The 72,089-nt window shown below is 32.3% G+C and overlaps 1 protein-coding gene across 1 annotated transcript; it reads left to right on the top strand.

Annotated features, from left to right (window-relative positions):
* Positions 1 to 18,344: 18,344 nt before the first annotated feature.
* On the top strand, positions 18,345 to 62,016 carry LOC142332117 (beta-1,3-glucan-binding protein 1-like). The gene is made up of 8 exons (XM_075378354.1): positions 18,345 to 18,503; positions 38,762 to 38,907; positions 43,040 to 43,164; positions 50,052 to 50,215; positions 53,898 to 54,143; positions 58,121 to 58,263; positions 61,002 to 61,109; positions 61,840 to 62,016. The coding sequence occupies exons 1-8, from the start codon at positions 18,455 to 18,457 to the stop codon at positions 61,939 to 61,941; spliced, it is 1,083 nt and encodes a 360-aa protein (XP_075234469.1). The 5' UTR covers positions 18,345 to 18,454; the 3' UTR covers positions 61,942 to 62,016.
* Positions 62,017 to 72,089: the final 10,073 nt, after the last annotated feature.

The raw sequence follows: 72,089 nt of genomic DNA, 5'->3' as shown, positions 1-72,089 counted from the left end.
ATAATTGGTCGTCATAGTATAAAGTTAGACATGTCTGTTATGTAAGAAGGTCGCAGTTGTTATGAATATTAGTGGTTGGATGGAGACAGTTTAGGTATCTTCATAATTATTAATTATTTGTTTGAATAAAATATCGCCCTCGAATCTGCTCTGTTCATTGATTAATCTATTGTTATAATAGTATATATTAAATTTTTCGAGGATACTGGTTTTATAAAAGTCGTTCGAAATATCTAAAATTTTAATAAAATTATCGGGATTGTAGTTGTGTTTATTTTGTAATATGTGTCTAGCGTAATTTGATTTATCCAAGTAGCCTACCTTTATATTGTTAATATGCTGTTTGGCTCTAATAGAAAAAGAACGGTTGGTCATCCTATATATTCTAAATAGCAGTAATTTACGTTTCAGATTATAGATTCCTTGTTTGTCTAACATATTTATATTTTTGGAGTTTGCTATTTTGGTATGATCGTTATTGTTTATAAAATTGATTTATAAACAATTAAATAAAAGTTGGTGATGTATTTTATCTAAATATTTATAAAATGGGTTAAATTCTATATTTATATAAGATTTTTCTAAGTCATTATGTGATAATTTTATGTTGTCTCATACATATTTTATTTTTAATTTTAAAGTATAATTTATTGATCAGTTGTTTATTGTAACCATTTAATACTACTATATTCTCTATAATCTTTATTTCGGAATTTAGTTTTAAATTATTATGTGTGAGGTATTTAGTAGCTCTATTGATTAAAGAATTAAAAGCTGCCATTTTTTGACTCCATGGATGAGATGAATTAGCTTGTATTATAGTGTTACGTTGTGTTGGTTTTCAGTATTTGATTTCTAAAGTATTATTATTAAATTTTTTTCAATGATCATATCTAAATAATTAATACTATTATTGTTAATTTCATGATTTATTGTGAGATTGATATTGTGATTTATTGCGTTAATTTTACAAAAAAATTTATTTATCTCATTTTCTGTATTTTGATTAAAAATAATTAAAATTTAATCAACGTACCTTTTATAAAAAAATATTTGGTGATTTTTAAAAATGTATTTTCAAACTCATCCATGTAAATGTCTGCCATGATGGCTGAGAGGGGTGATTCCATAATTGAAGAATAACTTTTCCTAAGAATGTATAACCGAAAGTGCTAGAAAAGAGAACGGCAACGAATTGTTGGTAAGATTGAATTTTATTTATTTATATATAAACAATATTATATACCAACTATGACATGCTTAAGAAAGTTCTTAAATAATAAGCGACAACAATAAAACAATTAATGAAAAATAGTAAATAAGTAAATATTAATCATAGTAACCACAATCACAATAATAATCAGAACAATAGACAATAATAATAATAGTAAATGACGATAATATTACATCTTAACAAACAAATAATCATAAATGTCAATCAAAATAATAAACAGATTACGTACAAAACAGAATTTAAAAAAATCGTCAGGATTTACTTACCGGTAGATAAATAGAATGGAAAAGCAGAATTCAGTCCCATAGCATGACCGCTTCTCTTAACACTTAACTACTAGTCTTGTAATAATAGCAATAATACAATAGATAAGACAAGTATAAAGTTCTTTTACTGCAAATACTTTTGCTGTTCACAAATAAACCTACCCTAACAATTTATGAATGGAACTTAGTACATTTTCTCTTGCACATTTAGTCTACGTCTTGTTTACGTGTACTTGAAATTACTCGTGGCGTCACCTCAGTTGTATCGAACTTAATTCACACCGCAAATTCGCTTCTTCACTGTCCTCCTGGCAGAATGCTCTCGCAGACTCTTTTCGCAGAACTGACGTCGTAACGTTTCGCTGGACTGGTTCGCAGAACTGACCTTTAACTGGTCTTCCGCGGAGTATTTATACTCCTATCTTCTTCACCTGCCGGACCGGACCCAACTCGAAGCGTGAGAACGATCGACCGAGCCTTTTTGTTCTCATGCACTCCTTAACCTGGCCCGGTAACTCTTCTCACGGAAGAACATCTTTTTATTGTGTGTCAACAGCCAGCATTAAAATAGACTTATTGTATTGGTAAACGGACCTGTACAAAAAGGTTTCTTATAGCCCCTTTCTGGATTCCTCCCATTATTATATTTTCTACTATTTTCTTTTTAATTGGCAGGAATCCGTTACTCAGATCCGTTATATCGGTCTTGTTACAATATATATACCGGTTGATATTTACGTATGGAAACAGCTTTATATTGCATAACTGAAGGTATTTGGAGGAAGAAAGTAACCGGGTTTTACATAGTTATAAAAATCAGCATTATTGTAACTTTTTAATTTTTTCCGCTATCTTGAATCCGCCATGTTGAATCAAACTTAATTTTTTGAAATAGGAACGTGGCATATGACATGATTTCGATTTAAAATTTTACAAGACAAACAGTGGTGAAAGCCGTTTTCTGTTCAGGCCTTCGTTAGAGAGTTATAAGCATTCAAAGTTGTAATGACGGAAAGATCGTGTTAGCAATAAAACGAGATAAACGCGCTTCATAGACAATTTTATTGCATTATGAATGTAAAATGCAATAAAATTTTTCATGAAGTGCGTTATATCTCGTTTTATTGTTAACACGATCTTTCAATCATTGCAACTTTGAATGCTTTTAACTCGATAACGAAGGTATTAACAGAAAACGGCTTTCCCCATTGTTTTTCTTGTAAACGTTTTCTTGAAGTATTTATCTTGGACCGTAACGGTCCAATATTTACCGATAAAATTTCGGTGGGAATTTGACAGGTGAACAGTACTTGCAGTTCCTGGATGAAATAATTCACCCACTAATAGTCCATACCTTAGAAAATCAGTTAGATGACAAAGGAAACATGTTACTTAACGAAGACATGCTTCACTTTCTGGAAGATGGAACACCTGTTCATTCCAAGTTTCACTGTTCTGCAGTTTGACAATGGTTGAACCGAATGTTTTCTGGGCATTGGATAGGTAGAAGAGGAACAGTTGAGCAGCTGGACGTTTTTTTATGGAGTCATTTAAAATCAATAATTTATAAAGAAATTCGTGGTAACATACAAGAGTTGGAAAATAAAAATCTAAGAGCATGTAGGATATAACTAAAGAAACTTTAATAAAAGTAAAATGTGACTTTCAACAAAGCATTTATTATTGTTTACAGGAAAATGGGAATCATTATGATCAAATGATTTAAAAATTGATACTTCTATTTTACTGGGATAAAAAAACTGTTTCATTTATTATTTCTTAACGACTGTTGTTATTAAAAAAAACCTTCATAAAACATTAACTATGAATGATTTAAGCTTTATTTTTTCATTTATGAATTAATTAAAATTAATTCATAATTTATGAATTAGTTTTTATTTAATTATTAAATCATTAAGTTTATGTGCTAATAAATCTTTTAACAAGTTACCAGCAAAGACTTCTTTGCTGGTAAGGTACTTATAGCTGGTAAGGTATACTTATTGCTGGTAAGGTAAGTAATAAGGTACTTACCTTATTACTGGTTTTTCATATATTTAACTGATGTTATAATGCTGTATTTAGTGGTTCGTTTTTTCAATGCTGGAGAAACGTAAAACCTTTTTTTTTTTAAAAGAATGGACGATTTGTAGCTTGTGACACTTCATTAGAAGGCCTTTTGAATGAGAAGTAATGTGGTACAAATAAAATAGAAATTGGTTCACCGGTATTGAAGTTATGGTTAAAAATGTGTTTTTTAGGTTACAGTGTTACTGACCCAAAACATTAGGTCTGAAATCGTCCAGACCTAAAAAAATACATTTTTAACCATAACTTCAATACCGGTGAACCAATTTCTATTTTATTTGTACCACATTACTTCTCATTCAAAGGGCCTTCTAATGAAGTGTCACTAGCTACATCTTCTTGTTTAAGAAAATTAAGTTTACAACCCTTGAAAATTTATAAAACATCTAAGGGTGAAATTTTTTGTTGGTAAGTTAAAAATAATTTTCACAGTTTTAATCCACAGATTATGATTATTTAAAATGGTTTAAGAGTAAAGACACGTAATTTTACAATCATTTTTGTTGGACTGAAATTTAAAAAAGTACTACCCAAATGGTTTTTCGCACATACCGAGCAAAGGGGTGGACGAATTTTAACTTTCTTTTCACCAAAATTCATTTTTTTTTTCAGGTTTCAATTAATGTAATTAAATGTTACCATTGGCATTTAAGATTTTTGAGTTGCGGTAGCTGTAGCGGAGAGGGTGGGTTCCACCCCTTTAAAATAATTTTAAAACGTTTCCCCCGAGAATGGTATACATGTCTGCAAACAGAAACACGACGGGACTGATAGCTGTTGAATACGAAATGTGGTAACTTTTCAAATGATCACCCGGTATACGTACACAATTGAAATTTAGCATTTTTTCACGCTAAGGTGTTATGATGGCGGGTACGGGAAAAACGTTCGGTAACTTATTCTCCTAATTGATTTCATGAAAAATTTTAGGGTTAAAAATGTTAAAAGACAAACAATTTGAATCAACCTACGAAGGGAATGTTTTATTGGGACAAAATATCCTTTTTAAGTATTATAAAAATTTTGTTTTTTACCTCCATTTAATAATTTGTTTGTTACATAATATTGCTCGTAAGTAGGTGGTGGTATTACGTGACCACTATCTGATTGAAATGGGCAGCATTAACAACTGTTTATTTTCTAATGAACAATAAACTACTAAAAATGTTTATTTATGAAGTCCAACTCCATCTAGTTATGACAATTACTCGTATATTTTTTAAAACAGTAGAAATCTTCCATAAGCTGCCAAAAAAAAACTTTATGTTAGCAAGTTAAAAATGTTTCAACCATATAAAGCCAAATATATTCCAATAAATACACAGACCTGCGCTTAAGCTTATATCCGTGAATACAGGGTTCTAATCATGATTTTAGTCTCAGTCGAGAACAAAACACCGGAGACGTCGCTTATTGACTGTAAGACATACTTTCTCTTCAGATTTATAATGAATGCAGGGGTAAGTAAAAATTTATTAACCTCAAAAGTATAAACTAAAAGTTACTTCAGTTTAAAAGAATAAACTTTTAAAATTTATACAAAAAAGTAAGTATAAGTTTACGCTTACTTGCTTTAAAAATAAGTTTAAATTTATTTAAACCTTACAATCCTTTTGTGATACAACGTACCATGACAATTTTTACTTTTGATTTACAAATTTTTCATCATGAAACAATTTTCCGAGTTTTAATTATCATAAAAATAAAGAGTAATTTTGTTAATAAATTAAAGAATTACACTTTTTCAGAAATAAAAATTTCTGCCATTTGATTTTTTTATATATAAGAATCTTTTATACTCATCCTAATAAGAATAAAAAAGATATTATCTGTTTTATGTATCAGAAACAAATTGAAAGTTTTATATTCCTCCTTCTGGCAAGGTATAAAACAGGAGATTAAAAACGTATTTTAGCTTTGACAATCAAAAAATTGTCAAAAATGCATAATATTTGGTATATACCTAATTAGGTATATAGAAAAAGATCTTTGATATCTTTCAATAATTAATACTTTTAAATGCTACGACTAATCTGTTCTCATGGACATTCTTCACTTTCTCACCTTCTTTAAAACTTTCTCTAAACATTAATCATAAGATCATTGATAAAACATAAAAAGTTTATCTTTTTTTTTAATTGTTGAATTTCGAATTTTTTTTACATGAAACAGATATCACCAAACAATTAAAAAATGTTTCATAAGGATGTCATACGGGCTGGGGAAAAGGAATGAAAGAGGGAACAGACTTATAGAGTTTTGCACGAAGTGTAATTTAGTAATTGCCAACACCCAATTTAAAAATCATAATAGAAGAATATACACTTGGAAAAAGCCAGGCGATACTGCAAGGTATCAGATAGATTATATCATGGTTAAGCAAAGATTTAGAAATCAACTCGTTGACTGCAAAACATACCCCGGAGCAGACATTGATAGCGACCATAATTTGGTGATAATGAAATGTAGATTGGGGGTTCAAAAATCTTAAGAAAAGGTGTCAGATGAATCGGTGGAATTTAGAGAAGCTTAAGGAAGAGGAGGTGAAGAAGATTTTTGAGGAGGACATCGCAAGAGGTCTGAATAAAAAAGATAAGGTAGAAGAAGAATGGGGAATGTTAAAAAGGAAATTCTTAAATCAGCAGAAGCAAACTTAGGTGGAACAAAGAGAACTGGTAGAAAAGCTTGGGTTTCGGATGTTATATTGCAGCTGATGGATGAACGTAGAAAATATAAGAATGCTAGTGATGAAGAAAGTAAAAGGAACTATCGACACAATTAAGAAATACTATAAACAGGAAGTGCAAACTAGCGAAAGAAGAGTGGATTAAAGAAAAGTGTTCAGAAGTGGAAAGAGAAATGAACATTGGTAAAATAGACGGAGCATACAGGAAAGTTAAGGAAAATTTTGGGGTACATAAATTAAAATCTAATAATGTGTTAAACTAAGATGGTACACCGATTTATAATACGAAAGGTAAAGTCGATAGGTGGGTGGAATATATTGAATATTGAGGAAAGGTGAGGAAATGAATTAGAAAATGGTGTTATAGAGGAAGAAGAGGAAGTTGAAGAGGTTGAAATGGGAGAAACAATACTGAGATCTGAATTTAAGAGAGCTTTAAAAGATTTAAATGGGAGAAAGGCTCCTGTTGTAGATGGAATACCTGTAGAATTACTGTGCAGTGCAGGTGAGGAAACGATTGATAGATTATACAAATTGGTGTGTAATATTTATGAAAAAGGGGAAGTTCCGTCAGACTTCAAAAAAAGTATTATAGTAATGATACCAAAGAAAGCAGGGGCAGATAAATGTGAAGAATACAGAACAATTAGTTTAACTAGTCATCCATCAAAAATCTTAACTAGAATTCTATACAGAAGAATTGAGAGGAGAAGACCAATTTGGTTTCAGGAAAAGTATAAGGACAAGAGAAGCAATTTTAGGCCTCAGATTAATAGTAGAAGGAAGATTAAAGAAAAACAAACCAACATACTTGGCGTTTATAGACCTAGAAAAGACATTCGATAACGTAGACTGGAATAAAATGTTCAGCATTTTTAAAAAATTAGGGTTCAAATACAGAGGTAGAAGAAAAATTGCTAACATTTACAGGAACCAAAGAGCAACAGTAATAATTGAAGAACATAAGAAAGAAGCCGTAATAAGAAAGGGAGTCCGACAAGTATGTTTCCTATCCCCGTTACTTTTTAATATTTACATAGAACTAGCAGTTAAAGATGTTAAAGAACAATGTAGATTCGGAGTAACAGTACAAGGTGAAAAGATAAAGGTGCTACGATTTGCTGATGATATAGTAATTATAGCCGAAAGTAAAAAAGATTTAGCAGGAACAATGAACGGCATGGATGAAATCTTACACAAGAACTACCGCATGAAAATAAACAAGAACAAAACAAAAGTAATGAAATGTATTAGAAATAACAAAGATGGACCACTGAATGTGAAAATAGGAGGAGAAAAGTTTATGGAAGTAGAAGAATTTTGTTATTTGGGAAGTAGAATTATTAAAGATAGACGAAGCAGGAGCGACATAAAATGCACAAGCGAAATGAGCCTTCAGTCAGAAATATAATTTGTTTACATCAAAAATTAATTTAAATGTCAGATTTTTGAAAGTATATGTTTGGAGTGTCGCTTTATATGAAAGTGAAACTTGGACAATCGGAGTATCTGAGAAGAAAAGATTAGAAGCTTTTGAAATGTGGTACTATAGGAGAATGTTAAAAATCAGATGGGTGGATAAAGAGACAAATGAAGAAGTATTGCAGCAAATAGGTGAAGAAAGAAGCATTTGGAAAAATATAGTTAAAAGAAGAGACAGACTTATAGGCCACTTACTAAGACATCTTGGAATGGTTGCTTTAATATTGGAAGGACAGGTAGAAGGAAAAAATTGTGTAGGCAGGCCACGTTTGGAATATGTAAAACAAATTGTTAGGGATGTAAAATGTAGGGGTATACTGAAATGAAACGACTAGCACTAGGTAGGGAATCTTGGACAGCTTCATCAAACTAGTCAAATGACTGAAGACCAAAAAAAAAAGAATGTCATTTTACCAAACAGAAGATTGAGGAATGTCACTGCAATGGTTTTAGTGAAGCCATACATTAAATAGTGCAACGATAACATAGGTGTGACATTACACTGATAAACATAATTTTTGTTCCCTGATATGCAATACATGATTGTAATCCGATGTTTGATACTAAAAACGAATATGAATTCAGAATTCTTTCTATCACCTACCTTTTTTGAAAAATTTTTGAATTTTAATTTAATTTTAATTAAAGGTTTTTTTCATTTCTAAACGTATAGTTAGCATTTTAAGCTCCTATATTTTATTTTATTTTATTAGCACATTTTTTATTGTTTAACTATGTTAACATAATTTGTAAGCTACAAATATACAATACTAGACAAAGAATTAAATTATGTCATAGTCACATATTATGACATTATATCTAATACTGAAGAGTGAACCTTCATGGACAAGATTAATCATGTCTGTGCAGATCAAATGTAACTAAAAATACAGCTGTGTTGTTTATGATGAGCGCTGGATTTAGGAATGAATTAATTTTGTTCAGTCTTATTGCTGTCTTAAGTTTGTTAGCAGTACAGTGTCATATTGCCTCAAAATTGTGTAAATGATGTGGATGCCCCTTTTGTTATGTATGTGGTGAGTTTACTATAAAATCAAATAGAAAAAACATTACATCTTTAATTAAAAAAGCATATCATTTTTACTTTCAGTATAAAATTTGTGATCACGGTAAGTGCTCATATAGTATGAGTCCTCATATATTATTGGTCCTCATATAGTATGCAGTAATTGTTCTGTATATTTAAGAGGTTGGCTGAAAGGTACATGACAAACTTTGCCATGGTTTGGCGTGAACCCATTATTACTTTTGTTTAACGTGTGTCTGGAATTTCTAAAAAATCTAAACATACTGTAAAATAATCCTTCATTGCAATCTGTACCTCACAGTGAAATTGTTCCAGTTCCTGAGGCACCTGGGAATGTATGTTTCGAAAGCAGCGATGAAGCATCAGTAGTGCTGAAGAAGACAATGATTTTGATTTTGAATTATCTTCCAGTAACCCACATCTTATACCAGAAGGTGAATTAAATGACTTGGTTAGGGATTTAAATTTATCAAAAAATTAAGCTGAACTGCTAGGATCAAGACTTCTAGGTTCGAGTTTACTTAAAAAAACAAAAAAATTTCAGGCTTTCGAAGCCGACAAAAAGAATTTCCTCAGTACTTTATTGATAAGAATAATTTTGTTTATTGCACAAATATTGTTGAGTTTATGTTGCACTTAAGACAAGTTCATAAACCTGAGGACTGGTGCTTTTTCATTGATTCGTCCAACTATAGTTTAAAAGTGTTTTACTACACAACAGTAACAAATATTCTTGGATACCAATCGCTTATGGTATTAATTTCAAAGAGACATACGACTTGATGAAAGACGTTCTTGAAAAAGTAAATTATAAAATACATACCTGAAACATATGTGGTGATTTGAAAGTTATAGCTATTTTTTTAGGCATGCAATTAGGCAATACTAAGTAAGTACAGGTGTTCTCTTTGTGAATGGGACAGCCGAACTAGGGATAAACATTATGTTACCAAAGAGTGGAAGAAACGAGACAACCTAACTCAAAATAGGAAAAAGTTAGTTAACATGAGACCTTAGTTAAACCCAAAAAAAATATCTTTACCACCTCTCCATATCAAGCTAGACTAATGAAAATTTTTTTAAAAGCAGTGAAGAAGGATAGTCCCGGATTTTTGTACATCAGGCAGAAATTTCCGAATGTAAGTGAAGGAAAATTAAAAATAGAATATTTGTTAGTATTTGAGTTATTCCTCAAATAACAGAGTTGGTCGAAGATGATGTATTTAACTCAATGTTAAACAACGTAGAAGGTGCATCTTGGGCTTCATAAGACGCTTGAAAAACCTTTCTCGACAAAAATCCGACAATTACCACGATATTGTTAATCAACCTCTTACTTCATACAGAGCTATGGGATGTAATATGACTTCGAAAATACATTTCCTCCACTCACATCTGGAGTTTTTCCCGGACAAACTCGAAGATGTAAGTGACGAACACGCTGAACGTTTCCACCAACACATTTCGGTGATGGAAAGCCGCTATAAAGGGAAATGCAATACTAACATGATAGCCGATTACTGTTGGTCATTAATTCGGGATGTGCCTAAGGCTATTTATAAAAGAAAAGCATTAGCTAAATCACTCTAACACAGGAAAAGCCATGCAAAATTACAATTTTTACAGAATTTAACTATATTTTCTCTTAACTTTTTTTGAAGCGTAATTTATTTAAAACTAAGGGTGATAGAAAAATCGTAATTACAGATCTGTAATATACGCAAAAAAGCAATTCAAGAAATGGTATCACATTTAGAGAAACATTAAGCATATTTTGTTTGTCTATCAATGTTATTAAAAGCATTTATCTATAACGTAGCATTTATCTAGAATGTTACATGCCAGTGTGTTTAGCCAGTGGATTACAAAAATTTAAGATTTAGATTTTATGACAGTTATATTAAATAGTTCAACTACTATTTTCGTAATATTTTATAATTCCGCAATGAACTCACAACAAATGTAAATTAAATTGTAGAAAAATGAACAAGTGCATCGGTTCGAAGTCAAACACTTTAATGTTTATAACAAATATTTCGTTTAAATTTTTATCGTATTGAAGGATAATTTTTTTTAATTGATGTCAAGTACAACTATTACAGTGATTAAGAAAAATATACATTTAAAATTTGTATTCGTTCAGATTATCCTTCATCTTCCGATACATTTTCATATTCAACTATCGGTATACTGGTCGACTAGTAATTCAGGTTAACCTATTTACACCAGTATACACCAAAACGTCGTACGTAGATTTATAACTTGGTTATAACCGAACTGATTATCCACTTGACCTTTTCTGAGACAGTATCATTAGATGAACCCGAACGGCTAAAGTACACATGTGACGATAACATTCAAACCCTATTAGAATGCTATTATACCCCTTAACTGTGTTATAACTTATTACAGCAGTACTGTTTGTTAATTTACTTTTAGTGAATTTATACATGTTTTTTTTTTTTTACAAATAATTTTGTTTTACCTTTTAGAGCATAATTTTTTATCTCTTAAGATTTGATTCAGTCTCTGCTTTAATATTATTTTGACTTAGATAAAAGATTGGGGTTCGAAATTTCATCATTTTCCTATTTAATTGCCAACAGCCTCTTATAAATAATACTAAGTTGCAATGGTCGTAGCATGCCAAATAATATAACATAAAGAAATGGTGATACAGTCATACTTTCATTATTCATTTTATCTTTAATAAAGTGTGCAATATTTTTATGATAATCGAAACAATTATTGTATTAAACATACTCTAATAATACTAAATGCACACGTATACAAGTATAATAAATATATCAAATTAAATTATAAAATTTTATTTTCTAAAAATTAAACATTGTCTACATTCAGAACTAATTAATAGAAAAAAAATTACCTAATTGCACGGATACGCAAGCGTGATGTGCGTGTGTGTTTGTGTTTTTCTCCATGTTTATAAAATTGCACTTTGTTCGTTTCTCATAGAATATTTTTTGCAATTTTTTATTTAATACTACTTTTCATGTTAAGGCTGAAAATTTGAATTTTTTAAATTTACATTTGTTACCTTAACATCATCTTTTCATCGTTTTGAAGAGAAGTTACTTTTAGCTCTGTTTCTGATTATCATAAAAAGTATTGCAAATTAACAACCTACGATGGAATTACTATCGACTAAGAAACCGATATGCACGAAAGAAAACCTTTTAATACGTACGGAACAATTATTTGACCTCTAAACTATGAAAATCTGCCTTTCTTTTCACCAAATTAAATAAAAGACACCTCTGTAATGCTATATAAATAATTAGCCTAAATACGCACTACTTAATAGTATTTTTTTCTTTCGAACAGATATGCATTATTTTTACGATATCCATCATAATCTACTTCAACTGGATGCGATATTTACTATTTACATTCTTATTGAACAAATCTTGAAACAATTTTCTACTTCTCTGTACAACCGTCTCTTCAACACAATTTTGGTCACGATATATCGACTTAAGCAGTTAATTTAATCAATCACACATCCTTAGATAATCCATTATATAAATAGAATTTCTCTATTGTTTTTTTAAAGTAATCATAACAACTATGTGATTTTTTCAAAAACTAGAAGAGTAAATCCTAGAAAGCATTAAGGCTGTGAAAAACAACTTAAAGGTCGAATAACTTAAACATTATTTCTCGATTATTTGACACCTGCACGGCATCGCCATTTATTTCATCGTATATAAATTACTTTGCATTTTGCACTTTTAAATGCAAAAAATTTTTACGATTTCAAAATCAATTAATAATTTTATGACTATTTAATTGTTGTGACAATAAAGATTACCAGACAGAGCACAAGTAACTGTTATAAAATATTTGATTATACAACGCAATATCGTTAACTAATTGTGTTTGCTTTTTCCTTATAGTAACGACAAAAAACCTTGAAAAGTAGATGATCATCACTGGTAATAACTATGTGATTATACTGCATACTAACCGTATCAAACACAAACTTTGTTTTTCAACCTAATTTTTTTATAAATACTATACCTTTTAATAATGATAACTATTGAAAAGATGTTTGTTCACTTTTTGCAAACGATCAAAAGACTGATAACAGAACATATTGTGAAAAAGTATTGTGTAATATTATTAAGTCTTTTGTAAAATATCGATAAAGGAATTGGTGCGTTCCATTAGAATTAAAGTAGGTACAAATAACATTTTTTAACAATTTAAAACTATATAGTTCCTGATTTTATGGAAATTTTTCAGAAGAAACTCTTGTAATATCTTTTTTGATCTAAGGTCATAACTTCTTGACCTACCGGGTTGGTCTAGTGGTGAACGCGTCTTCACAAATCAGCTGATTTCGAAGTCGAGAGTTCCAACGTTAAAATCCTAGTAAAGGCAGTTAGTTACTTTTAGGCGGATTTGAATACTAGATCGTGGAAAGCGGTGATCTTTGGTGGTTGGGCTTCAATTAACCACATACCTCAGAAATGGTCGACCTGAGACTGTACAAAACTATACTTCACATACACTCATACATATCATCCTCATTCATCCTCTGAAGTAATACCTAACGGTGACTCCCGGAGGCTGAACAAGAAAAAAGTTCTTAACTTCTTAAATATTTAATCGTACTAATGTAATAATTTATATATTTTCTCTGTGTAATAATCTGATTGTAAATAACATCAGATTGGCATCTGGATACAGTATGGCTGCTTAAAACATAAAGCCTTTTTTTGAACTCTAAACAATTTCCTAACCAGATGTTCCGTGAGATGCACAAAACATATGGGTTAGACATACCTATCATCAATTATGAAACGATTTCCAAAAGTTCAATTATATTACCTTATTCTCTTCTTCAAACCTATCTCTGTAGTGGAAAGAAACGTCACACTAGATGAAATAGCTGAATCCGACTTGAAAGGAGATGGAAATACAAATTTTGTTCAGTTTCAATTTTTCTTCGTTGATTTTGAGTGTGCGGTCGCGTTTTATTTTGTACGAAACGGTTAGACAACACAATAATGTCGGTTGATATTCGAAGTATAATTAATTATATATACAAAAATGAAAAAAAGGAATACATAAGTAAAACTCCATTGTCTTATAATCTCAAAAATATATTTCTGCTTTTGATTTCTACGAAAGGTTTTACAGAAAATAAAGCTGTATGAAAAAATTAAAGTCGTTTATATAAAATGAAATAGAAATTGAGAGAGAGAAAGAGATTAAGGGAAATATTTTTTTTTTTTAATTTTGCTAAAGAAGTCCCTAATGCGGACTTATTTACGTCCGCATTAGGTGTAGAATTCTCTGTACCTTATGCTGAAAATACGTCTACACCTTATGGAGACTTGTTTATATCCACGAAAGGTATATAATTATCCATACCTTACACAGAAAATAGCTTATATCTTATTCTGAAAAATTAAGTTACTGATAGAGAATGAGTGATGATAGAAGCTTTAACCACAAACAACTGTTTTTATCCTTGTAACTCTTGATACTCATAAGTAAGTATCAAGAGTCAACTTCCGTATATGTTTATAACCTTAGAAATTAATAAGTTATTACTACATTCTAAGCAATTTTATATTTATAACATGCTTATTTTCTCATATATTATACTAACTAATGCGTATATACTTATAATGCACATTAAGTACGCATAATGTACTTAAGAATACAGATGTTTTCTTTAACCGTAAGCAGACGCGCAATAACAGTTATATTACTTTATCTTTATGAAGAAATGGGATTGATGATGAAAAATCAAACTTGAAATAAAGCGCAAGAAACTCGTTCACATTTTCTACAACATATATATTTATTAATTAAAGGTACCTTTTTATCATAGACAAAATTTACGAATTGGTATTAAATTGATAATCTACATTTTTAATTGAAGAATATTAATTAAATTATTTGTTTATAGTGGTAGTGACGATATTATTTTAAATTTTTTCAGTTTGCATGATAAAGTTGTATGATATAATAAATATTTTGCAAGAAATTATTGTTGTAAATGTAGCGAAAAAAGAATACACTGAACGAACTTAAACTTGACTAATTTTTATACTTCAATTTTTGAAAGTTTCAGTAACATTCTTATTGTAAAGTAATTTTAATTTGAATTTTGATCGATAGAGACGCTAATGAGACAAATCCGTCGCTGGTTACACTTTGAAGTATATATTTCATTATTTGAAAATGAGGCATAATAATATAAAATATTTTTATAAAATTAGTAATACTCATAAATGTGAGATTTAAGAGTTGCTTGTCAAGGTTACGCTGATAGCCAAGGTTACATGAGATTTGAACAAAAATACAGAAATTCCTGAAATACAACATACTGTGTAGGTAAATATTCCTCGCCAATGGTATACGAAGAGATGACGCCGTAAATATTTTGAAAGCTTACACTCGATAGAAAAATCAAAACCATTTTTTTTTTTACAATTTCATTTTAAAAAAAATTACAATTCTTCTAAATTAATCACACTCTACGCGTAACTTACACCATTTATAACTTACACACATATAATTCATCGGCCACAATTCAGAAATTTGGTTTCACTTAACAATTTCTTCCTATTACTTCTAAATTAATTTATTATTTCATTATTAATTAATTAATTTGGAAGAAATTTAATGAATTATTTTCTTAACTATATTACGACATAAAACTCGTAAAACCAAAATATTTACACTTTTTTTGTTGAATTAGTGTAAGTATTGATATCATTTTGAAGTAATTTAATTTTTCATTCTCTAGTAACTATGAAGTTTTGAAAATTTTGTTTATTTAAATATTTTAAAACAAATGAATCAGTAAAACTGGAACAGGAACACATACTTTGATTGACTGACATCTTAAAAATAAGTAGACTGTTCTTTTTGAAAAATAGAATTTAACTAGTTTTACTTGGCAGTTTCCTTTGATCAAAATTTGGCTGTATCCTGCGTTATTTTAAACCAACTCGTGTATGAAGTGAATGAAGTATTCATACAAATGACGATTATTATCTTTTTGTGTCTCTAGCTGCGCTGCTCTAAAAAAGATTTAGTCAAAATCTTTCTCATCAAATCCTTATCAGATCAACTAGGAGGCTTCTACAATTGACTTAAATTGACGTCCTTTTTCATTATCTAAAAGTGATTGAAAAAGTTTCGTTACATTCATTTGGAAAAAATTAATCACCTAATAATAATCAATTACTACATTAGTTCGATCAAACTTCAAGCATACTCATAGAGGATTCATATTAGCCATGTTCAGATCAACTCATGGACCGAGTCTGAAAGTGTTACGTTTTGAAAACAATTCATCGAATCTATAATAGTGTCAACACACTATACCGCTTAGCGTCAGTCAGAAGCTACATAAATTCTTTTATAGTTGGTATAATTGTACCAATAAATTGCTGTGCACAGTTTTGCATTAAGTATTTTTGAATTTGGTTAACCGCCGTGAAAAATTCTATTCTTCTTTGGCACTATGCCACAATTTTTTTATGAATAAAATAATACATCAAACAGCTCCTAAAAAGAATTTTGTGAGAAATATGTTTCAGTTTTAACCAGGCAGTTGTGCATTGCTAGTAAACAGCTACTAATAACCTGGAAATATTGATAATAAATCTGGTATTCTAATAAAAGAAAGACTTCAAACACAGAGTTATGAATACGAACAGTGAAGAAGATAACAACGGTTCAAATACGTCATATATCCATCCACTAGTACAAACATCAATTCCAAAATAGAAATGCTATATTAAAAAGAAAGATAAAAATAACTTATTCAAACTTATTACACCTAAATAGTGATTTTTTCGATTCACAAAATCTTCTGTATGGGCAAATCATTATGTATTTCGCATGATTGTTTACGAAGAAATACATTATTGTTTTATTAAAAACATTTTTTATTGTGATGCATTTTTAAACTTTAGGCAAAACACCAAAACATTATATATTTAAAATGGACCTTTTTTCAAACGAACGAATAAACTGATAATAAAACAATTTTATTCTAAAGATGTTTAAAAAAAAAAATCAAAGTATATGTCCCTTTTATTAGATTTTATTTTATGAACATAATTTCTGTATTACCCATATTACTGTTAGTATGAATCAATCTTTACCCTATCTGTATCAAATAGTTAATATCAAGCCTTCCTTTATAAATTTATTCGTTCCTTTGTTTACGTTGGATATTGGATTGACATAAGTTTTAATCCTCTCATTGCGTATATCGAATTTATTTTAATCGGTCAATGGTGAAAAAACCAGTATGTTGTATATAATTTTATCATACTTATTTTGTGTTGTATGTTTGTGGTTGATTTAATGTTACCATTCATTTGAATTTGGATTTATCGTCATCATTAATAACGTATCACGACTATATTGCGACTAAAAAAAATAACATACTGTTTATTTTTCTTTCATTCCAATTCCCCATTCCCCGCTCACTGAGTATGCCTACGTTATAAAACTAGATTTTTTTTTTTAATTTTAATCAAATTATATTTTAAACGAAAAAATGGATTAAGAATGTTTGTTGTGATGTTGATTTCATGTGCGGCACTACAATAACACATTGCAGCGTTGTAATGCAGCACACTATTCTTGAGGTGTTGTTTATACATCCCTTTTAATTATATAAAATACAAAATTAATTCTAATATTAATTACTTGAATTTATAAATTAATCTTTAGGTTACTAATCTTTTCTACAGTATCAAAGGTTATGAAGAAGTAGCAACACAAATAAAATAGCATTGCCATTTATTGAACAGCACTGAAATAAATGATGCAGTTTTGTTGAAAATGGAACACGGCTATTAACAACTTATTTTAAATCGTTATAAAAACATTGAAAGAAAATGGGCAAATTTCACTAGAATTAGTAAGACTTAAGAAAATTATATTAAGTAAACTGTAGTTGACTACCAAATGTTGTGCTGCACTTGAATAATAAATGTTAAGAGAAAATGAAAAATTAACTTCGCAGCTTTGAGTCTAAGAAGTAGAATTTTTTTATCTTTTGTAGAGCATATCTAGTCGTTGAAATGATGCGTTTAAGAAATCTAACTCTGATTAATGAACTCACATATTTCTTTCGTATTTTTTGTTTTTTCGAATAAAATAATTAAATCTTTGTGTTGTATTGCTGAAACACAATAATTTGAGTATCATTAAAGCACTCGGATTTTTTTATTTTTACTTTTTCTCAATAAATTTAATGAGGTAACCGTATCTGGAACAGTTGGTTAGTTACATCTGTCATTAGAGGGACGAGTTTAAAATAAAAGAATGAATATTTTTTTATAATAATTTACTTACTGATGAATAAATAACATAATTGTTTTTGTTTTTTTTTACGCAGTGAATAAAAACAATTCCATCACGGTACACATCAACTTCCATGATTATGTAATTAGATATAAATATATGTATAATTTATCCGCATTAAGCGCAATGTTCTCCCTCTTTATCTTCGACTACAACGATCTAAGGTCAAGTGACGTCATGTTAGTCTATCCTCTTTCGGTCGTCAACTTGTGACCGCCAGTTTTTATCCTACTTTACACCGTTCAGTTATTCCGAGTTGTTTTGTGTTAAAGCTGGATATTATGTTGCTGAGTCTTGGTTTATTTTTTCAAATATTATTATTACTTTCAAGTAAGCAATTTATAAAATAAATTTACGTTACTTTATTATTATGATAATTTAACAAAACTATTAAACCAACTACTAAAACGTGTTTGAAAGAAAAATTAATTTAAAGTGTTTAGATCAGATTAATATTATTCAAATCTAATCCAGTCGGCTACTCTAGTCCGATATTATCTTGAAAGTTCTGTAATTTGGGTTGTAATTTTTTATGTAGGGATTTTGAATATGTATTATCTAACGACAAAATTCTTCATGAGAAAATATGAAATCAAACTGGTTGATTTTAATTTTTATATTTTATAATTATTAAGTGGATTATTTAAGTGAATTTATATTTTTATGCACTACATAACTTCTAAGTAGGCATTTATAATATATAACCTACCAATTATCATATATTATATAACAGTGGTTAGTTTTCTAATGAAGTAGAAAATACGTACATTTTAACTCGATTTAATTTTTATATAATTTAAGGAAAGTGAATTGTTTTTACCTTCGATTATTGTAAAAATTGTTACACTTAAATTATCTAAATTGTTACCGACTATTCCAGGACGTAGATATGTGGTAGTTAGATCTTGTATCTCTCATGAAAAAGGCTTCTAATGAAATTTGTTATAAGTGATGTGAGTGACTGTGTGTATGACGATTGAAAGGAAACAAACTGAAAAACAGTAGCATTATATAAAATAGATTTTATTTAAATCACTATATACTTTATATTTTCAAACAATAACTAGAAATTAATTGGTACTGAAGAAATATGAAAAGGAAGTAAGGTGTAATATAAATTAAAGTATGAAATTAATTAAACATAAATTCACTGAATTCATTAGTATAGGAAGTGGGTGCATTGGGCTTTCTCAAAATATAGGCTGATATGAACCGAGCCTAAAACAAACGACACGGAAAATTATATGGTTGCGTTTAATTAGTTAAAACGTCTCGCTGCAGTTTAACAGTAGTCTCTGATACAGAGTAACCCACAATAATGTAACACTTCTTTGAAATATTGATTCTACTGATTTCTTAGTAAAATTACGAAATTTTTATTATTAGTCTGTTTTCCTGAACATATTTTTCAGTTGGGGATTTCCTTAATTTAGGGGAAGTACTTTACTAATCAACTAAAAGCAAAAATCGTTATTTGATTGCTTTGCATTTTAATTCGACTAGTTGCAGAGACGTTTTCTGAATTTTGCTTGTTTATTAACTTACAAATTCCTTAAATTTGTTGTTCTTAAAAACAATTCAATGACGGATCCTACAAAATATTTCACTTAAATAAAGCCAATTTTTTATTAATGTTTTATCCAGAAAAATAAAAAGATAATTCTGGAATTTTTTAAACAATATTCCATAATTCTGTACTATCTATCTACTTTACGTTGAGGCCTGAAGTAAACAAAACAGATGTCGATCGAGGCTGTATGAAGATATTGAAATTATAGTTTAGCTAGACAAAATATTATTTACGCTATTAGAATTATTATTCTATGAATCACCTTATCAGTGCTAGAGGACGAGAAAGTTGGTATCATTAACCGTCTATTTCAGTTTCTTATAGCCGTTGTCCAAAGTCAGATATTACCGTTTCTGTGGTTTATCTACCGTATAAGAAAAATATTCGTTGACTAATTTGCCTTACTTTTATAAGAAAGTTGATACTTTTATAAGAAATTTGAGAAAATTTCTGTCAAATATAACAAACAATTTTATAATTTTGTTTTTCTAGTACTGCTAAATAAATTTTCAAGTACTGCTACTATATAAATATAGATCAACAAATTACTTAGATATTAGTACCTAATAATAAGTTGTATGCCTGATAAAACTGGTTATTAAGTAATAACATAGACGAAAGCCGAGTTATTACATATATTTTATCAAGTTATATTGGTTGTTATGACACTGGTTATCAGCTGGTAACCGATCTCAGACCGACTAAAATTAATTTTATTCAAGTGGAGATGAACTTAGAGGTATAAAGTTTCACAGTAGTCAGAAATGTCTCTATGACTCCTTACTAGTTTTGTTATTTTTTCATTCTCTATCGTTTTCAGTTACTGTAATTGTGTTCTGTTAGTGTTTTGTTAGTTCGTTGTGTTTTGTTTAATTTTCGAGTTCTTTAGTTTTTGTTTTTTTTTTTTTTTACTGATTTAATTAAACATTAATTTCATAGTCTTTGTGGCTAAATTGTTTGCTATAGCAACCGAGGTTTTTTTTTAACCTGTACCGTTAGGTATTGCTGCAGAGGATGAGATGAATGATTTGTAAAATACCATGCCAGACCGAAATAGCAATCGAGGTTACAGTGCATTTTTTTACTACTTATATATACTTACACTTTTTTCTACTTATGTATGTATATTCTGCTGTGTGGTGGGTTAATTGGCTACATTATTTTGTGTTATTTTTTACATATTCTGGCGGTTTATTACTATTACATTTAATAAAATATATTTTGAATCAGTCTGTCTAAAACAGCTGATTTTTTTGTTTACATTAAGGACTTAAGAAAAAGTTTCTTGTTTGCAGTAGGAGTTCAAAAATTTTAATAACTCTGATATCCCATAAGGAGGATCCAAAAAGTAGTGTGGACTGCAGTCCTGCCCCTACAAAAGCAGAGGGGTACTTGCGGAGGGTTGGAGCCCCCTCATCTTCCGGTGATTCGAGGTCTGGGTATTTGCTGCGAGGCACTGGTCTACCTTTAAAGCAAGGTCGTTCTTCAAGCTCAACGAAGGTATCGTCGAAGAATATTGGTCGGAAGTTACGGTCTAAGCGGAAGGAGGATAAGGAGATTTGGCTGGTTACCCGTCGGGGTGGGCTCTTTATATCAGAAGAGATCTTTTCTGGCTTCTAGTTCGGGAAGGATCAGTCTGCAGTTGAGGATCAGTCAGTAGTATCCATCTTCTGCGATGGATACTACGTCGAGTCTCAAGCGTCAAAAATTGCTATCCCCGCCGACGCGGTCTCCTAGTGTCAAGAGAAGGTCAGGGGAATGTTGCAGTGCCAAAGTGGTTGTGGCTGGAGACCAGAAGTGGAGTCTTGTTCTAATTTACCTGGGGCCCAGGAAATGTGTCCGGTGCAGCCGTTTACGGACTTTTTGACTGTCTTGAGTGAACGTTTATTAAAGTGTACGTTGAGTTTACTAAGGGAACTAGAACTACATTTCGTTGTTGCGATCAACTTGTTTAGTGGTATGTTGTGTTATTTGCCTCGAATTATGAGACATTCACGGAATTCGTTCATAATAAGTAGAATTAGGTGCGGGGTTCGCGCTTCCGCGAGCTCGGTTAGATAGTTCAGAGGGATACGATGTAGGACATTCAAGATATCCGAACGAGGCCTACAGCGAAGACAATAAGCTGAATTATTAAATCACCGATGCAAATGTCTACCGAGGCATTTACATCGGTGGCATCCCAACGAGGCAAGGCTTATTATTATGAGATGTAAAAAGTCAGAGGGTGATAGACGACTCCCGTTAAAGCCCAACAGGGCAAGGAACGGTGGGGGGTTGATGTGGTGACCGGAACGTCACTGGGCGGGTGTCTTCCCCTACGGGGTTGGGATGTCCTGAGTGAACTTGGATCCGGGTTGGTGTTTTTGAACAGTTGCCTACAGGAATGTCCCAATACCTAAAGCCATATTAACCGCTATCGACAGCGATCTTGGTCGCCCTGGTGAAGCTTGTGAAGTAAATGACATCGGCAGATAAACTGGATTGGCTGCTCCAAAAGATGAGTGTTGTTGACTGTATGGACGAAGCTACTCAAACTCTGTCGTAGGAACGTGGGTCTTCACAATGTCGTGACATGGAATTTGTCAGATGATGAGCTTGTGGATACAGTAGCTCTGAATTGGCCGGTAGTGTAATGTCGAGGCTAGACCCGCTTGCTGATCCTCCTGCAGTAAAGGCTAATACCTGTTGTTTTGTCGACTTGGCTGGTGATCGACCCTGCGTAGGCCCGGGACTGCTGTGTTCTGATGTTGCGCCAGGTGCTGTAGCGGAGAGCAGCTTGAAGGTACAGAGGCAAACTTCAGTCTCTCCGATGAATAGATGATTCACTCTGTATTATGACTCCTCTGAGGAAGAATCGGAAGCGCTGAAGGTAATTTTGGTGTCTTTGAGGAAGTTTCAGGAAGAGACATCTACAACACTGTTTATTCTACCTGAGGACAAAACTGACCGTTCATTGGGATGGTACTGTATGTGTTAAGTCTGTATGAGATAAATCACAGTCATCCGTACGTCGTTCTACTCCGGTGGTAGTAGAGAGTCGGACAGTGGTGGTGCGTGCTGCCGGCCGATCATATGCTTATTTATTGAAAGGTATAAAGGAGATGGTACCTAAAGAAGATGCAGGGGAGATTCTCTCGCTGCGTAAAGGTGCTAGTGGAGAGCTTTGTATCCATGTTAAAAGTGCAGATAAGGCAGCCCCTTGTAGACCCCCTTGAATATGAATGATATTGAAAGTGACACCAGTCTAGCGGAAGTTGAAGAGGCTGTGAGAAGAATGGTTGAGGAAGGTGTTGATCTCAGGGTGTCCTTCCTCCGTCCAGCTTTTGGATCGACACAAAATGCGACTATGGTGACATCGTGTGGTGCGGCTGAGAAGCTTATAACAGAGAGGGTCCGGATTGGTTGGCTTCATTGTCGGGCCCGTATGCGTGACCCAGAAGATAGGTGCTCCGATTGGGGACTGGGTCACATCTCCTCCTCCTGTCAGGGTCCGGATAGGTCCGCCCTTTGCTTCAACTGTGGGCAACTGGGGCATAAAAGGGCTCAATGCACCAACCCGAGGAAGTATGCCATTTGTGGGACGAAGGGCCACAACATTGAAGAATGCTTTGAGCGTTCAGAACATAGTTACCAAAATGCTTTTGGGTAGACGGCGTTTCGAGAAGATAGCCGGGTTCATTTCCGGTATTTTGCAATGCGAGGAGGTGGTGGCCAGAGGGTGAATGATAGCCCCTCATGTAGTCGCCGTTAGTCTGGGCTTGGTTGGATTGGCGATGGCGGTGAAGGGGGGGACTCTGGATCCCCTGTTCCTTCGAGATAGATTGCTGTGATCGGTGGGAATTACTGGTAAATAAAATATTCGAACCGGTGGGGGATGCCAGCAATGGTGTTCCCTCACTTGAATGGGCAATTAAAGAAACGACCTGAACTGTGGGGGAAACCAGTCATTGTGTACCCTACTAGAGTGGAAAAAAATCAAAACAAGACATCGAACCGGCGATCTTTGAGTTTCAAGGATATGCCCCTGTACTGAGCCATGCTTAACTGTTGATCCAGTGCAGGGGTATAGGGAGAATAAAAAAATAAAAACTAAAGTGGAGATGAACTCATGTATATCTCAGAAGCCAGTTTTAGTAATAAAGGGGGTTAAAGAAAACACAGACTCACTCGAAATTAGAGTTTATTGTTTCATTAGGAAAATCCATTACAGATTTTTTTTTCAAAGCGTTATGTACCAGATTTAATACAACACAAATCAAATTTTTAACGAAAAATTACTATCAGTGCGGATTCGGTTGTAAAAAAATCATAATAATTACATATGTTAAAATATATTATTGTGAACTCCATGTTTAATAAAATACAATGATTCACTACACTATGCAAATAATGTAACTATGTAAATTAAATTAATTCTATACAAGTAAGAAATAAATAAAATGCAAACCCGAAAGCTACTCAGCTACATCACTGTTTCTATAACATAAACTTATATTACTTATTAAAACAAAGTTGTTTTTGAAACACATAACAATTTTCATTTAACTCTTTCCAGTTCTTATTTTTATACGATAATTCTGTTAATTACGATTATAATATCATTAATACAAAAATGAATATTATTAACAGCAAATTACAATTTTAGAAATAAGAAAGGAAAAAAGAATTATTTAAAATATGGACTTTTTCATAACTTTCATACGCAGACACAGTACTTATTGCCCTGAAGAACGAGATCGCGTAGAGGTTCAAGATATCATCGTAAAAGAATATATTTTCATTTTAATCGAACTTTGCTTTAAACTAGAAATTCACAAGCTAAAAACTGATAAATCAATATTTTTAAGCTGATAGTGAGAGCATGAAAATAAGAACGAAATAAGAATTATAACAAAACTGGCATTTGTTAGTTTCGATTATAAACGACTGAGAGAGTAAAATTTATTTTAAACGAAATAGAAATAAATTACACTCCTTTCACACTAACGATAGAGGAGTATAACGTATTCCCCTTTGATGTACCGTTCAACTACGGATAGCTTCAAGATTGCATTTCTGCCTGCCTTTTGTGATCATTCGTATTTTTATTCGTGTTCGACGACACCTTCACACCAATATAATCGTGTTCGATCATCAATGGTCGTTAATGATTATTCACGCTCCATCGACCGTTGTGGGCTTGGTTTCCGTCTGTGTAAAACAGTGTACAGATTGGTGAGTTCTGTTAGTGTACTAATCAACTTTGTACAAAGATATCTGATGTAAAATTAAAATATTCTTATTTTTACAGATCTCCATGTAAATCTGTGTTAACTGACATTTCTTTCGTTTTCCGACTAACAGAAAAATGACTACTAACCTTATATTACTTTTTGAGTTGAATATACATCGCATACTGTTGATATGAAGTTTATATACGTCTGCTCCGAGACTTGAGTTGATTTGACTAGGCAAAATAAAATTCGAGATTCTTTTACAGGATTTTGGCTTACATTTAGTTATCAATTTTTACAGAAACCTCTAGAATTATTTATTAAATAGGACGCTTCTAAGTTTATTACTTTTTTATAAACTTTTAAAATAATAATTTTGAATTATTACAAAATCTTTCTTATTTCTGAAGGTTAAATTAAAAAAGTTAAAAACATACGGTTTTTACTTTTTATAGATTATGTTCTCATTTAAATTAATTTCTGTAAAATAAAATCCTTGATAATTTTGGACAGCAATATACAATAGCAAATGTACGGCTAATTAATTAAATAAGTTTTGATCGCATATTAATATTTTTTTATAAATTAATAAAGTTAAATTTTGCTTGCATAAATTCGTCAATTAAAAAAATATTTTCTGAAGAATTATAATTCACAGAAAAATATATTTACGGATAAATAGTTTACGGTTATTACACAAATATCACATTACTACATAACAGTTTTATTCTGGAATTTAATACCAAACAAAATCGCACGTTTAGGTACACCGTACCACAAAGTCATAGAGAATTCGTTTCGCTTCAGTCCGAAAACTTCTCTGATGCGTTTCTGATCCGCTGCTCAGTGAATATTTATGTCATTTCTTTGTTGTTGATTATACTTTACCTCATAATTCTTTTTGAATAATTTATTATCATAAATTACAGTTTAAAATTTATCAATGTAATTTTCGTCGTGCAAATTTATTATTGTAATTTTGCTAAGAAATTTACCATTGTAAATTTCTTGTGTATTTACAGTGATTGCAGTGCTACTTCAGTTTTTTTTCAGGCTATTACGTTTTTCTAATCATTAAACAACATACTCCCTTAACCTTTAGTCTCGCAAGTAAAAATTATTTGAATGGAGAATTTATATAAATTTCAATATAGTTTACCTTAATATTATATCAAACGCAGAGAAATTTTAAAATAAAAGTTACCCCAATCTTCCAATCTTATAAAAGACCACTTCTAATATTCCTTAATATTCTGTCAAAATTTTCAAGTTTCTGATGTGTGATTTTTGGTACTTACTGGTAACGTGAACAGTATCCTCATTGGAGATTTTATAATTATATTTTTTTTTTGTTCTTTAATTTTTTTTTTTTTATAGTTATCAGGCATTGACTACCAAGGTCATTAGCCCTTGTTGATTCCTAAAACAAAATTATGAATAAAAGATAACACAAAAATAAAAGTACAAAATAACAAAAATCATACTCACATACGTATAATCACTTTGGTATATACGACTTACCGATATATGGTTTGTATACACTTAATCGTTGATAGAATATTCACAACCGGATGGGATGTAAAAGATCCCATTCACTACAAAACAAGAAATAAAACAAAAGAAAAGGAATATCTAAATAACCTCTCTGGACGTAGGAAATATTCGAAAGACATGCCATCTAAAATTAAATTCAAAAACAGTAGAAGAGACCGGCTGCATAAATAAAAAATAGCAGGTCTCTAACAACACATTCTTCATTTCTCAAAATTTTCTTTATTCCTCCCTCAATTTTAAATTGTCGACGCAGATCTCCTCCATACATGGCAATCTTCCAATAAGTGTTTGACAGTCAGTGGTTTCTGACACTCCTCACAAACCAGTTGATTGCTGCCAGTCAACATATAATTCGACTTTAGGTTCGTACGTTCTATTAGCAGCCTTGTTTTTACAACCTGTTCTCTCCTCTTAATCGTAGAGGGAGTGGTCCACTTGCAAGGAGAGTCATTAACGGCAATAAGTTTAGTTGTTAACCCTTTGCAAACTCTGTGCCATTCACATCTGACAAGTGACACTTAAAATCACCATGTGTGACGGGAATTTCCTCGGGCTCAGACGCATCAGCAGCCGCTCAAGCTGCTTCATCCGCAGCCTCATTCCCAGCAATACCGGTGTGTTCTGGGATCCACATCAGTGTGCTCTGTTGCCCCTTCTTGCTTAACACTCGGAGCAATGAAAGTATAATTTTCACCAAGATGTCCGTTGAGCACGCATCCTGCAGTGCTTGAATACCACTCATTGAGTCTTTGCAGATCAAAAAGGATGTTACAAGATAGTGCTCACAATACCACAGAGCTTTCCAAATGGCATAAAACTACGGAGTATAAACAGATGCAACAGCCGGCAAGGACCACGAATGACTAACGGCCGCACAATGGAAGGCACTGACAACCCCGTGCGTCATCTTACAGCCATCCGTGTATAAAACTAGTTCATGGTTGTGTTTGCTCACAAGCTTCCGAAAATTATGAATTATTTCCTGAGAATTACATTGCTTAAAAGGTGATAAATCCAGTCGACACAGGACCGATGGAAGCAGCCACTGTGGTGATTTACACACCGTTGATTCAACAACTCTGGGAAGCACAATGTCGTACTTATCTATCAGTTCTTGAGATCTGATTCCGACCGGCCTGGTATAGGTCTGACGCCGGTTGTAATCTTCTTGGAAATAATGTCTTGTGAACGCTGGTCTATTTACATGGTGCGGTGATGACGTGACATAGGCCGCATAGCGCAGTAACAGGATGTCTCTTCGAAAACGTGGTGGAGACAATCCTGATTCACATATAAACGCTCCTGTCGCATATCGAATTCCGGCGTTTTGTACGACGTCCAAGCTTTTAGACAGCACTTTCGAGCCGAGGAATAAACCTCGATAGACTGCGGCAAGCTGGTGTAGGACTGCAATCACGTCAGGGGTGGCGCAGGGATCGATTCTCGGCTTCGACCATTGGAACGTCATTTATGATGGTTTGCTTAGGCTGGAGATGCCTGAAGAATCTGTTTTGGTTGAGTACGCTGACGATGTTACACAACTTGCCGCAGACCGCGACGTGTAGTGCGCCCAACTGAGGCTTAGCCGAGCCATGCACAGAGTCAGTGCCTGGCTGGACGACCATGGTTTGTCTCTAGCCCTCATCCCACCCTCGTAGGGGAAGACACCCGCCTAGTGACGTTCCAGTCGCCACCCCCCTCATTCCACGCCCTGTTGGGCATTAACCGGAGTCGTCTATCGGCTCTGACTTTTTGTATCTCATAGTAATAAGCCTGGCCTCATTGGATTGCCACCGATGTAAATGCCTCGGTAGATATTTGCATCGGTGATTTAATAACTCAGCTTATTGCCTTCGCTGTAGGCCTCATCCGGATATCTTGAATGTCCTACATCGTATCCCTCTGAACTAGCTAACCGAGCTCGCGGAAGCGCGAACCCCACGCCCAGTTCTACTTATTATGAGCCAATTACGTGAATGGCCCGAAACTCGAGGCAAAATAAAACAATATACCACCAAACATGCTGATCGTAGCAACGAAATTTAGTCCTGGTCCCCTTGTGAAACTCAGATTACGCTTAAATAAACCCCTACTTAGGTTAAATTATGGACTCCGGTCTGGTCCACTAGGGAGAGGCGGACATACCTCCTACTCCCACTCGGCTCCATCGCAGAGTCCCGCGTGACATTCACCACAATAAACTATCGTCGAGATGCCGCAACACCTCACGGCTGCATGGTGTCCCATGCCCTTCGGCAGTGCAGTCGCATCCTGCCGACCGTGTCGTTTGCTCATTCTAATATGCCCTCGTCAAAACGCCGCTACACCTCAAGGCTGCATGGCATCCCATGCCCATCGGCAGTGCAGTCGCCGATCCGCCGACAGCTTTACAGTTATTGACACTTTTAACTGACTAACCGTGGCTCGCTGCCAAAGCGTCTATCTTCAGCCAATCAACTGCCCAGGCGGATCGTAGCCACCCAGGTTCCTACTCTACTAAATCCCTTCGGCCGTCCTGCGCATGGCGAGGAAGCGAAGGAAGCCAGCATCAATTATCCAGTCTCTGCGAGTTCTCCAGTTGACCCGCAGATCAAAGAAGTAGTTAACTTTCTCGAGTTCCCTTACAAATCTGATACGCTCAGCTTCGTACCGGCGACAGACATACAGGACATGGTTCACCGTGCCATCAACCGTACAGTCCGGACACAAGACGGAGACAACCAACATATACCTAGCCATACTATTCCTAAAAGCACCATGTCCCAAAAAAATTAAGTAATATGCCGATTAAGGGATACCCAGCTAATTGCTCGCAACTCTCTAACATTTAAAAAAATGCCATGCATGTATCAACCTGTAGAAGAATCGTTCCACCTTGCCAAGAGTCAATACCTTGGTGTTCAATTTCCCGCACACGCCCTAACGTTAGAAGGCTTCCCTTCTTAGAAATATACCGTTGGATACGTTCCATAGCCGAGATATCCATGGGTTTTATGCCTGCAATCACAGTGACAGCCTCTCACGAGACTGTTCTGTAGCCGCCCACCACAGCTAACAATAGAAGTTCCTGGGCTCGCAAAAGAATGTCACTATAACTTTGGAATTGTAAACCATGAGCCCAGACGGGCACAGTGTACAACATAATGGCCTCAGACACCTTTGTAAAGAATACGCATGGTACGATAATTCAACCCCCAATCGGGATGAATGACTCTACGGATACCGAAGAAAGCATCAATAGCCTTCGCTACAAATTGGAGGTGCTCCTTGAAGAGAAGCCTCTCATCAAGGATAATACCCAGATACTTTTGAACGGTAACGTTCCTAATCGGAAAGCCGTCCATCACAACCCGCGGATGACAGGTTGCAGCTAGACGACTTGTCAAGAACATCATAGTGGTTTTCTCCGCGCTGAAAACCATCTTATGCTGAAGACTCCACAACCTTAGTGCCTTACATGCCTGTCGCTCTGAGCTCTATGTTGCGAGGGCAACTCGCTCAGAGTTGCCCTCGACCAGCAGCAGCCCATCGTCGGTAAGCCATGTGACAGCCACTGGGCATACGCAAACGCATAAGAGAATCGAACTCAACCACCTAGACGAGTGGAATTAGAACACTGACTTGTGGACAACCTTTAGACAGGGTCTTTCCTACTTCTGAACTGCCGTCACGAAGAACGACAGTCCTGTTGCTGAAGAATCTCGAAAATGTTCTGACTTTGTTTAGCGTGCAACCACGTTGTTGCTGCAGTTGAAAATGCAGAGAGCCATCACAAGTTATTGAAAGCCCTGGATATATCCAAAAAGACACCGAGTACATACTTACACTCGCTGGCTGAAGCCAAATCCATTACCCAAGAAGCGCGTCCTCTGTGACCTTGCGGGGCGGAAACCATACTGGTTGTCCATCAGCATGTGATTAGAGGTTAGCCTGCTGTTAATGAGGAGGTACAAGACCTTCTCGAAAACCAGTGGGAAACTTGTCGCCACCCTTGAAGACTAATCTCAACACACCACGTTTCCAACATGCTAGGAAGTGCCCAACGAACAACAACCTATTGAAAACCCTAGTCAATGGCCCAAGAATCACAGGCAAGGTGCGAACAAGGAGTTCCACCGTGATACCATCATATCCGGGGGCTTTATTCCGGGCCAGGCTACAAATTACTTGACGGATTTCCGCCTCAGTAATTTCTGACGACACAATCACAGAGCGAAAACCTGCAACTTCCCTTCGGTCACGTCGATGATACAAGGTCTCACCTACCTCGGTATCATTTGGAAATAGATCGTCGTCAGATGAGAGAGGACACGATCTTTATCTATAACAACACCATCTTGGGTCGAGAGAGCCGACAGAATTTTTTTCCGCTTATGACAAAGAACTCGATAAACAACACCCGATGGGGCCTTATTCCCCTACTCTTGAACAAAAGAGCCCTTGTAATCTCGTTTAGAAGACCTAATCTTATGAAAATACTCGGCCCTCTTTCGACAATATTCCGCAATCAAGACTGCACGCCGATCATGATCATCCGCACGCTGTGTGGCTCTGCTGAGCCGGCCCACAGTCCGCTTCATCACAGTCAATTCCCGAGTCCACCATTCAGCTACTCTCTCTCGACCCGTACTCCGAGGAATAGAGCGTTCAGCAGCTTCAACTACAGCAGAAAAAAAATCCTCTGCCAGGTCTTCTGATGGGACCTCATCCAGACTGCGAGTAAAAACTTGCAGCCTGGCCACAAAAATGTTAGAAAACTTGGACCAATCCTCCCGGCTGTGCAGGATGCGCTCCTGCTAAACAGGAACGTCCGCCCTAAAGATATCGCACAAACCACCTACTCAATCAGACTATTAGCCGGTGATAGCTTTCGCAATCATCAACTACCGACCAATTTCAAATCCTACCGAGAATATCCTTACCAATGGTGACATCATATTGGTACCATGGAAGGCCCTCCGCAAACCAACTACGGTAAGGGTAGTCAACTCACCGGCTTCGTTAAAAACATCAAACTGATGCTGCGCGATGAAATATTCTATTAATTCCCCGCCATCGTCCGTGATCCCACTGTGCCAGAATAGCGATTTGGCATTCGCTAAGAATAAATTGAAACTCGGACGTGGCCGATGTTTCCCTACATCCTGACACGCTAACCTGAACTAACAAATTCTCGCTGTCTTCCTCCTATCTGAGAAATCTGGGCAAGCCCCCAAATGTGATTACTACTGCCCGCAGCGAGTACGGGCAGCCTGGGCAATATCTTCTGTATTCCCCTCTCACTGTTTGTATCTCTTAGCCGCTACTTTGCGGCTAGACATATTGAATGTAATATGAGAAACGTACGGCACAAAACGACAGATTACGGCCTCCGCTCTGACAAGAGCGCAAGCAGGACTAGGGAAAACACCTTGCTTGTTATACGGTCTTACGACCAGGAGTCATTGCCACCTTTCAGCCGCGATGAGGCGGGTACGCATCGTATAAATGCTACTCCTTTTACTTCCGTGGAAGTAAGCAATGATAAGTCCAACACAATAAGTGCTAAATGTACCAACAGCTTGAATCACCCTTGATACTGCTAGATGGTACACACTCGACCAGCAGCCAAAAAATTACTGAGACTAGACCAACACACAGGTACTCTGGACCCACTTAAGGAGACCAGAGTAGCATCTCTAGCCGTCAGGAAAACGGAGATCGTGGTTGTAACGAAGAAGCCTATCAACACCCTTCTCTCCCTGCGAGTCGGGGTGTAGGTTGTCGAGACCAAGCCGGCCGCAAAGTACCTCGGTATGATGATTGACCGAAAACAGCTTTGCCGAGCACCTTCGGAGAGCCGCCGACAAAGCTGCGAGAACCATAACTGCTCTCAGCCAGCTTATAAAAAAATGGCGGACCGAAGGCCAGCAGACGGCGATTGCTGATGTCCACGGTGCATTCCGTCCTGTTATACGGGGCGGAAGTGCGGGCTCAGGCATTAAGAGTCGAAAGAAACCGGAAGCAGCTCGCGCAGTTACAACGCAATGCGGCCTTGCGAGTCGCTTTCACGTATCGGACAGTTTCCGAGCCTTCTGTACTGATGATCGCCGGCGTCATACCCATTGCTATTTTGGCAAGGGAGCGCCAAGCGGCCTGCAGGAGGCGACGGGCAGGTGAAGACCGGGAGACCATTGGCAACGAAGAGCGCACTCGCACGTTTCTCGCATGGTAAGAGACCTTGGACCACGAGACCAGAGGACAATGGACCGCAAGGCTTATCGCTCTTATCAGACCGGGGACGTAGCGGTGGCATGGAGAGGTTTAGACCTCTCCATGCCCAGTTAGACATGACCCAGTTTTTAATAGGTTACGGATACTTCCGCGCTTACCTCTGTCATAGAGAAAGCGCCGTCCCTCGACTTCCTCTATTGCCCTGGTGTACGGGACGACGCCGAGCATACCTTTTCAAATATGCTCGGTGGGAAGCAGATCGAGGGACACTAGAGGCGGATCTGGGAGCACTTAGCCCCCACACCTTGGTTGCGATGATGTTCCATAACCTGAGCAGCTGGAAGAGTGTAGCCCTATTCGTCGGCAGGATTCTCAGGACCAAGAAGGGTGACCTGGAGGAAAATTAGGTAGCGACCTTGTCAGGCTAGTATAGGAGGACTCGTCCAGAATTAATGTGTGTTAAACGCTTCAGGGTCAAGTCCTGGTAGAATATATATATATATATATATATATATATATATATATATATATATATATATAATATTTCCAATCAAATTGTGATATGAAAGTTTTTTTAATTTTTTTTTTTTTTTTTTTTTTTAATGTTTTCCTCTATGACAAATTAGATTGAATAAAGTGAATATTATGACAGTGTGTTTCAAAAACTGTGCGGCTATAGTTTGGGAAGCAATTTGTGACATAATATAAGCCAAAAAGGTTCCTATAATCATAGGTACAAAGCAAAATGCATTGTTTTCACGTTAAGACAACAGTAATACTTGTAGTCTCCTGATTTCTGTTCTAAAGATAAAATGAAACCATATTGAGTATTTTGGGACGCAAATTAAGGGACAAACTTCATATGTTTTATTTTTTGTTTGACCTAAAAATTTGAATAAAACAGGTTCCAGTACAATATCTTAAGGTTCTAACTGAGAAAATTGGATTATCTCACTTAAAAAAGTCAAAAAACTGGATTCAAGAAAATACTTTCTTATTTTTGCCGTAAATTAACTTTCTAATTTATATAGAAAAGGAAAACAATGACTTAATTGTAAATTAAGCCAATATAAAACAAATACAAGTTTCAAAAATTTGATTAGATGAAACATTTACTTCTCAATATAATTATTAGAAATAGTTTATCGAAAGTAACAATGTAATTACACTGAATTTCAAAGAAAAGAATAAATAAACATTATATTCAGATGGATACATAATTTTTATGTATTCATACATTATATGCTGTACTCAAGGTTATTTTATGTCAGAAACAAGTAGATGTGATTCCAGGGATAAAAAATAATTGTCCAGTGTTTACCTGAAGGGATTACAAAAAAATTTTTTCATTCAGTACATGAACATACAAAATGAATAAATTAAAAAACTACTTAATATCAATTTTAATTTTTAAAACTAAGTTTTATGAAATAATAATGTTTCAAATGTATGAAGGTAATGTATAAATAAAATTAGAAAAAAATAAAATAACAGTTTACAAGGCATTTACTTTAAAACATTTAAGCACAGTTGCCTCCTCTATGAATCATGAGACCTTGCCGTTGGTGAGGGGGCTTGAGTGCTCAGGGATACAGAGTAGCTGGACCGAAGGTTCAACCGTATCGGAGAGGTATCTGTTGAGAGCCAGACTAAGGAATGATTCCTGAAAGAGGGCAGCAGCTCTTTCAGTAGTTGTTAGGGGCGTGAGTCAGGACGACTTAAACGGCCGTATCAACATCACTCAGTCCTCTGAGTACTGCGCAGCTGAAAGCAATGGAAAACTACAGCTGCTTTTTTCCAAGAAAATGTGGCTCTTTGCATTTTCACATAGCAATAATGGAGGCGCCTTCCTTGGTAAAATATTCCGGAGGTAAAATAGTCCCCCGTTCGGATCTCCGGGTGGGGACTACTAATGAAGGGGTCACCAGAAAATTAAAAAATAACATTCTACGAGTCGGAGCGTGGAATGTTAGAAGCTTGAAAAAGGTTGGTAGGCTAGAAAATTTAAAGAGGGAAATGGGTAGGACAAATATGGATATAGTAGGAATTAGTGAGGTTCGGTGGGAAGAGGAAGGCGACTTTTGGTCAGGTGATTTTAGAATAATTAACTCAGCTTCAAATAATGGGCAGGCAGGAGTAGGTTGCGTGATGAACAAGAAGATAGGGAGGAGAGTGGAGTATTTCAAAACGCATAGCGATAGAATCATTGTAATAAGGATAAAATCAAAACCTAAACCGACAACGATTGTTAACGTCTATATGCCTACAAGCGCCCATGATGATGATGAGGTAGAGTGTGTATACGAAGAGATTGATGAAGCAATTAAACACGTAAAAGGAGATGAAAATTTAATAATAGTTGGAGATTGGAATGCAAGCATTGGAAAAGGCAAGGAAGGAAATATAGTGGGTGAATACGGGCTGGGCAAAAGGAATGAAAGAGGGGACCGACTTATAGAATTTTGCACGAAGTATAATTTAGTAATTGCCAACACCCAATTTAAAAATCATAATAGAAGAATATACACTTGGAAAAAGCCAGGCGATACTGCAAGTTATCAAATAGATTATATCATGGTTAAGCAACGATTTAGAAATCAACTCGTTGACTGCAAAACTTACCCTGGAGCAGACATTGACAGCGACCATAATGTGGTGATAATGAAATGTAGATTGGGGTTTAAAAACCTGAAGAAAAGGTGTCAGATGAATCGGTGGAATTTAGAGAAGCTTGAGGAAGAGGAGGTAAAGAAAATGTTTGAGGAGGACATCGCAAGAGGTCTGAGTAAAAAAGATAAGGTAGAAAATGTAGAAGAAGAATGGGAGAATGTTAAAAAGGAAATTCTTAAATCAGCAGAAGCAAACTTAGGCGAAATAAAGAGAACCGGTAGAAAACCTTGGGTTTCAGACGATATATTGCAGCTGATGGATGAACGTAGAAAATATAAGAATGCTAGTGATGAATAAAGTAAAAGGAACTATCGGCAATTAAGAAATGCTATAAACAGGAAGTGCAAACTGGTGAAAGAAGAGTGGATTAAAGAAAAGTGTTCAGAAGTGGAAAGAGAAATGAACATTGGTAAAATAGACGGAGCATACAGGAAAGTTAAGGAAAATTTTGGGGTACATAAATTACAATCTAATAATGTGTTAAACAAAGATGGTACACCAATATATAATACGAAAGGTAAAGTCGATAGATGGGTGGAATATATTGAAGAGTTATACGGAGGAAATGAATTAGAAAATGGTGTTATAGAGGAAGAAGAGTAAGTTGAGGAGGATGAAATGGGAGAAACAATACTGAGATGTTAGGAGAAGACCAATTTGGTTTCAGGAAAAGTATAGGGACAAGGGAAGCAATTTTAGGTCTCAGATTAATAGTAGAAGGAAGATTAAAGAAAAACAAACCAACATTTTTGGCGTTTATAGACCTAGAAAAGGCTTTCGATAACGTAGACTGGAATAAAATGTTCAGCATTTTAAAAAAATTAGGGTTCAAATACAGAGATAGAAGAACAATTGCTAACATGTACAGGAACCAAACAGCAACAATAACAATTGAAGAACATAAGAAAGAAGCCCTAATAAGAAAGGGAGTCCGACAAGGATGTTCCCTATCTCCGTTACTTTTTAATCTTTACACGGAACTAGCAGTTAATGATGTTAAAGAACAATTTAGATTCGGAGTAACAGTACAAGGTGAAAAGATAAAGATGCTACGATTTGCTGACGATATAGTAATTCTAGCCGAGAGTAAAAAGGACTTAGAAGAAACAATGAACGGCATAGATGAAGTCCTACGCAAGAACTATCGCATGAAAATAAACAAGAACAAAACAAAAGTAATGAAATGTAGTAGAAATAACAAAGATGGACCGCTGAATGTGAAAATAGGAGGAGAAAAGATTATGGAGGTAGAAGAATTTTGTTATTTGCGAAGTAAAATTACTAAAGATGGACGAAGCAGGAGCGATATAAAATGCCGAATAGCACAAGCTAAACGAGCCTTCAGTAAGAAATATAATTTGTTTACATCAAAAATTAATTTAAATGTCAGGAAAAGATTTTTGAAAGTGTATGTTTGGAGTGTCGCTTTATATGGAAGTGAAACTTGGACAATCGGAGTATCTGAGAAGAAAAGATTAGAAGCTTTGGAAATGTGGTGCTATAGGAGAATGTTAAAAATCAGATGGGTGGATAAAGTGACAAATGAAGAGGTATTGCGGCAAATAGATGAAGAAAGAAGCGTTTGGAAAAATATAGTTAAAAGAAGAGACAGACTTATAGGCCACATACTAAGGCATCCTGGAATAGTCGCTTTAATATTGGAAGGACAGGTAGAAGGGAAAAATTGTGTAGGCAGGCCACGTTTGGAGTATGTAAAACAAATTGTTGGGGATGTAGGATGTAGAGGGTATACTGAAATGAAACGACTAGCACTAGATAGGGAATCTTGGAGAGCTGCATCAAACCAGTCAAATGACTGAAGACAAAAAAAAAAAAAAAAAAAAAGCACAGTTGAACAATGAAAGAGAAAATTTGAGTTTATTTAGTCAGGATTATTTAAAAACTAATTACAGAGTAATATGTTTTCAAGACAAACAAATCTTTTGTGCTATGACCAATAAAAATATTTCTAATAATGGTAATGTGTTTTACAATACGTTGAGATAAGTTGCTGTCATTAAATCGGAATTAAACGAAATGCTGAATATATTTTTAAATTGTATGAGTTAGTGACATTTTCCGTAGTTGCTCTCTATTTTTTAAACATTAATTGTGCAATATTTTTAAAAAGTTATAAATATAGGTGTAAATCCTATGATAAGATTTAGATGTATTAGTTTTACAGGCCTTTAAATAGTAATACTTTATGTATTTGTATTAAAAATAAATAAGAAAAGTAGGAAAAAAATTTTTTTTTTGAAAAAGGAAAAAGAAATTCATTTGAAGAAATGATTTTTAGTGTAGTTTTGTTAAAAAATATAATTTATATGAAAACATTAAATTATCAAGTCGATTCATCTTAAAAATATGGAAATTTTTCTTCCACAGGACATTTCTTCCACTAAAGTAGAAGCTTCGATTACTTGAAAAGGTCTAAATTTATAGTATTATCTAATAATACGTTTGATAATATGTTATTATCAAACTTGTTACACATAAGTTTTGAAGTCTTATTAAAAATAAATGTGTATTTTGAAATTAGTTTTTTTTGTATTCAGTACAAAATTTTAATGCCCCACAATTATTTTCCTGCAACCACGCAGATAGTTGAAAAACATAATAGCAAATTAATAATACAATCTAATGACAAAAACAGATAAAATAATTTAGAAATAATCTTTACACTCTATACCTTTATTTTACCAAATAATGGGTATTTTTTTATAATTTTATCCTCTGTATTTATTGCTGTTCTTTATATTTGTTTTTATGTTATTTTGTTATTAAAAAATAATATTTATTGGTTAAATAAATAATGATAAAAATTATGCAGAAAAAAATTAACAAGTTGTGCATCAAAGATGTAGAAACATGCTATAAAATAGTAATAAAGTTTATAGTAATTGATAAAAAAGAAAAAAGTAATAATGTATCAAAAATATAATATGTACTTACAATTATTTACAACAATACTCTGCAACATTTTAATACTTGGAAAATAGAAGTAATACAGAAAATATTGGCTATTTTATGGATTTTTTATTAATTTTAACATTCAACTAGTTTTTAACATTGATTCTTTTTTGAAAACTTTGTTGTTTCATGAAATCTTTTACTTAAAATATCAAGAGGCTCTCTCTCTCTCTCTCTCTCTCTCTCTCTCTCTCTCTCTCTCTCTCTTTCTCTCTCTCTCTCAATTTCTCTCTCATCACAATTATCTGCAACAGGATTTTACATCTTTAGAATAAGATAGCTTACTTATAGTAGAATTATAACAGTCTACCAGAAAGGTGTTCCAAATTTATTTAACAATAACCAAAACTGGATGTCATAATCTAAATCCTAATATAAACAAATGTCTGCAGATGTGAATTCACAAGACAACTGTCTTAAATCTCCAACACAAGTGAATGAAAGAGAAGTATGTTCCAACAAAATAATTTTTGAGGAAAATTTTGATTCACTTGATACTTCAAAATGGAGAAACACAATCAAAATATCAAGTGCTGAGGTTAGTCAAAAAATTATTATTTCAATCTGACAGTAGTTACAATAAGAAAATTTGTATAATTACCTTAGTTCAAATAGGTATAATTCTCAGAATTAAATCTGATTAAGGTTAGGATGGAAGAAGTGTGTTGACAACGTTGTCAGCTTCCATATTTCATATTCAGTTGGTAATAACTGGATCATTTAAGTATATATTCATACATACTTTATACATGGGTTTTTAATTAATTTATTTATTTACTATCATCATAACAACTCTGTTTACCATACTATTATAGTGATAACATGTTTGAATATTTTGATATGTATTTTGGAATGAGAATAACAACCTTTAAACTTCTGAAGATCCTAAATTACTTTCTGTACAACCAAACTGAAACTATTCTAACTCATAAAAATCATAATAAAAAAGGGCACAAATTTCTTGTGGTATGTAGTCTTTAAGATATATCAAAAATAGAATAAAATTTAAAACCTTTCTCATAAGTAAAAACTGCAGAGTTGCCAAATGATGTTTATAAAGAATACTTACAGGAATACAGTGAAAAATAATACTTAATATAGATGAACTTTTTAAATTTTATAAACGTTCAACAATTTTGTTACAGTGGTGTATAATGCTAAGTTTTCATCTCCCACTATGTACAGTTTAACTTGATGGATTCTTTTTTACAATATTGTATAAAAAGTTATTGATATTTTTAGTACTTACAATAAACCTAAATTAGGGAATATTAACAGTTGTAGTTATTTATTATATTTAAATTTCATATTCTCATTACAAGTAATTTTATCTGTTATCAATAAAAGACGTAACTAAACATTTCAACTTGGTTTATCTGGAAGTTAAAATAAATGCTGTGAAAGTATTTTAAATCAGTAGCCGGCCTTCATTTTTTCATAGTAATTATCTAATAATATTGATTAATTTATTCTTGCTTAACCTGAGAATAGGATTGTTCAGTATTAACAAATAATTTTTTATTTTAATTTTTATTAATTTTCACTGATCTGTTTGTATAAGGCCAAGGCTTCATTCCCACTATATACAGTTAATCAATAAATGATTGAAGTAACATAAAGTATGTTTTTTTTTTTTGCAATGTTGTATAAAATGTAATTAATTTTGCTAGAACTTTCACAAACCTGAATTAGAGAGCAAGAAAGTCCTATTCTGAAAGAAAAAATATATATGAGAGAAAGTAATTAAAGTTGTGTTCCATTCCTACTTAAGCACTGTTCCAAAGTTATGTGGTGAGTTGATCCTTTATAATCCCAACTCTTTCCACATTTCTTCCCCCACACCCAAAAAATATAATTAAATTGATGGATAAATAGATACAAAATACATTTTTTAATAGCTTGTAACCACAGAAGCAGATTTCATGATCAAATGAAAGATTAAAAAACAGAACAGAATGTTCCCTGTAAAAACTTTTTTAAATTTTATTTTATTTAATTTTTCACTTAAAATATTTGTTGAAATGAAAGCAAAATCTTCAAATTATGAAATTATTTTTTACTATCTTTCTACAGAGCTCCTTTTAAAGTTAAAAACAAAGTGTCATATTAATGAAAATATTACGTTCTTAAATATTTAAATTTTATTTTATTTAAACTTTAATCTTAGGAATTTTAATTTATAAGAAAAAGGCTAATGAGGATTGTGCTCATTTAAATATTTTGTTAAAATGTGTTTTAATTATGGTTTAGATTAATTTCTCCCACAAGTTTCACTAAAAACTGTTACTGTTGTCATGTAACAAGATAGAAATAAACTGATACAAATGGAATTACGGGCTTCTTTTCATACATTTCATTTGAAATACCAACAATTAAACAAGATTTGTAATACTTATATATTTTTATACTTAATTATGTATGTATTAATATATTTTATACTTAATTTGCATAATGAGTTAATTTTAATCAAAAATATTTCCATTCTACTTAAATTGTTAAAATTTTTTTTAATTAATGACGTTCATAATTAAATTTTTAATATGCTAATTGCTGTTATCAAGTGCATCGTATTATGCATCTCTACTTTTGTTGTTAATGCATCATCTGCACTATCAAAAGTCAACTGTAGAGTATTGATTTCAGGAACATTAATTTTACTCAAATATTCATTCTTTCATCTATTGTTATTGTTAGTAATAACACACTTTTATTATTTAAGACAGCCAAAAACAATGAAAAAAAAAAAACAGTTATCTTGTTGCCTTCAAGAGAATAACATTTTTTGGGGAATTTAAAATGTTTCAAATATCACATTATTTCAGAATCCGTTGATTAAAGAGGCTTTTGAAATTTCACCTAAAGTATAAAGTAATTTTACTTATTTTTAAGTAATTTTTTTTAAGTATAAAGTAATTTTTTAGATTGTTAAACATCCTTTTTAAAAATCACTAATAAAAAAGTATGTATTGATAAGATTAGAGACAAAAGACATCAGAATGATTGCAAATAATGGTTATGCAGAATTTTTCAAAAAATTATGGAGTACAAAACATACCCAGAAACAGATATTGGTTCCTAACAATTTAATAATGTTAGGAGAAGTTTAACAATATTAGCAAAAACAGATGAAATTTAGATAGACTAAAGGGAAATTGTGGAATGTTAAAGTTTGAACAAATTGTAGGTACAGGCCTAGAACAGTAGTTACTGAACAAAAAATTCAGTTAAAACCGATGGTTAATTTAAAAAAAAAAATAATGCTGAAGAGAAGACATTAAGTAGAAAAGTAACAGAAGATAGAAAAACATGGAAAATAAGAAATATATAGATATTAGTGGATGTGTACAAATACTATAAAACAGCGATCATGAAGGTAGAAAATTATATCAACATAGAAGAAATGAAGTGGAAGGTGTAAAGAAGCAAAGGAAGGTTATTTGAAAAAAGGTGTAATGAAATAGAAAAAGCATGATAACTGGAAATGTAGAGGCTGCATTTAGAAAAATAATAGATTATTATTAATAGTTTATTTAGTTAGACTAAATAATAGTTTTGGGGAATAGAGTCAAAAATTAAAACCAACTACACAAATGAACAACCTTTGTTAGAGATACTTTGTTAGAAATACAGTCCAGAGCACGTCTGATTAAGTAAGAGCTAGGAAATAAGATATTGATGATGATTTAAGTTGATATACTGTAGTCCGAGTTTAATGAAACTATGAGACCCTTAAAAACAATGAAGCAGTCGCAAAAGAATTGATATACTATTAGAATTACAATTCTGCCTGATAAAAATAAGTCAACAAACTATACATATTAGTTTTGCAAACTTTAGGGAACTGGAAAAAAAACCTCAGATTATGAAAAGAATGCAATTTTTACCATATCTATAAAAACAAGACCAGATAAGAATGAGATCTATTGCTCTATAAGTTTAACATTTCATGTATCAACACAAACACTAGAATAGTTTACAGGCAAATAGAACATGTAATAAGATGTATATCAACCAAAGACTAGTCTAGTTTCCGAAACAATATGGATGCAAGGGAGGCTATAATGGCCCTCAGATTAATTTTCTCCAGATTAAACTTTCTGTTCAGATTTCTGTTCGGTAACTGTTGGCAGATTCTGTAATTGAATCAACTTAAAACCATGCAGTGTCATCTTCAAGCCAATGTAATTAGAATTAAACAATGTAGATGTAACAGTTTTCTCTAAAATGTGATCAAAAGTTTCCAATAATTGTAAATACAACAATTACCAGTATTTTTAACACACTATTAAGGCCATAAGTACATCCATTCTTCATGATATGAAATGTGTTACATGCTTGAAATCTTATTCTAAATCCTACCATACTTATACCCTATTCTAAAAAATTGTGGCTGTTTGAAAAGCTAATGATAAACGTTAACATATCTACTTGTACTGGTGTAATTAAAACTGTAAGGATTGTTAAATTTGAAATAGTCGCTGCATTTTCATATGGTTTTTGATTTTATTGACAGACTTTTGTACAGAATTTATGAAAAATTCTGAATTAAAAGATCAAATTAACTTGGTATCTTTGGTAATGTACAAAACTTGATAACATTTAATAAAAATGCAATTTATGCTAATTACTTAAATAATTCACTACATAATACATAATCATATTTTTTTCAGGAAGAAGAGTTTGTTGTGTATGATAATGATCCTAAAAATATCTACATTCAAAATGGGAAGCTGATTATTCAGCCTACTGTAATGTCAGATGCAATTGTCATTAATGGAACTCTCAATTTAAAAAGGTTGATTTTCATAATTCTTTTGAAATAATACTAAAGCAGAATTTATTCTTCAAACCACTGAAAAACTAGGATCTGTTTGGAAAAAAAGATATTTTGTTTGTAGATTATAAAAAAATAAGTGTTTTTACGTTAAAACAACTTTTAATTTGGTCCAGGATGACCAAAAACATATATTTAAAAAAGTAGTGTAATTAGAAAACATTCTTTCTAAAAATGTCTTTTGGAAAACTCTAGACTTAGAAAAAATTTTATTTTTTTTAAATAATTACAATTATTTTCTACTATTAAGTAAAATTGAGTAAACAAATCATTTGTTTAAGAATGTTTGTAGGCTCAACATTATTACATTGCAAATACAGGTTGATATTATTTACATAGGCAATCAATTCCATGATTAGATATTAGATCCCTTAGTGATTATAATAAGGAGGAAAAATTACTGAACAGGGCAAAGATCACAATTCTACTCTAATAATTTAATTAAAATACGCAGAAGTTTAGAAGCAATTAACCCTTTCAGTCATTGTGTCCACTACAATGGATATCATGTTTTACTGCTTATAATTTAAATGGATTTTGTTTGAAGGCTGTTTTAGAACTGCTAATCCCAGTAACAAACTTTCTAATGTGCAACTGTATACTCACTCCTGAACTCTATCAGATTCATAGAGAACAATTTATTCAACCTTAAATGCCTTCTGTTCTTCTGTATCATAAGTTTTGTAAATATGGTGTAAGCTTAAGTCTATTTTAGTGTAACTACCACATTTTTTAAAAAATGTAATAAAAAAAATAATTTATGGTTAAAAATTAATTAATTTTAATGGTCATCAATTATAAATTCAATATTTGGTGATAAGTCTTCCTTAAAGTGTGTCCACGACATTGGATGCCGTGACTGAACCAATATGGTTCTCTCTCTTTTTCTATTTAGCCTCTGGAACCACTGTAAGGTATTACTTCAGAGGATGATGTGTATGAATGTAAATGAAGTGAAGACTTGTACAGTCACAGGTTGACCATTCCTGAAATCTATGGTTAATTGAAATCCAACCACCAAAGAGCATCGGTATCCATGATCTAGCCAATATGTCTGCAGCATTGTTTGTTCACTGTTGTGTCTAAGCATGTTTCAGAACAAGTTCATTTGTGATGATAGTGAGTTGTTAGAAATGGAGACTTATTAGATGTTGAAATTTCAGAAGATGAAAATTAATTTGATGAGATAAATATTTTTACATTAAGTACAATTCTTTGTGAAATATATCAATTAGTAATATTGTTATCCTCTCTTTATAAAATCGGCCAGTACATCAAATGCCCTTTCAGTTACACTTATTTTATGTTTTAATGTGTTGCATAATCTTGACCTGTTTCTTGCAGAAATTGAAAAAGAAAATTTTAATCTGATACTCCAGAAATTACTGGTTACAAAGTAGAGGTTGATCCAGAAAATATATGTAATGAAATAAGGAGTGAAGGTAAAATTGAGATAACCACACATCAATAGTTTGTCTCCTATGTCAGCAAATCCCAATGTTGATTATCCTTCTACTAGTAGTTTTGAAGATGCTGTAGGGCATACTTGTCTAATTGTAGCACAGTCAGCAAAAAAAATGTTTTTCTGGTGGAAATCTTACACAAAAAAATGCATTGCATCGAAAACATGTTATACTTTTGCCACTGCTCCAGTACCAGCTTTTTAACCTCTGGAATTTCACTATGAGGAACTCAAAGTCTATTATTTTACTGATATATTATGGAAAGATATTGCGTACCATAAAACTTATTTTCAGTTCAGAATAATATGGCTAATTTTCCTTCTACAGCCATAGAGGAAGTAAAAGCACTTGTTGGGATTCATTTCTTATGGGCAATCTCAGTTATCCTTGTGTACATTTGTACTGGGAATTGAAATTTTCAATACCAGTTGTCTGTGAAAATATGCAGTTAAATAGATTTTATAAATTAAGATCTTCTATCCACTTTGTAGATTAATTATGTAAAGAGAAAGGTAACAAAGACAAATTTTAGAAGGTTTGTCCACTTTATGATGTCATCAGCAGAGGATGCCTTGAGCTCAGCATGTAGAAAAATATATGTGTAGACGAACAAATAGTACCTTTTAAAGGAAAATAAAACTGTATTTATGTGGTGAAAGCAGAATAACTTATGATTATATTCTTCATGAAGAATATAATCATGAAGAATATGAAGAATATATAAATTCCTTCTGAAGAATTTAACTACCGAAATAAATAATTATATTCAGTTAGGATATGGGGCAGCAAGTGTAATGCAGTTATCTAAAAGAATTACAGTAAAAGTAATTATTTATCTTTTGATAATTATTTCAGTACATATGGGTTATTTCAACTTCTAAAAAAAAATTTATGCGATTGGTACTGATAGAGTAAATAAATTTAGTAAGCCACCCCTCATTTCAGATGCTGAAATGAAGAAAAAAATGTGAGGGGTATTTTGAAGAAGTTGTCAGGGATGATCATATTTTAACAAAGTGGCATAATAATTCATTAGCAGTTATGGCATCAAATTATAATAGTTCTGGTAATGCTGACACTTGTAATCAGTAGGATAAAGTAAAAAAAATACTACATTAATGTTCAATGCCCAAAAGTTTAAAAAGATACAGTGCAAGTATGGGAGGGGTTGATAAATGTGACTTTTTGACTTCCATATATATATGGAACATTCAATCATTCTTGAAAGTGGACTTTAAGAATGTTCACACATGCTAATGATTTAGCTGTCACTAATGCATGGTTACAATATAAATTAGAGGCAGAAGAATTAAAAATAAATAAAGAAATTCTAGATCTAATTCATTTTCACCAATACCTATATGAGGCTTTAATATTACGTGGTAAAATGCCGGAGAAGAAATGAGGTAAGAATCAGCTGTCAACACAAAATTTTGTTGGTTTTGATCAATTTCATAATTTTAAAAACTACTTTTGCTTTAGAATTTACTACTGATTTATGTTAAATTAAACTAACTTTATGTTTTATCTGCAAATTTGATCTGTATTAAAACATATATTCTTTAAAAAATTATTTTTTGAGATACCTGTATAAGAATTTCCTGTAAACTGAGAATAAGGAGGAATATTTTAAAAGCAAGTAACAGTGGAACAGAAGAATTATCAACTCATGGAGGATTAAAACTTACAGATAACTGTATACCGAAAATATGACAAACATGTCTGCTTTAAAAGAAAGTAAAGTAATTTTGTTATTGTTTTGTAATCCAAAAAAAATTAATGCAATAAAATATTACTTAAGCAATAACAAAATGCACATATTTTTTGTCAGCAAGTATATAACAAACTACTTTGTTATGATTTGAACAGATTAGTTAGCCTATTTTTAGGTGACCAGTTAATTAATGCTAGATGTCTAACAAATGGCTTCAATAATTTCTTTAATTAGCTGCAAATTAAAATTTGTGCTGGCCAATTCTATATTATTTAGAATTGATAATATAGAAAAAATTCTACATCATGTGAGTCAATAATATTTTTTTATGGTAATAAAGTAACATTTACATTCATGAAGGAAAACATTTATTTTTAGAGATTTTATATGAAAGACATTTATTCAATCTATTACTTACAAACTACAACCCAGTCACAACGAATTAAATATTAAGACAATCTTATTAATACCTTTGTCGGCATATAAGAGTGATTAGACAGTTGGATTTATCTGATAAGCTTCTCTGTTCCAAATTGGGCTATTTGTAGAACCATTAGGTATCATGTAGAATCTCTGGACAGTTACCTGAGCAGAGACTATTAAATTATTTTCCACTTCAAATCACACCATGCAAAAAATTACACAGACAAGTTAAAATTTGTTCCTCTGCTCAAGGGATAACAACCTGACCTAATAATGGCAGGGTAAATCGCATAAATGTTTGCTACATTTAGAACAAATAATTGTCAGTTTTTGAAGGAAAAAACTTACACCATGTGTGTTTTATCCCTGTAACTTCCCTATCAGAAGTTCCTTTGAGAGGTAAAATTTTATCTTGTTCTTGTATTACTTCCACAGTGGTTAGTGAATTCAATGTTCTGGACATGTATCTTCTTTATTTTATATATGGTGTAACAGGTGATTTTCCCAATTTATAAATAAAATATTCTTTTATTTAGTGAATTTTTATTCCAGTTGGATTGACTGATGTCGAAAGAATATATGAACTATATGCAGATATGTCAAATATGTAAAAATTTATCCCTGGCCACTGGTTAGTTTTGCATTTGAATGTGGCTGTAAATTGGTCAAGCGTATCTACAGCACCTTTAGCAGCATTATAATCTAAAATGATTTGTGGTTTTTTGTCTGTTCTCACGCTTAACTCTACTCCAGTATGTTAAATACTCAAAGTACAACACCTTTGTTCTTTTTAAGAACATATTTCCAGTAAACCTGCAAAGTTTAGCATAAAAATATGGATTTTGTGTGATAGTAATACTTCTTACATGCTGAAATTGTAGGTTTATACTGAAAAGAACCAGGTCTCCAGCTAGAAACGAATCAGGAAGCATGAGTTGTGTGGGATTTGACTAGTGACCTCAGAGTCACAATGTTACAATAGCCTTTTTTACAACTTACAATTTAGGCCAGCTTCTTCTAAGATGTAAAATAACTATGTTTGTTACCATAAGAAGAAAATAGAAAAGAATTGCCAGTACAAATGACAAATAAAACGTCCTTATTTGTCATTTGTACTGGCAATTCTTTTCTATTTTCTTCTTATGGTAACAAACATAGTTATTTTACATCTTAGAAGAAGCTGGCCTAAATTGTAAGTTGTAAAAAAGGCTATTGTAACATTGTGACTCTGAGGTCACTAGTCAAATCCCACACAACTCATGCTTCCTGATTCGTTTCTAGCTGGAGACCTGGTTCTTTTCAGTATTAACCTACAATTTCAGCATGTAAGAAGTATTACTATCACACAAAATCCATATTTTTATGCTAAACTTTGCAGGTTTACTGGAAATATATTGATTGAAAGAGAAATGGTCACATACACCAACTAATTGTTCAATTGTTACATTTTCATCAGAATAATTTTGTAGAATTTCTATCCACTTATCCCAGACTTCCTGTACAGGAGCTAATTTATCTGTTTGCCTTTGTTTCTTGACATACCGATCTATTATCAAAATGTAAAACTTAAGATATTAAATAAAATATTTCAAGGGATATAGTTACTCATTATATTGGATGACCAGTATCTGGATCTCATAAGCTTTTTGTTGAGTCCCAATGAGATCTAGAAATCCTCATATGAAACAGTAATCTACAGTATTCCTCAAATGAGATGTTATCTAATTCTTCCATTTTTCTCAATAAACTCAAGACATAAAGTTTTAGTCATTTCTATCACTTTATTTTCAATAGAACTCTGAAAATAAGATGAAATGAATTCACCAAGTATGTTATCCTGGAAGATGAGTACCTTGTGATACCGGCTACATTTTCGGTAGTGTTTTGGGCAGCTTGTGATTAATGTTGTTGTGGAGGCTTCACCATCTACTCAATCTCTCCATCCTTACAAATTATACTTGTGCTTGCTGCAAAATTTCTTTGCCTTGCTCCACTATCCTCATCAGAGTCATCACTATCACTATCACTTTCAAAGCTTGTATAATTTTCAATCTCTGACACTTCTTTTTTACTATCAGAAACTGTTGTGTTTTCTTGAACTTCATTCTGTTCTATTTAATTTGCCACACTTATATTATACTATGAATAAATAAATTATTATACTAAATAAAAGTAACAAAGTCCTAAAAACCTAAAGAAAAATGTTCAATGAAAAAGAAATGACTGACAAAAACTCTTTCAGTTGATTGATTTGGTGCAACAGCTCACTGCATTCAAGGCTATGTAATAACATCTTACATGATTTTAAATGAATGATATGATAAAATAAGATCACCTTGGGTCATAATTATCATTCGACATCCAAATTTTCTGAGAAATTGTTGAAAATAATTTGTTGCCAGCTAGTTATTACGAAGCATTGCATTTTCTTTCTTAAGCAGTTTTCCAGAGTGATGGAAGAATATTTTCATAAATATATTCTGTAAATTTTATTTACTTTTTTTGGGTTTTTAGATCTGGTTACTAGTGCAAACAAACCAGGCTCAAATATGAATTTGAATGATATATTATGGTTTGACGATAAATTGTTAAGTGAGAGACCAGTATGAGAGACCTTTCCAGTCATTCAGCTTGCATTATGCACAATGCCATTATAATGACATGTTATTTTGAATGACATGATGAGCATCATTATAGTTTAAATATTCAGTCTAAACAGTCGTCCTATGAACTATAATTTTATACTAGTAACCAGTTTGATGATGTTAAAAATGTAGAATCTTCAAGCAGGAAATCCAACAGCATGTTGAAATTATTTGCAATATATGAAGACTAAAAGCTGAATTCAATTGTACTTATACCATGCTAAGTATAAGAATTATATAAATCTACTATAGTGTAGATATTGGTAGGAGGCTCTATTCCAAACAGATATCCACGATAACATACATGTGGTATTGTGTGACTGTAGTATAATATTCCTTTCTTGTGAAAAAAATTCCTTTTAATTCCTTTTAATTCTTATAATATTCCTTTCTTGTGTTCAGATAATGAACAAAAATTACAATAATTAATATAAATATTAATCAGTATAAGTATTTAATATGAGATTAAATAAAATGGTTTACAAATCTGTTAACCATAACTCTGATTCTAAATGTAATTTTTCTTTGAGATATTATTTTTAACCTTTAAGGAAAATAATGAAGTAACAATAGATATTATTCTTACTTGTGTTTTAATCTTAGGTGTACTGGGCGTTATGGAACAACTGACTGCTACATGAAAGCAACATCCTTTAATATACTTCCACCTATCAAAACAGCACAAATTTCATCAAAGTTCTTCAGTTTTAAATATGGAATTGTGGAAATTCGAGCTAAACTTCCATCTGGCAACTGGTTATATCCACGTAAAATAAATTTTTTTCTATATTTTCTACTTTTAAAAAATTTAACATTTTAATTAAAAATATTACACTGCAAAAAATTTTGTTTATAACCACTTAAAAGCAAACTACTACACTATCCCTCTAATCTTATCAAGTTTTTATTTTCCTTACTCTAAATATTTCACAGTCTTGCATTACTTGTAGTTGAATAAAAATATTCAACTATTTAATCAGCTAATTATCTATGATGTGTTTATTACTGTTAAAAAAAAATCTAAAATTATTACATTACATTTAATTAGTGCGCTTAGACTGTATATAAAAAAATGTTATTTAAATAATTTTTATGAATATAAATTATAATAAAAATATTTTCATCTTTCTTTATTTGTTATGATAAAAATGTAAACATTTCTACTTTAGAAAGTTAGTGCTTCTGTAACACAGTTATTCTAACATTATGAAACACAAAATAAAGTTGAATATATTTTCTATGACAGCTTTCCAGCACCTTGAAGGTGCTGGAAATTTGTTATATCCCTGATTATAACTCCATGTTCAATTATTGTATAATATATTCAAACAATAAAACGGTTAAAAATGGCTGTCAACTAATTCAGATCAGAAACAAAGAAGTGCAATTACTTTATGTTACTTTAGAAGTACAATTACTTGTAAAATCAAATATAAAATCAAAATCAGATTGTCACTAATGTTTCAAATCACATAATAATGAATTTTTGAAACTGATGTTTCAAATTATCTTGATGATCTTTGCTGTTCTACATACTTGACAATTTTACCCTGCTGCAGTCCTCAATTTCTTTTGTTAAAACTTCATAATGCTTTTTTATCATTGTTTATGCAATAACATAACTGGAAATAGTCTTCACACAATGAAAAGTTTGTGAAGTACATTATTCTACAAGGAAACATACAACAAAGAGTACTTTTAACAATTTTAGAGACCCAAAGAAAAAACCTATTAAAAGTAATAACCATAATTTAAAAAAATATATAGTAGTAATTCAATAACTACGCCTGTTATTTACAACCACAATCCCCATCAAAAATCTTTCTAATTTTCAACAAATCTTTAAAATTTTTCTAATTTACACAAAAATCACATTTTTCTTCTGCAATTAATGTGTTACATAAAATCTTGTACACATAAAATTAATTGTTAATAAAATAGGTAATGCATAAACAATATCTGTAACATTTAGGAGTTAACATAGGTATCAGTTACAGTTTCCTCTACTGGGCCAAATGCTGTATCATTTGCAAAAGCAAAACTTTTTCAATTTTTTGTTTTACTTTTAACATATAGGAGTAAAATGGGGAATAGAACAGTTCCTTGTGGCAATCCATACTCACTTGACTTAATATTATTACACTGATGATTTGTTTGATCACGTTCACCAATTATTGTCTGATATTGGCCACTTAGCTTTTGAACTCCTAATTCCATATTTTTTAATTAGTGAATTTAAACTGGTACACCAGCAATTGTCATTTCCTTATCAGAAAACCTGAAAAAATGAACTTGGTATTTAGTTTATTTGCTGCAGACAAAATTACTATTAAATACTCAATATAGTCTAGTTTTGTCATTTTATATTTTCCTCATGGGTGACTTAGCCCAATTTTTATTTCTTCAGTACAGTCTTTGTGATCTGCAACCTAAACTTCTTTAGAAAAAGGTCTGTATTTTTTTTTGAAATGATTAAATTCTAGCTCTCTTTTACAAGTGGGTCCTCAAAGACCATTTATCAGTACTACTGAAAATGGCCATTTTCAGTACTGATGCTTTGTTTTAAAAATTTGCAAGGTTAAGTTAGGTGTAATGATAAACAACATAATTATTAAAATTGGTTGAATATAATAGTATCGTATGAAAAATCAAAAAATATTAGTAATAAAGTAAAAAAAAATTCATTACAAATTAATAAGTACAAATAAATTTATAAATTACCGAAGAAAGTACAAAAAATTGAATGTGGCTAAGCAGTATAATTTACTTGTATTTTCAAGCACAAGTGGTCTGTGATGTCAATTGAAATAGTATCATAATCAATATCTTAATAAAAAATTACCTATGAAGGAATATCACAATTAGCATGTGGGCATGTACTTGTAATTCATGTTTAAATAAGAAAATACTTACAATTGAGTGACAGATTAAGGCAAGCAAACTTCTAAAATATAACAGTATTAAACTAGAATACAACTCCATCACTGTATTCCTTGTATTAACTTCAATTTCATTTACATGAAACTTAAATTTATCATCACTAAAGATAAAATCAGGACACTCATTCTGCAGAAAATTTCTAACCCTTCTTTTTTTTTCCGATGAGTTGGAGGAGTACCATTTACGTTCTGAGTGTCAGCTCACTAACAGGTTCTGCAAGTTGTTATTAAGAGTGCATATGTGCGCCTGTGCCCTACCGACAACTTCTTATCGCACCAATCCTCCCCTCCTGGGGTCGGTCCAGTAATTAAGCATTAGGCCCCAGGGGTGCCTTCGAATATAGGGGTTCAGCAGTCCCCGTGCCTCATCATCGATGCCCATCCTTGCAAGTGTAGATGAATGGCGGCTTTGCAGATGGCTGTTCTTCATCTTTCTCTCTCCAGCTCTATCTTCTCATATCCAGTCTTCAAAGTCAGCTAATCAGCACTCCATTGTCTGTGCTCTGCTTCTTTGGTTTGGATGATCTTTGCAATGCATCTCTACAGAATTCCATTCTTGTGGCCCTGCAAGGATGTGTATTATAATATTTCCTGTGTTGATCCAGTTTAGTCCAGCTTCTGTTATGATTTGTATCCACCTCAGGCAGGCGAAGAAAGTATGTCCAGAGGAGTCCTCCTCACCACAGTATATACACTGTAGGCAGTCCTTTATCCAAAAACGATGTAGATAGACACCGAACTTCCCATGCTCAGACAGGAATTGTGTGAGGTGATAACCCACCTCACCATACCTCCTACCAAATCACGATTCTAATCTAGGGATCAGCTCTGTGGTCCAACTACCCTTTGTTGTGGTTTCTCACTCATTCTGCCACTCCTGAATGAGCAGGTTTTTTTCCTCTGTTTTGGACTTACTTGTACTTCTGCCAAGACCTCGGCTGCTTCTCTGGATCGTCCTATATGCCATCGTAATTCATTTCTAACATTCACTCATAACATTCCTAACCCTAACATATTTCAAATTTAAAATAAAAAATAGAGACTTTTGAATGGTGAGTGATGTCTTAGTTTTTTGGAATAATAATGTTTTTGATAAACTTGTTAAAACAAAATTGTATGCCAGTTTAACCCCTTCTTGAAAACCAGTTTTACAGCCCTAATTTTTTTAATATAGGGTAGTATCCAAACAAAAATATTGTCTAATTTATTCAAATGAGTTATGTGTAAAATAAGGATAAAAAGATTGTACAAGATTTTTTACCCCCAGGCTCATAAAACTATATCAAGATAAAAATCTACAATATATTTTTTGTTTATTGTAAACAGAAGTCGAGAGGAAAAATTTAAATAAACTGTATGTTCACTTCGAACTCAATGAAATTATTTTTTCTTGAATTTGTGATTTCTTATTTTACTTTCTTATTTCTTATTTTGAACATGATTTTTTATTTTAATTTAGATTCATTTATTCGTATTAACTCTATTAATTTGTGTAATTTAATTTTTACAGAACTGTGGTTAGAACCAAAGGATAGAGAGTACGGACATCTTTTTAATAGTGGTAGAATAGGTATTGCTTGTGCTCACGGAAATGAAGACTTAAAAAGTTCAGAACTAGATATAAGCAGCAAGATGCTTAAATCTGGAGTTGTAGTAGGAGTTGGTGAAAAAGTGCAGCATAAAAGTGCTATGTTTCTTAATAAGAATGAGAGATGGAATAAAGATTTTCATAATTACACTCTTGTATGGAGAGAAAGTGAGTATATTAAGCATAAGCATGTTGCTTATTTGTATTTTTTCTTCTTCATTGAAAATATACAAATCAAAAACCAATTCTTGTTTTATGTGGTTAATAAAGTCAATACAATATAAAATATAAAAATAGATTTATTTAGTTATGATATACTTTTCTATTTCTTCAACTATTTATGTCAGTACATTTTATAAACATAAGGAGTGAAAATACAATGAATGGTAAGATTGTGGGAAAATTAATGTTATAAGTACAAGTAAGAAATTTCCCTTACTGAATAAATGCAAGGAGTTGTTTCATGATAGAGGTTTTTGTGAAAGAAATTAGATGTTTTACATTATTCCTAATTTCTTAGTGGTTATGATGGATGTAAAGCCACTGAAGTATAATTTGCACCATAGTTGCTCTCTCTTGGAATAATATTATTCACTATTCAGCCAATATCTAAAGTAAAGGAATGAAGATTTCACTTGCTCTGATTATCTCCATTTCAGTTGACCTAAAAATAAAATTACACAAAAAATGCAAATAATTTACAATCTTAGATCATTCTTGAAATTAAAATTAAATACTATTTTAAATGTAATGAGAAGATTGGTATATTGTTCATTAAGAACAGTATTAAAGGGTAGAAATAGTTAAATATTAATTTTGAGACTGTATTATAAATTTGTAATTTTCCTTAATTCCTATTTTACGTAATAAGATTAAATTCAATCTGAAGACTGACACATCAAATTAAACTATGGTGCTTTTTTTAATAGATATGAAGAAATCAAAAAGAAATTATTATATTTAATTTTGTGTAATAATCTGTATTGAGGTAACTAAATTTCAAATAAAAAGTACTTTCTCTCTAAGGAGTATTGAGTTACATAATATCTTTTCCTTCATAAGCTGCAATAACAAACTTTTAATAAAGTACAATCAGCTTCATTTTTTACATATTAAAAGTATATTTAAAGTTTAATGATATTACTTTTAAAAGTTTAATCTCTTTTAAGTTAATTTTTATTTTCATTAATATGTGAGCCCTGGGAAGTCGGTATCATGGGTCAGGCAGTGCCTGACTGCCCAGCTCAGGTTAAATTTGTGGGAGACAGCTGACTGGAGGAACCCAGGCAGTATCTATGATCTGGGGCATGCCCAACTGTCTCTTCGCTCCACCTTATGACATATTGACTGATGGAAAATTTTTTATGGAACAATTAACATCCACTTTGTGGCAGAAGATCCACATAAAAACCCTCATCATGGAGAACCTTTGGCTTCGAAGCCAAGGAAGTGTTTTGAAGTTAGCAAAAGGAAAAGTCGGGTCGAACTAAGTTTCGACCGAAGAGTCAACCAGCAGTACCAAAATATCTGGTTGTAAGAACTGATGGAGATTTTACAAAGATTAGTCCCTTCCTTATTTCATGTAGAATTACAGAAGCTGCAGGAGGTCCAGTTAAAGGAATTACAAAAACAAATATTGGTTAGTTTGTCAAAACTGTAAATGATTTACAGACCATGCGGTTACTTAAAGCTAAAAAGATTGCCGTTATGGACGTTGAGATTTTACCGCATGGTACTTTAAATACCACCAAAGAAGTAGTTATGTGCAGATACCTATTTAACTGCACAGAAGAGGAAATTGTAGAAGAACCTTTTGAACAAGGAGCTTTAGCGTGTCAATAATGAAAAACACAGCGCAACGGAGAAGTAGTAAATGCCACATCACACATCCTCAGCTTCAATAAGCCGAAGTATCCTGATAAGATAAAGGCCAGTTTTCACTGATTGGAAGTTCATCCATTTATACAGACTTCTTTGCAGTGCTTCAGATGTCAAAGATTTGGGCACGGCACACAGTTTTTTGTTGCACAAGACAACAGGTATGTGCTTGTGGATATCCATTACATCCAGATGAACCATGCAGAGATCTACCCGTCTGTGTAAATTGTCAAGGGCAACATTTGGCTAGATCATGAAATTTCCCAATGTATAAAGAAGAGGTAGCCATTCAGGAAGTAAAAACCATGCTGAAAATTAGCTACTTTGAGGCAAAGAAAATAGTGCATAATAGATCGCCTAAATCAACCTCTTATGCCCAGTTTGTAGCAGCTCCTGCAACTTCTTTGAAACCTAAAGACGTTTTACCTGAGTTAGCACCAGTCTTAGCAAATATGGTTGAAAGGATCATCAATGAGAAACTACGAACTCAAGCAAGTGGAGAAAGTAGCAAAGAAACTAGCAAAGAATTTATTAAATCGACACCAAAAATCCAATTTTTTATGGAACAATTAACATCCACTTTGTGGCAGAAGATCCACATAAAAACCCTCATCATGGAGAACCTTTGGCTTCGAAGCCAAGGAAGTGTTTTGAAGTTAGCAAAAGGAAAAGTCGGGTCGAACTAAGTTTCGACCGAAGAGTCAACCAGCAGTACCAAAATATCTGGTTGTAAGAACTGATGGAGATTTTACAAAGATTAGTCCCTTCCTTATTTCATGTAGAATTACAGAAGCTGCAGGAGGTCCAGTTAAAGGAATTACAAAAACAAATATTGGTTAGTTTGTCAAAACTGTAAATGATTTACAGACCATGCGGTTACTTAAAGCTAAAAAGATTGCCGTTATGGACGTTGAGATTTTACCGCATGGTACTTTAAATACCACCAAAGAAGTAGTTATGTGCAGATACCTATTTAACTGCACAGAAGAGGAAATTGTAGAAGAACCTTTTGAACAAGGAGCTTTAGCGTGTCAATAATGAAAAACACAGCGCAACGGAGAAGTAGTAAATGCCACATCACACATCCTCAGCTTCAATAAGCCGAAGTATCCTGATAAGATTGATGACAAAGGAAAAGATTTCTCAACCGACAACCAGTAACACAAATAAACAGAGTAGGGGAAAACACAACAGCCTCAACCTAATTTGATACAAGTTAAGGTCCAGATAGAGAAAGTCCCTTACTCAGTGAAATCAGAAACACAATGAATCAGTGACTGATCCTAAAGAAACAGATGTTAAAGTAGTAGTGGAGCCTCCAAAAGGACATAGACCTCCAAAACAGAAGGCGAGCATTTTAGCCCACCAAATATATTCTTAGGGAGTGCATCAAGCATGGACTTGGATGTAATACTCCCTGCTCCATTTGGATCGGTATCTTTGGATGCCGGTCATAAAACATCCTCCCCACCACCATCGGTGGTTTCAGAGGGGAATGATTGGTTGGAAAAAGATAATGACTGAGGCTTCAGACACCCTATCCTCAGAGGTGGAGGCTGTACGAAGAATGAAGAAGAAATATAAAAAAGGTTGGCCTAAGGGAAAATGTAGGTGATAAATCTCAAACTGAACAATGGTCTGTGTAAATGAGTCGATCTTGCAATGGAATGTCTTGCAATAGATGTCTTAAATTTCAGTGAGTTACAGCTGCTAATGAGAGGGTTAAGTCATTTATGTGTTTGTTTACAAGAGACGCATTTGAGAAATACTAACACTTTGAGATTGTAAGGGTACAACATAGTTAGGCTTGATCAAGCGCCTAATCAAAGATCAAGAGGAGAAGTTCCCATCATCTCAGCAACCTGTTGTGCCTTCAAAGAAGTCATCTATTTACAAGCGGTAGCTATATGCATACACCACCCAGTCAACATAAAGCTTTTAGCTTCAGGAACACTAAGTTCTAAATTCACATGTTATTTTTAAATAGTGTATTATGTGGACAAGTTTAAATTCTTTTCTATTTATTACACTCAGTACCAATTTTTTTTTTAGTACAGTAGATATTAAATTGGATTTCAATAAAAAAATAATAATGCATGCTTTAGCAAGCTTAAACTTATTAAATTGTGTAAATTATGTCTAATTACAAATTGTATTAATTTCATTTATTTATTTAGAATAATTACTTGATGCATATGACATTTCGGTGCCATGCACAAATGTACATTTTTAATATTACACCATAGAATAAAGCAAAAACATTTCAGATTCACTGGATATTATTGTTGATGGCAGAGTTCAACAAATAGTTAACCAATCGCATCCTCTTTTAAGTGGTTTTGCATTCAACACAGAACAAAAGGAATCAACGTGGCCAACTTCATCTCCTTTTGCTCCATTTGATAAAGAAGTAAGTAAAATTATAGACAAAAATTTGTAATTAAATATTTTCAAAGCTAATTTGAATGAGATTTTATGATAGTTTTTATGAAGAGGCTCTAATTAAGCTTAAGTGATTATAATATAAACACATATAACTCAGAATTATAATGCAAACTTCCTGTGAAAATAATCAGTTACTATAATATGAGTAAATGAATAACACAGGAAAGTAATAATTGTTATACACCATGTTATCTTTAAGCATTATGATATGCCTTATCTTGTTTGATCATTGAATTCAGAGCAAGTTTAAAGGATAAAATTTAATTTTGAACTTTTTTTTGAAACCCGGTTAGTTTTTTTTAATTTCTCGGTAACAAATGAAGATATCAACTTGATTTTTGGTGTGTGTAATTTTCATGTAAATATCTAAAAACAAATTTTATATTTTTCGAAATTCGACCTTGAAAATTTTCACAATTTCCGACTATACTAAATGAAATATTTACTAGTTGGGGCTTGCAAATACTCTTCAGATAAATATCTTAAAACCATTTTTTTGAAATTCTTTTTTTAAGGGGTGCAACGGTGTAAGGAGCGGCGGCTTAACCATCACAGCCAACAGTAGCTGTGCGACGTGACTGCTTTTGGCTGTGTAACCAACGCAAACAAAAGTAACAGTACTGTATGTGCGACGTGATTGGTTGCATCTGCTTCCAGTTACTTGATTAAAAAAATGAAATAAAAATACTTAAAATTTTTATTTTAAATTAAGAAACAAAGTACGGTCACCTAGTGGTCTTTGTCTGATAACGCTAAGAATCGAACAAAATACATTTTTACCTTACAAAGTACGGGTAACCAGTTATAATTAATGATTTTGAGATAGAGGCCGACTGTTTTGAAACCCACATTCTTAGATCACTCAAAGTTTCGGGTCCTGTACTAACCAAACTGTTGCTCTGAAGAAATTAAAATACCCGATATTTTTTTAACTAGAACAGGTTTTAATTTTTATTTATTGTTATATACTCACAGGCATGTGTTTAATGAACACAGCAGGATCCAAGGAGCCCTTCACGTAGACGGGAAGGGCGAGCAAGAGATCCATGGACCAGCTAAATATTCCCGGACCGCAACGGGATACGCAAGTAACCACATAGCGCGGGCGAAGCCGCAACGGGGGATGCTACTATATATATATATAACATGTCCTGATTGACTCAATCAATGCCCAGCAAAACCTACTGAATATAAATTGATGAAAATTTGTATACACGTTCTTCTTACGGATTAACTGCCCTCTAAGAAAGGATTTTTTTGAAATTCGGAGTTTAAAGGGTTAAAATGTAGTAACAGTGAATTTTAGTATATTCTTTAATTTCTTGGTAACAAATAAAGACATCTTATTTTTTTGCGTGCGTAATCTTCATGTGAATATCTAAAAACTAATTTCTAGATTTTTCGAAATTTGACCTTGAAAGGTAAAAAAAAAATTGAATAATGATTGCAAATTTCCCCATTTCCGACTGTACTAAACGAGTTATTCACTCGATTTAGCCTTCCAATCACTCTTCAGGTAAATATATAAAAACCATTTTCGGGTTTTTTTTTAAGGGATACGATAATGTACAGCGCACCTGCCGACTGGCTGCAAGTGCCTCCGGTTGCTTGACTAAAAGAAAAAAAAATTGAAAAAAGAAAAAAATGTTAAAAAATATATGAGAAACGAAGTACGGTCACCTCCTTGTGGTGTTATCGGGTAACGCTAAGAAACGGACAAAATACATTTTTTTCCTTCGTACAGAATGCCAGTTATAACTACTATTTATAAGATGGAGGCTGAATATTTTGAAACCCACATTCTTGCAGAGTCTCAAGTCTCGGGTCCTTTACTGACCAAATGTGTTTCCTCTGAAGAAATTACATGCAATGATTTTTTTTATAAATTAAGCAGGCTTTAATTTTTATTTATCATTTTTATTCTCAAAATGAGTTTAATGACCATAGAGGAGGTCCAGGGAGCAAAACCCCTAGCTAGACGAAAAAACGAGCGAAGCGGCTCTCACCGGCTATCTTTCTATGTTTTTTCAATTCGTGCACATTTCATACTATTTTTGTTCATTTCTTTTAAAGACACTTTGTATCTTTGAATAATTACTCTTTTGTAATTCAAAAAATTAAATAAGCTTTACGTTAAGGAATTAATTTTTTGTGTTCACAATCAAAATCTGATTATGTATTTCGCGAGCGAAGCCGCGATGAAAATGTTAGTTACTCTATGTAGTAATGACTTTTAACATATAAACTGTATATCTAGTTTAGATGTTTATTTTTTTTTTTTTTTTAAAGGTTGTTCTTAAGCGTTTAACTTCACAATTTCTTTTTAACAACTTTTTGGTGAAGTTCATTCTTTGAATACATAAGCAGTGTAAACCATAAAATAGTTAATTTTAAAGAAATATGACCCATTTATAAATAGTGAGACAGAATACAGTGAAAGATATCTAATGATTATCATTTAAAAATTTGTTCTTGCATAATTTAAATATTATTTCATCATTTATACTGTTTTCATTAAATTTTATGAGGCAGACAACATTTTTATTATAAACAAAAATAAATTATCATACATAATAATCTTATGCAAATATCTTTTCATAATCAAATAAAAATTATTATTTTAAAATTTTGTTATCCTATAAAATTTGTAATATGATAATTACAACTACAGGTTTGAAGTAAATTTCATTGATAAATTTCCAGTTTTTCTTAACAATTGGAGTTGCAGCTGGAGGTATGCGTGAATTTCCTAATGACAGCACATCAAGCAATTCAGAAGCAAAGCCATGGAAGAACAAAGGTGAAGTGAAGGTAATAATGATAAAAATATATAAATATTTAAGTAAGAGATTTGTTTTAGATTGTCTATGGCTATAGTAACTATTATTTATGTTTTATCTGTTTTACAGTGTACCATATATTTCTATTTTTTATCAGTTTTTTTTTTTTTGGTTTGATAAACTTCATGCATCTATTTCTTTTATTTTAGCCACAACAAACTTGTATAACCACCAAGCATTTAAAATTTGTTTTCTTTACTCTATGTTTATATATTTATATAATATAATTTTCACCAAATTAACTCGTTGGATAGCTAATTAGTAAATTGAGAAAATAACACCCATATTTTTGAGAAGGGGAAAATTGTTTAACATTGATACAGTATAAAATTCTTGCTACTAGAAAGAAAGCTGCCGGACCAACTACAAACCATCCACGAGGAATTTCCGGAGGACGGGTGGATTCACGTCTACACTGACGTATCTTCACTTTCAGACACTGTAGAAACAGTAGCTGGGTACTACTGCCGTATTTTCCAGTGACATGTAGCCGTAGGTACCCCCCTCAGCAACTAGTGCGAAGTTGGAGCAGTGCGCGCCGCAGCGGCGTGCACTGCTCTATGTTTTGCAAACGTAACTGCACCAATTAAAATTTGTAATGTAAAGTGTCTGTAATTAAGAAAAATTCAAACTAGCATGAAACAGTACAAAAAGTTATAATATTGTTTTGAAAATAATGATTGCTTTATTTATCGTTACAGTTTCTTCTGAAATTCTGGGAAGCTAAAAATCAGTGGTATCCTACATGGAAAGAAGAAGAGTCATCTCTTCAAGTTGATTATATAAAAATAACTTCATTATAAAATAATTAGTTTAACTTATAATTTTAATCAATAGATTTGTATTAATATTAAATTATTACATTTTTTAATATCAAACTTGGAGTTAATAAAACACCATTTCCCACCCGTATTTGGAAAACAGAAGACTATATTTGCTGAACATAGCGGAAGTACAAAGAAAAACAAGAACAGTATATATTACCGCTTTATTTACCAGACCAAAAATAAGGTATGTTGTTTTGATTAACTTAATATTAATTTATTAAATAAAAACAAAGTACAAGGCTACAAAATCCTTATTGCATATTTTACAAAAGGTAATTTACTTCAAGCAATCTGAAAGCAAAAGAAGTACCATCTAAGCTGTTATCAAATCCTTAAATATTTTTTTTTAAATTATAAATCATTCATAATAACTAAAATATTTGATATGGACAACACACGACTTCCTTTACGCTTATTAAATTACATATACACTTTTTTTTTTTTTAATGAAAAGTACGTAAAATTTTATTTCATTAATAACTTCATATTTTTATTTTTTTTTTTATTGTAATTATTTTTTTATTATTTATTGTAATTTTTTTTACAATCAGAGATCAATAATTATTAAGGTCTGAATCGAACCGATATATATGCTTTCCCAAATATCCAAACATTTCATTAATGAACATTTTATTTGGCTATAACTCTAGACCAATGAAAAGTCCAAAATCCATATTTTTGGGATTTTGGGCTTTTCTGGACACTTTTGGTTCACTCGATTGCAATCAAAAGGGGAGGTGCACAGCTAGTTCTTAAAACAGTCCTAAATCCAAAATTTCAACATCCTGCGGCTAATTGTTTTTTTAGTTATGCGAGATACATACGTACATATATACATACACCCGTAGTTTTGTTGTGCCTAGCCGTCACAACGAAACTAGTCAAAATGGATTCAGGGATGGTCAAAATGGATATTTCCGTTGAAATTTGAAAAACGGAAATTTTTCGCGATCACAGCACTTCCTGTACTTCGTACAAGGAAGTAAACACCAAACTCATGATGCATGGGAGACCCCATGTAAGAAATATCTTACTGAAGTTTCAAAATTTCCAGTTTTAATGTCTTGACTTCTCTTATAAAGATATGATCAAAATTATAAGAATAACACGAATTTCTGAATTTCAGCGTAATTAGATTTATAGCAGAAATGTATGATCATTACTAAAAAAGTAAAAAGACTTTTTACATCAAGGAATAGTTTTAATATATTTTAATATTCTTTGTTAGAAGATTTTTTAATTCAAAATATATTATTACCGGGTTTTAATCTGACGTGCATTCGAATATATATAAAATAGATTAATTTTATACCGAGCGATTCAAAAGTATCGAAACCCCCTCAACAACTTTAAACCCGTTCCAGATAGAATACTCCAACTTTCGAGATAATGTATTGGTCAGCTACTTTACCTTTTAACGAGAAATAGAATTTTAACTCCTTCTTGGTAGGTGGCCCAGGGGTTGTAACTCAAATATTTTAAACGGTAACACTCTTTGTTTAATAAATCATTTTAAAGGTCTCTAAGACAATAAACATGTATAAATAAAAATTTGGTATGATGACTGTACTCAAAATGGCGGCGGAATAAATTAAAATTTTTCAGCTAATATTTTATATAATTTTTTCAGCTTTTATAAGCTGGTGATTTTGTAAAATCTATGTTGATTTCAGTCCTCTGTTTTTATACATCATAACTAAGATGCGTCTCAGGAAACAGTACAGCAGATATAAATATGAATTCAGTATGTTTGAGTAATATCTCAGTAGTTAAGGCTGAATCATTCTGTAACTCCCATGTGCAAGTTCAATTATTGCTTTATGCGTATTGTTACCACATACATGCCTAATTTAATATCGGCGGGCCAACACAGTATAGCAACTTATACTAGCTTCGTATAGCTTCCTTTTCTAGTTCCATATTTTAAAATGCAATTTAGAAATTTATCAGTGAAAATGCAGGTGATTTGTCTGTATAAAATGTGACTTAAGTCGATGATATGATAGATAAAGGCATTTAAAACATTAAAAGCTTGTAAAATCGGATGGAGTTTTGGCCGGATGATAAATCGATGCATCTGTCGTCAAACAAAACGAGTGGCAGTTATATCAACATAGCAAATTCATTGCGATGTCTCTTGATTCATTTAAAACGGGAGTGGAGTCGGAGTCGGGACGTTTTCTACATCTTCCCCATGAAGTCGGGTCAATTGCATTTGCTACGCAGTTCCAATGTAACTGGAATACTTAGGGATAAATGCTACTGAATAAAATGAAGATCTGCACACGCCGCCGCGTGCGTTTGATAAGCATTTCCCTCGTGATCGTTAAAAACACGAATTATCTTGTATTTAACTGGCATCCGAGTCTCATAGGAATTCTTGCGTCGTAATACAGATTATATACTTGATAATTTTAAACCGAATTTCGAATTTATGGGATATTGTTTTGTCTCAAGATGGCCTGCACATCTCTATTTGAAGCCGCGGTGGAACATCAGACGAAGTCTAACCTTACAAACTTATTCGGGTCTGGGTTTGGCAATACTCTCTGGGTGAAGTCCATACAAGCTGTACAAAACCTAAAAAAATTGTTCGATTTCTAATCTAGTTGTATTACGAAAAATATTTACTTTTTTTTATTCAACTTGTTTATTTATTTACTTGCAAAGGAAATACAATGAAATATAAAATACAATAACAATCAATATACATTTGTAAAAGTATGACGGTGTTGTTGAATTGACTTAAAATAAAACAAATACTGATATTCTATTACAAATTTACTTAACAAATGTATTCCTTATTTAACAAAATACATAAAAATATGAATAAAAATAAATAACAAAAATTGAATGTTAATCAGAAATATTTAACAAAAATAAACTAAATTAAAAAAAAACAAAAAAAAAACAATTATTTAATCCATTATGTTGCGTCCTATGTTGCGATGAATGTGGCCCACACGAGCGACTCCCAGAAGTTGAGGAAACGGCGCACACGGACTTTTGCCAAAGAAAGAGAAAGAAAGCACGCCCGAGTCATCTCAGGAAGAAACGACACCTCCGATCGACTGCCAACGGAGAGAGGGACATAACACCCGGAGAACTCCAAAGACTTAAGGTATTCCCCAATCCGCCAGCGACCATTTTCCTGCTCGACTCGAGGCTGGGTTTTAAGTTTTGAAGTTTCAAGAGGGTCCAATCAAATCTCGGAAAGAGTAGATCGGAGGCATCGCTTCCTAGAAAAGCAAAGCGTGAGGGCGTGAGAGGAGGAAAAGGGCAAGAAAAAAAAAGGTTAATGGGAACAGGAAGAAAAAAAAAAGGGAAGTGGCAGAAAAAAAATATGAAAAAAAAGTATGGAAAAGGAGGGAAGGGAGGAAAGCAAAAGCACCTGGGCGGCTCGTTTGTGCCTGATCCTCTATCCCGGAGTAAGCGCTGGTGGTCTCAGAGTGGTTCGTATTGGGCAGTTTCTTCGTTGCTGGTTTTTTTTCACTTACAAAGCCGTCGGATAATAAACGTTCCATTATAGTTTGTGAAAAAGGTTATATCCTGGTTTTTCATTTTATATTAAACGTAAATTTAAGTTATAAGAATGGAAATCTAGGAAGTTAGAAATAATATTGTAATTTAAATGTATTTACTCGTACTATTCATAATGTATCAGACTAAATATGAAGAATCATCGTTTGAAAAAGAAAATAACCGAAAAAAACCATAAATATGTTTGGAAAAAATATAAAAATTGACCATTAGCATTAGCCATTACCTAGATGTCTGCAAATAATTTGTAAATTGTAACGGTTCAAATTACACTATTTATGACAAACGGTAAAAATTCGTTCTTACGAGCGTCGGTGAATGCTTATCATAGGTAAACCGTTTAACCGTTTTTCACGTATGGTGCTTCTTAGCCAATTTTTAGTTGAAAGAAGAAACATAAATCAGCGAGCGGTAGTACTTGTAAAAGCAATATCAGCAGAGCCGCTCTATAGTAGTCGGAGAAAAATATTCGCTATTTGTTAAAACCTCAATTATGTTTGGCGCGTTTTTTTCTAGTTCCATTTTGTGAAATGCAGTTTGGAAATTTATTAGTGAAAATGCAGGTGATTTGTCTGCATAAAATGTGACTTATGACGATGATGATAAAATAAGCATTTACAAAATTAAAACCTTCTAAATTCGGATGGGATTTTGGCCGGATGATTAGGTCGATGCATCTGTTTCAAACAAAACGAGTGGCAGTTATATCAACATTCATATGCATTGCGATGTCTCTTTATTCTTTTAAAACGGGAGTCGGATTCGGGACGTTTTCTACATCTATCAACTCGGGTTTGACTATGTTAAAAATGTCTTCAAATGAAGTGCATTTGGTACGAGGTGTCAATTTAGCTTGATATTTAGGGATAAATGCTAATGACCTTAAATGAATATCTCACGCCGCTGCGTGCATTTGATAATCATTGTTGCATTTCTTTCGTATAAAAATATTAACGAGTGATCCTTAACAACACGAATGCTCTTGTCTTTAACTGGTCACCTAGTCTCATACGAATGCTTGCGTCGTAATACGGAATATATGTTTGATATTTTCAAAGCATATTTCGTGTTTATGGGACATTGTTTTTGTCTGAAGAGTGCCGGCACATCTTTTCCCGGCACGGTTGAACATTTGGCGAAATCTGACCTTATAAACTTATTCGGGTCTGGCTTTGGCAATACTCTCTGTGTGAAGTCCTTACTAGCTGTACAAAGCCTAAAAAACTTGTTCGATTTCTAATCAACTTGTATTAGGAATATGTTTAATTTTTTTATTCAACGTTTTTATTTATTTACTTCCAAATAAAATACTTTTACTTATGAAATACACATTTCGATATATGATAAATGATTGATACTAGATCCTTGATCTTGTATGAATTCCTTGTCCTTGAATTTTTTTAAATTTGAAAACGATCTGTCGTTTTTCTCGCATTGTTCTGATACAAAGGAACAGATTCCAAATTTCGCATTCATATATTAGATGAATTCACAACATATTTAATAAAATAAAACAAAATACGGAATTATAACTAGCATCTCTGCACCCGCAATTTTATTAACTAGAGAGTTTATTTAATGAAATATTTGTGGTTTTAAAAAATTTGTTTAATTACCCTTGTGGAACGATATTTAGACGACAGAGAATTTCAAAATTTATTAAATGTTTGTCGTGAGATAATTTTCTTATAGTTGTAAGTTTAGTACTCTAAGGATGTGGTGTATTTCCTTACGTTGATATTTGTAGAACAATTAGATTTTAATTAGATCGGTTGTTCCCTCAACCGATCAAAGTTTCAGAGGACATTACAATAATTCCAAAATTAAAATACTTTTATCTTCAAAAATTTAATTAGAACAACAAAATTTATACGCTTAGACTGTAAATGTAGTGATAAAATTTACTGTAAATATTTTATATTCTTTAGACATAATATCGCACAAATAAGTATTGAATATCTGTTTTTCAATCTAGTAAATACAAATAATTATTGTAAATAGGTTTCTTTAAGAGTTAATAACATTTTTTTAATGGATACCAGAGTTTTAATATTTTTTGGCAAGTATGTCACAAAAGAAAATAAGGAAAAATTGAAAAGTACAACGACGCAATAACTGAAACACTTCAAGAAATATACGTTATTAATCCTAATAATAAAAAAAATTATATATAGAAAAACTTCGTACCGTAGGCAAGTGAAAGTCGCGGGCATCCAAAATGATAACGAATTAAATAGAAAAATAAATAAAAAGATGACTAGTGAAATATCTATTTGGATTTTGTTATTGTATTTAATTTTGTTAGTTATTGTTTGTGTATTGTGTTGAATATTTAAACAAAGATCACCTGAGCCTGCTAAGCAGCAGAACTTCAGATGTTTTATTTTGAGGACGAGATAGCACTGTTAATGGTATGTATTCCTGGAATAGCAGTTATTCTAAAAATTAATGCGTTGAAGCCTTTGCAATTTACGTAATTTTTGTTTAGTCTTGCACTTCGTTGGATTGAACATCCGACAATAATTCGCTCTTGAATTCACTCTGTCCGAATGACTCTAACATTTTCATTTTCAGTAAGAGTCTTGTACTCATTTTAATTGGAAGGTATGTCCAATGTGTCAATATAGAAAGAATATCTTTACACAAAATTAACTTGTAATATTTACAAGTAAATAAATAAAAGCTCTTTTCGTATAAAAATAGAATATCCACTTACTGACAATCGTACTAACTATCCAAGCGCTTTCGGATTATTCCTCCATCATCAGGGATTACTGCCAATTAAAAAAATTCATTTCTACAAAAAGAAATATCGTTAAGTTATATAAATAGAGAAGCTAAATAATATTTTTGTATTTTTACAAAGACTAGATTTTGGAGTAAATTAAGTGAAGCGAAATTTCACTCATGCTAATACTGTAAAATCCAGAATCAAACTGAAACTAAATTTTCAAACATCCCGCATCCTAAATATAAAATAATATTTCCATGGTTAGTTTAAATTTTACTTTGTATTTTTCAAATTTTTTTTATTATTATTTTTAATTACACTGTACAATTTTTTACTTATGTTCAAATAAAGTACTTAAGAACTTACCCTTTAAATTGCAGCTTTGTTTAGTTATGTTGTCCAAATACTGAAAACCTATTATTAGATCAGTAACAAAAAACATTTAAAAATAACCATTTCAAAATGGTTATTTTGTATATTAAAAAAAGAGCTTAGAATGTTGATATGGATACATTTTTGTAGTTACCGTAGGTATTTTCTAGTTAAAGTACATCATAGAAAATATCTAATCACGCTATCTTTACAGAAAAGTAGATATTGTAAGCGATTATTTCTGCCTTTGACATTGAAAAAGATGTTTTTAAAATTCGTCCCTAATGATCTAAAATACCTATCTTAAACCCATTCAGTTGTATATCTTTAGATACAAAATTAATAAACTAATTTTTTTTTTTTTTTTGGCAAAGCAAATTAAACTCTGGTATATTAATTTTTACTAGAAGCTCTAAAATTAAGTATTTAATTTATTGAACTATATTTAGTACAATTTAGATTGGATTTATTTTCCCAAAAGTAGAAAAGAAATAAAGGAAACACAAGAAATGAGATTAACTGATTTTAAAATCCTTACCCTTATAGGTAGAGTGCTAGATCAAAAAAATAAAATGTGTTGAACGATCGGTATAATAATTAGTATGCTAATTCAGCCGATCTTAGGATTAACTTCTGGCAAGGGTCTGGTGCTTCTTCATTTTCTCCACTTTCTATCTTTCTTTTTAAAATATATATTCATTGCTTGTGATAAAATTCATGATAACACTAAAATAAATTGAAATGCAATAGCCTTACAGCCAAGGATTTTGATGTCTGCTCAGCTGCTTTACCTTACTTTTTTTTAGATATTAATATGTATTCTGTAAAATATGTGCTTGTCGAATAACTTACAAGTATTAGCAAGTTTTAGTGCTTGTTATTTTGAAGATTCATTAAGAGATTCTATGTATTTAAAACCAATAATGCCGATTTTGGATTTAATAACGATAATACCTGATAAAGCAGTGAGAAGGGTCTAATGTAACACAAATATTTTGGTTTATTCCATCGAGTAGAATGAACGGTTTGTTAGGAAACATGCATCCAAAATTTTCCATAGCACATGTTTGTCATAACTCCCATCAAAAGTTAAATTTGTACCTCTACATCATACAATTTTAAAATTGACATTCTGTATTAAAGAAATAACATAAAATAATAACAATGATTAACAATAAGTATTATTAAAATAATAACAAAGTAACAATGATAACGTGCGTTATCATTGTTACTTAAAAACAAAAACTGTTCTTGTAAAAAAACTTGGAGAGTTGTTAAAACACGAAAAACATTTAAAGTAGAAGCGTTTGGTAATCGAATACTTAAACTTCTTAAATATTCGTATCTCTTAGATTAAAAATACAAGGTGAGTGAATGCACATCCGGGGAGAAAACCAATGTCTCACACCCATACAAATAGGCGCACTTCAACATTAACACGTGCAATCTGTATATATATATATATATATATATATATATATATATATATATATATATGTAAAATTACGTAGTAAAACAATGACAGTTAATTTTTTAGCGATTTTTGGTAGTAAAGTTGTTGTATTTGCGATAATCGAACAAGAAATTGATGAAAAAAAAGAGATCGCTGCTTAGCTTAGAAGAAAGAATTTTCTATCTTAGCTATCATCACAGTAGTTGACGGTCAGGACAGTCTACTTATTTAATGACTCCAAATAGTTTTTATAAAATATAATTTTAGTTTGAGTACTCCGATCCTGAGCCAGCTAAAATTGATTTCCCACAGTGTAAAAAACCTTTCCTTGGTCAGTTGGCATATAATACTGTCTATAAAGACAAACAAATTAATCCCGTCGTTAACGTATCGACCGTTTTATCCCTTATTAAACACTACTCAGCAACCACTAAATTTAAAAAAAAATTTCATTTTTATACTTTATTAGCATGTAATTGTGTCATTATAGACTGATACACCAACATTATCAGTTTGTCGTATGGAAATCTCATAACAGAAAAAAGTTCCCCGCACTGCACTTTTTCAGCTTCAGCTGTCGATGTCTAATCGATGGCAATAATTTTGCAAAACAAAAGGATTTTAACCGCATTATTCATCATTCGTGTTACACTAATGTAATTTTGAGGCGTAATTCAGCAAATAAAAAACACTCGTTCTTACCTTCATTGCACTGTATAAAATCTTTTATTTATTTATTTGTAAAAAGAATACTTTATTATTTATTTTAATAACTCAGTTTTGGGAGTTTCTGTTATTTATTTATTTTTTATTTTTTATTTTAAACTGAACAAAAAGGAACTGGGATTTCCTCAAAGATATTTCTGTATGAAAGTAGTAAACGTTCACTGAACTGCAACAACCGTCCAAAAATAATAATTTTCGTTTTCGAAATCATCAATCTGAACAAAAATAATACAGTTTCGAAAAAGGCAGATGACTGCAAATGTTATAAGGAAGTTAAATATGTATTAATATATACATTTTGTCCACGTATACCTAAAAAATTTCGCGTAGATACAATCCGATGAAATGTAGCCTACATATATGCCTAATTTAATAAGGTAAATGTAACTACAGATATCGATAAAAAAATGCATATAACCGTACCCACAACATTATTCTGAACAAAAGTAAAAAACATAAATTAAACAAAAACAGGTCTTTTGTACCACCTGCTGAGTGCAGAATGATTCCAAGTTGCACTGCAATCTCTCGGGAGATGATTCTAGGACCAAAAATAAGAAAATGTCTCATATAACATTGGTCATTTATATAAACATAAGTCAAAATTTAGCCCTGTTTCTGCTCCCTCTTTGAAATTACATCGTACTAAAATTCTTGGGATTCAAATCGAGAGGTAAATTTTGTGCTTAATTAAGGTTTTTTATCTAAAAAATTGAATAAAAGTTTTCCCAGACCTCTTATCTTAGATTTTAAGAAAAACGGGGTAAAACGCGAAAAAGTTTTTTGCCGGAAAATACACTTTTTTAAGTATGGAATAAAGTAAATTTGTAAATATACTAATAAACAAATAAAGATTTTTAGTTAACTACGTAAAGAATTTAATTCTGATAAAAGTAATGTAAATAGCGTCTATTAAAATTAAACACAAGTTTAAGAATTTCAACTTTAATAAGAAACAAAACACAAAAACTGGATGGAAAAAGTGATACGATTTTACAAAGAACAATTTTCATAATGTTTGAGCAACATAATATAATGTGGTTTGTGTGTTTTGGGCTACATCCCAAGAATTATAGCGCGGTATAATTTCACAGAGGCAGCAGAAAGCAGGGCTAAATATTTTGGAAGCCAAAATATTTTCGATTTTTTAATAAAAAAAATCATCATCAGAATTTAATTTTATAATCAGTTTAAGACAAGCCTAAATTTACATACGTTCTGTGCTATACGAATTACAAAAAAATTCAATTAAAAAACCCAGTAAAAATAAAGATCGATAAAAGTATATTTTTTTGTTAAAGC

This window comes from Lycorma delicatula, chromosome 1 (assembly GCF_047948215.1).
Source record: "Lycorma delicatula isolate Av1 chromosome 1, ASM4794821v1, whole genome shotgun sequence".
Taxonomy (NCBI): domain Eukaryota; kingdom Metazoa; phylum Arthropoda; class Insecta; order Hemiptera; family Fulgoridae; genus Lycorma; species Lycorma delicatula.
This window is presented reverse-complemented; position numbering and strand designations above follow the sequence as displayed.

Coding starts and splice junctions, on each gene's coding strand:
- LOC142332117 (XM_075378354.1), top strand. CDS start 18,455: ATGTTGCTGAGTCTTGGTTTATTTTTTCAAATATTATTATTACTTTCA. Junction 18,504..38,761: donor AATATTATTATTACTTTCAA/GTAAGCAATTTA, acceptor AAATGTCTGCAG/ATGTGAATTCACAAGACAAC. Junction 54,144..58,120: donor CACTCTTGTATGGAGAGAAA/GTGAGTATATTA, acceptor AAAACATTTCAG/ATTCACTGGATATTATTGTT.